The sequence below is a fragment of the Rutilus rutilus genome, assembly GCF_951802725.1.
Source record: "Rutilus rutilus genome assembly, chromosome: 24".
Lineage (NCBI taxonomy): Eukaryota > Metazoa > Chordata > Actinopteri > Cypriniformes > Leuciscidae > Rutilus > Rutilus rutilus.
This window is the reverse complement of record NC_140228.1, coordinates 2,886,342-2,958,430: the sequence shown is the minus strand read 5'-3', so window position 1 is coordinate 2,958,430 and position 72,089 is coordinate 2,886,342. Positions and strand designations below refer to the sequence as shown.

Genomic DNA, 72,089 nt, shown 5'->3' with positions numbered 1-72,089 from the left:
ATCCCAGCGTCTCGTGCCGAAGGAAACTGAATCTGAATGGATGTCCAGTCCATGGCTCACACACATACACAGTACACACACACACGTCTTTGTATAGTGTTCACCAGAGCATCCAGAGGAAACCTACAATAACACGGAGTGAACATGAAAACTTCACACGGGCCTCTCGGTTCAGTTAGGGCTCAAACCTTCTTGCTTTGAGGATAAATAAGGAAGAGAGTTAAAATGAGAGTTTGTTAACTTGAAATACAATAATAGGACAAATAAAATGAAATCATTATTTGCACACAAAAAATTGAAACTGAGGGAACATGATTTTTTAAAACTTTTCATTAGGTCAACTAAAATTGCAAAATGTGACTTTATGAACAATGAAGCATAAAAATATTTTAAAACCTGTTATAAGTCCATTATAAATCCAGCTATCTGGTGGATCGAAAAGAAGGTAATGTGCATTAATAAGGTATCTAGATAATAATATACTGACTTAAACAACAGTTAAAAAGGCTCAAATTTGATGTTCATCATTTTATGAATATTTAATAATTGTTTGCAAATTGTAAGTATTATTCTTTATAATTTACACTGTAAAAAAAAAAAACTAATTTAACAGAAAATAACTTTTTTTAACAGAATTAAATTGTACTCAAAAAGCTTGTACTCGAATTTGTACTCAAATTCACTCAACCACCACCAGGTGGCGCAAAGGGACATTTATCACCATTGCTCACACTGTATATATATATATATATATATATATATATATATATATATATATATATATATATAAAAGATTGATTGGCCAAAAAAAAAAAAAAAAAACTGTAAAATTAAAGTAAAATATCCTAATTTAAATGAAGAACAAAACCTTTTACAGAAATTTTCATTAAACGTTTTTATTATTTTATTTTCTGAATTATTAGGATCAAACACAGCAAACAGACGCTCGTCTGTAAGGGCAGGTGAGGCAGAGACCCACCAAATTATTCCTCCAAAACATAGAAGGGCATCCATATAAATTGAATCAGTAATAAATTGTAAATGTGGTCAGCATTCTGTAACAAATATTTTAGGACTATTTTAGGTACATACTGCTACTGACCAACACAACTTACACACTGAGGGTAGAGACGAGACGCACTTGATTCTGATGTGAAATGCTGCAATGAAATGTTCCTGAAATACAATTTTCAGCTTCACAGGAGTATTCTGGAAATAATGATTCCACATAACCTCACCAATATATTTATTTTGATTTCATTTAATATTATTTAAACAACCTGTTTTTCCCGCTTACTGTATTTGGTTTATTTAGAAAATAATTACTTGAAAGTATTTAGTTTTGTGTTAATTTTTTTTAATACAACATGATTTACTATTATACATGTTCCTTCACAATCTAAAGTTAGACCAAACTCCCCTGCGTTAACACTATAACTGCCGGTGCAAAAATAAAACAGCAATTTCACCTCAATTATCAAGAGTCTGTGTACTACATTATAGAAAGTAGTTACAAAAGTAAAGATATGTAATTATGACAAATAGTCAGTTTGAAAAGATTTTATTGCTTTAGTGTATTCCTAATACACTCCAATGCCTACTGTAATACATTGTACTTTGCATAAATTATTAAAATTATCCTCCTGACCAATCCTGAAAAAATACACAAAAAGTTAAAATGTCAAACTGCATGAAAGTAACAACGTAAATGGAACTGTCTGTGTTTTAGTGCGTACACAAGAATAAAGCTAATGTTATGCCGGTTTACTTTGCTTCCTTGCAGCGTAATAAAAGATCATGTCAGGTAAAAGGGAAGCAAAACATTCTGCAGTTTATACACTATTTAATGTTGTGTCTGCTGGCTTTATTTCCTCAACAGCTTCAAGTTTAATGCACTTTCATGTTCGTGTTTATTTTCATGCACTGCTTACTGCGTGTCAAAGTCAGCTGTCTTCGGATCTTCATCGTCTCCTCATATATCCGTTCCTCTACATACATCATCCCCAAACTCAGCTCTAGTTGTTTCCAGTCAGCTAAGTTCTGTGTCATTCAACATCCATCCATCTTGCTCACGCTCTGTAAATAAACTTACTTTAATTTACTTCTACCATCTGTTCCCTTCTGTGTTGTGACACTTGTGCCTATATTAAGAATTTATCAGCAATTCCGTCTAAATGATTTGTCCAGTCATTGATGGAAAAATCGGTTTGCTCATATTAGGACTTGTAACAGTAAAGGAAGAACCCCAGTTTTGTGTGGTGGAGATCTGCTTGGTGACGCAACTGGTAAAACAAGTGCCCTCGTGTTGCAGCAGTGACCCGGGTTTGAATTCAGTTTGGAGTGGTTTCTACATTCATTGAACATATATCGGATAAGCGAATTACTGGGGTGTGTCAGTAAAAGTCAAATTCAAGTGCCATTATTTATAAAGATTACTTTATATAGCCTATTTGAAGCACACAGTAATGATGCCATTTGCACACTTCAAGTTTAATTGTGTAAGGCTGGAAGCTTACGCTGATATTTTTGAACAAATAATCGGAACAAAAGGCAGTTGAAGGATGACGTGTATAATTAAAATATTTATCTGACTCCAATATAATTAATCTGACGCCATTAAAGTTGTTGTTATTCTTTAACCTCTTTTTCTTTAAAGGTAAAGGTATTTTCTTAGAACTGCTCACTTCTTTTGTCTTTTCAATGTTTCAATGTTATCTGTAGAAGCTCAGAGGGCTGTGTTCAACTGCAGAACACCCAGTCTCACCCGGTGGATGTAGCCTGAGTCCAGCCGGTGGATGAATGCGTTCAGGTTTTCATCCTGTGATCCTGTGAGCAAAGTTCATAGTCAATCTGGACCCTTGTGACTTGTTCAGTTGACGTGTCATTCCTTCATGGAGAAACTCCTGCTTCTCTGGCACCTTTCCCATGATGATAATCTGACCCTTCTTGACCAATCCTGTCACCTTCAACGGTGCGGTTGTCTGGGCAGACCTCAGTGGATGAAGGGGTTCTCCTTGATTCACACTGCTTTGTGTGAGACACCTGAAAAGCATCTTAAATGTCCACCCACGATTGAGCACTTATGAACTTAAAGTTGTAGGGAAATGCATAGTAACACATAATGCAACAAAACAAAATCATGTCATGTTCAATATAAAATATCATGTTCATGTCAGCAAGTGCGAATGGTGCATCTGGTCTCAAGTGTTTCTCAAGGTCATGTATGGTAGGGTGGTCCCATTTTAAATATCCAATTCTTCACTACCACTGTGTTGATGTTAAATGGTAGTGGAATTTAAATATTATTGGTCTGAATTACTCAAAGGAAATGCAGCAAGAGGTCAGTGTAATCTAAATAATCGAATCGATGGTATGCATCAATAAATCTTGTAATAACAGCAATAATAATTTTCAATCACAATTATGAAGAAATGTATATATATAAGAAATGTATATACCATAAGACTAAATGAAACGAAAAGGCATTTGAAATCTAACAAGGAAAAAAGATAAACAGCGAATGTGCATCTCATCAGCCCTGAGCCAAAAACCTTTTCATATTCAAATATATTGACGTGAGATCGAGCAGAGATTTGCATTTAGCATGTGCCTGCGGTTCATTGGGTATTAACAACAACAGAGTCCCTCATTGTCTTTCAGCCTGACTGTTCTTGGACATACAATGCACTGGCCAGCACTGCTGCGACTACAGGGCCAACTCTAAAATAAATCGTCTTTTGCAAAACAAATACTAAACATATTCCAAGTCACTTCTTAGATCTGCATAGGTGGCTTGCATGGGAAGATTCCTGAACAAACAAAGTTATATACTATATAAATAACTTTGTTTGTTCAGGAATCTTCCAATTCCAATGCACTTCTGTTAGTGTGAAGATGGACAATAGATCTTTAGTGAAGTGACACTTTTGGACTCTGTCATCTTTATCTTCTTATGATGTGTAGTGTTTACCCTGGATAGATTTGATCTATTCCAGGTGATGATGCTGTGAGGGTATAGTGATGGAGGTGTGTGTTCAGTGTTCATTTGTTCATCAGGAGATGGATGGAATATAATCTATAACAATTGTGTTGCAAATTTAGTTCCAGTTCTATACCGAGAGGCCATATTTATGCAGTGATGTACTACTGTGAGGTGTGAACGGCCTCTTGAAGTGTCTTTTCACCCATCTCCCGAGTCTCAGGTTATGTTCTAACAATTCTGCTGTCCTGGCTTTGATCCAGGTGGGGTCTGGCCCTTCCTGGCATCCGTCCTCCGAGGAATTGCAGTAGTAAACCTGAGACAGAAACAAATGCAGAGAGAACCACAGTTAATTCTGATATTTTCAACAACTTCAAATTCAGACATGTGGAATTCTTTTACTTGCTCCATTATCATGTCCATTGCAATTTTAATTCCAGTTTTAACATGAAACCGAGTTTCATTGACCAAGTCTGAATTATTGCTGTTGTTTCAGTGCAGTGTGTGACACCTGAAGCTGCTCTTGAAGTTCAGCCTTCACAGTCTGCTGTCTCATATGAGCATTAGAGATTAATCAGAGTTTTTATCACTCGTAGTGTCATGAGTTCCAATGGGTCAATGCTCATGGCTTTACTTCAAGTTGCTCTCATTACAGTCAGATCTGTGGGTTGCCTGCTTAGCATTTGCTGTTTTATGGTGTCGTTCACACATTTAGTTAGTGCAGATCTCTTGTGACCTGCAAAAGGCTGTGGTACTTCTGTCTGATGTTTAGCAGTTTTTAAGGCAAAAAGGCAAAAAACAAAAGCACATCCCTCCCTTTTGGCACTGGGTAGTAGGCCAATTAAATTGAATTGTAAGGATTAATGTCACACTTCTCCAATTAATGCCCTGCTTGGCGATTATAACATAATATATATTATAATTCGAGTTATAATACTATTATATTTAAGAATATAAATTAAATTTTATTGTTTCTGGTCTCTGAAGAGTCTCTGGAGCAACTTATTTGTCAAAGAGTTTGTTTTGCAAAAGACGATTTATTTTAGAGTTGGCCCTGTAGTCGCAGCTGTACTGGCCAGTGCATTGTATGTACAAGAACAGTCAGGCTGAAAGACAATGAGGGACTCTGTTGTTGTTAACACCCAATGAACCGCAGGCACATGCTAAATGCAAATCTCTGCTTGATCTCACGTCAACACATTTGAATATGAAAAGGTTTTTGGCTCAGGGCTGATGAAATGCACATTCGCCATTTCTCTTTTTTCCTTGTTAGATTTCAAATGCCTTTTCGTTTCATTTAGTCTTTTTAAAGACTATATGAAGGCAAAGTGGCCATTTTAACGTTTGATTATATTTTACCCGTATATGGAAACTATGTCGCTCAGAGGTCCTCACGTTTTCTGTTTAACGTTGGTCTCCCGATCACAATCCTGTCAGTTTCGGTCACTAAAATATTTGGTAATTGGCTATAAATCTGAGATTTGCCGTATATTCACACGTACACAATCAAAGATACTTTGGTATAGCCCCATGGAATTGCATCTACCTTTAATTGAATCGTTTTACTTCAGTAGAGGTTTTGGCCACCATTTAAGACGTTAGTCGACCAACTTTACTTCTCTTATAATAGCTTTGGATTGGCCAAGCCCATGGTGTCCCACGTACACTTATCTGAAGTAACACTAAATTAAAACAGAGGTAAAACAGACACACCCAGGTTTAGGTTGGTCAAGCAGCATTTTGCTCTTCTAAACAGAAATAAACCCGTCTTTGCAAACCAAGGACACTTGAATCCGTGCCGAATATTAGTCGTCACTAATCTGACGCAAAAATTGTGGTAACATACGAATCCGTTTTTACTTGGGAAAATAATGGCAGAGTTATTCAGAATAAATTCAAACGTAACAATTTATAAATTTTGTTCAAAGTTCAGAGTTGCTGAACCCTTTTGCTGAACCCCGATACTTTGCTGGAAAGGACGTTGCTCACCTGTGTTGCGAGATCACGGAGCCGAGGTCACCACCTGTAAACTCGCACTTGATCGGCCCAAAGTCCGGCATCCGACCAGCATGGAAGGTCTTTACGTGTTACTGTCTTTTCTCGTGGCAAAGTATTTTTGATTTAATGCAATACATTTTCTCATATGTATTTTCTCGTTATTTCATCTGACTCCATAAATGAAAAGGTTTTAATGATATCTGTGCATCATTAAAAGTGAGCGAATGTTTGATGATTCCTTTTAACTCTTTAATGAAAATAATGTCAAAATCAGTTAGAATAATCAAATGTAACAATTTATTATGTCAGGTAAATGCATCATGCCAATTACATAATCAATTCAAAGATAATCGATACAAAACATCAAATGCTCTGGAATAAAGAGAAGAGATGTGAACCCGACATTAAAATACATAATGCTAAGAGTTTTGGTCACTCTTAGCATCATGGGCCAACTTGAGTTACAAAAAGGCCCTGAACCCTTTGTTGCATTCCATTATATAGACAGAAACCTCTTTCACATGGAAACATCTGCTAACAGTGGGATTTTACATTCAGAGGTTACACCTTTTGGGGGTAGGAGACCATTTGTGTGGAATTACGTACTGAATTCAGGGCCATAGTGGTTTGAAGGTTTGAAGGTTTGCCATAGTGGTTTCGCGGACACCGCTTCGAAAGGGCCGATCGACTAGGGGGCGCCATTTTCCATCTCGTCACGGAAAAGTTTGGTGGCCCTGCGACCTCGTTCAGGGGTCGAAAGGTCAAAAAAGCCACTGCACGTCCGTGAAAGCACTAAGCCAACAAAGAGCCCGTGGGACGGCCCCCGTACGTAGACGCAGGGTCGTGGAACCTTGAGATTTGAGATTTTGACTCTCCAGGGGCCCAAGACGCATGGCCCCAAAGCGTGAAACTCCAGGACTTTCCTGTAAAAAAAACCTGATCTGCCCAAAGTCCGGCATCCCAAATGCTCTGGAATAAAGAGAAGAGATGCAAACCCAACATTAAGATACATGATGCTAAGAGTTTACTCTTACGTAAGAGTCACTCTTAGCATCATGGGCCAACTTGAGTTACAAAAAGGCCCAGAGCCCTTTGCTGCATTACATTATATTGACATAACCTCTTTCACATGGAAACATGTGCTGACAATGGAAATTTGCATTCAGAGGTTACACCTTTTGAGAATAGGAGACCATTTGCCAGGAGACCACCTTCCTTTGTGTGCCAGTTATCTCTAAACTCTTAAAAACCTTATTACCTTTTGTTTTACTTATTTGGAAATGAGACATGTGTACCAGTCGCACTGAGACATTTCAAATGATATCAAACATGTGTAATACTCGATGATAATCATTCACATTAAACCATATGTATTTTGGGGTAATTTTCATGTGGTCTCGGCATGAGAGAGGGGGAGTGGGGAAGAGGGAAAGAGATGTATTCTGAGGTGAGACTTTTGTCTCAAATGGTGAGTTCAAATGGTAATTTCCAGCAGGATCTTGTCTTCTCAGGGCCTGGTTGCTCCTCAACCAGACTGTCCGGCATTTTCTAATTTCTCAATTCTTACATGGGATACCCAGAGTAATCAAAGATCTAAATTACTTAATAATCAATATTTATGATTATTTTCTAATAAGAAACATTATCGATTATTGATTATCATTTGAAATTGGAGTCAGATTAAGCGCAAAGCTGAAGTAATATTTAAAGGGTTAGTTCACCCAAAAATTAAAATTCTATCAGTAATTACTCACCCTCATGTTGTTCCAACCGCGTAAGACCTTCGTTCATCTTCGGAACACAAATTAAGATATTTTTGATGAAATCTGAGCCAAGTCGGAATCCTCCATAGGCTGCTAGTGTGACCGAAACTTGCTGGCCCAGAAAAGTTATTAAAGAGATCGTTAATATAGTCCAAGTGACTCCAGTGGCTCAATCTTAAGTATATCAAGCGACGAGAATACTTTTTGTGCGCAAAAACAAACAAAAATAACAACTTTATTCCACTTTTCATTTCCTTCTCTCTGGGCCTCGTAGTGTTTTTGCGCTGCGCGTCTGTGTACACGTCATCACGCAGCACAAACATGACCGGCGTCGGCCAATAGTGAGCCTACGTGGTGACGTGTACACAAACGCGCTGCGCCAAAATACTACGCAAACCAACTAGAGGTCCAGAGAGAAGGAAATGAAAAGTGGAATAAAGTTGTTATTTTTGTTTGTTTTTGCGCACAAAAAGTATTCTCGTCGCTTGATATACTTAAGATTGAGCCACTGGAGTCACTTGGACTATATTAACGATCTCTTTAATAACTTTTCTGGGCCAGCAAGTTTCGGTCACACTAGCAGCCTATGGAGGATTCCGACTTGGCTCAGATTTCATCAAAAATATCTTAATTTGTGTTCCGAAGATGAACGAAGGTCTTACGCGGTTGGAACAACATGAGGGTGAGTAATTACTGACAGAATTTTCATTTTTGGGTGAACTAACCCTTTAAAGTAAATTCTAATAAATTAAGTGAACTTCACTGGAGCGCTGAAAAGACATACACACATTATCTCTTCGCCCATATGATTGGACTTCCATTGTTGGGCCAATGGGTGGTCTTTACAAGGCAAAGCTGGCTAGAATTTGGAGAACAGAATTCATCAAAACTTGAGAAAAATAGGACTAAATACAATTCTAGTTGTCAATTAAATATTGAGGGGTCTGTCTCAGAAAATCCTAAAAAAAATTCCCAACATTGTTACTAAATTTTATTCAAATTTGGATAGTTCTAAATTGAATGTAACTGATTTAGTTACTTTCTGTAAACACCTTATGCTAATTCTATTAGTCAGGATGAAAAAGTTTTTTGTGTTTCACCAATTACTGTTGCTGAGGTTAAGGAAGCAATTTCTCAACTATAAAGTAACAAGTCGCCTGGTAACGATGGGACAACGGCTGAATTTTATAAGTCTTATTCCGAGATTATATCCCCTTTCCTCCTTGAAGTGTATATTCAGACCTTAAATCATTCTGAGTTTACAGGAAGTATGAAGCAGGGTGTCATTTGCTTAATACCTAAAGCCTAAAAAGGATACACTTTTCTTAGACAACTGGAGACCCATCAGCCTCCTTAACTTAAGCCGTTTCAAGTCGATTTTGAACTCCATTATTGATGAAAATCAATCAGGTGTTATGAAAAGCCGCCATATTTTTAATAATATTAGACTTGTCTCCCAGACCTCATTGATTACTCTGATCTTATTGAGGATGACAGTTTAATTCTTTTTTTATTTTTTTTTACTTTTTCAAGGCCTTTGACACTATTGAGCATCCTTTCATTTTTTTCTGTTTAGAGTGTTTTGGTTTCGGGCCCTATTTTTGTAATGCCATGAAAACTTTGTAAGCAAGAGGAAATAGCTCAGTGAAATTAGGACATAGTACAACACAGAGATTTCTTCTTGCTTACAAAGTTTGCATGGCATTATAAAAATAGGGCCCGAAACCAAAACACTCTAAACAGAAAAAAATGAAAGGATGCTCAATAGTGTCAAAGGCCTTGAAAAAGTAAAAAAAAAATAAAAAAAGAATTAAACTGTCATCCTCAATAAGATCAGAGTAATCAATGAGGTCTGGGAGACAAGTCTAATATTATTAAAAATATGGCGGCTTTTCATAACACCTGATTGATTTTCATCAATAATGGAGTTCAAAATTGACTTGAAACGGCTTAAGTTAAGGAGGCTGATGGGTGAAAACTTTGTAAGCAAGATGAAATAGCTCAGTGAAATTAGGACATAGTACAACACAGAGATTTCTTCTAGAAAGAGGAATTCGGCAGGGCTGTCAAGTTTCTGTATATCTTTTTCTTATTGTAGCACAGGCCTTCTGTCATTTTATTAAGGATAGTAAGCTAGAAGGAATTTATATTGCTGGTAGAAGTATTTTAATTAGTCAACTAGCGGATGACACAGCCTTATTTTTTTATTTTTTTAACTCTAGCCAGGTTCATCAGGCAATTCAAAAAAATATTCAGTTGTTTTCAAATGCCTCAGGTCATACCTTAATATTGAAAAATGTGAAATATTAGCCTTATGAAATATACGATATGAAATATACGAATATGAAAGCTCCCCCATTGTACCTATGGATGGTATCGCTGTTAAAGAAGCTGTTAGTTATTTGGGAGTTGTCTCGAAAAGTGAGCAAGATAGTTTCTCTGCCTAGAGTTTGCCTTTCCCTATAATGTGTTTTATATATATTTCTAATACTGTGTTATGTTGGTGTTTTACACCATGGATCTGAGGGAAACGGGATTTAAAAAACTTCTTTGTGGAATTTTATTCCTAATTTTATTTTTGACCGACTTGGGGGCCTTTCTTTTTTAATAATGTAAAAAAGTTTTTACTTTTCTGCCTTTCATGTTCAAGCTTTATTGGTTTGGAAACTGATCTACAAGCACAACTTCTCTCCGCAGAGTTGTTTTATTTGGAATAATCGTTGTATTTTGTATACAAAGTATTGTTTTAAAAAGCTGGTTTGAAAAGGGTATTGTTTTAGTTTGCCATTTGTTTAAAATGAACAATATGCAGGAGTTGATCCTCAATACCCACTTTTGGCTGTGTTCCTAACTTTTGATTTGTTACCGATTGTACTCAAACCTTTTAATGGAAAAAAAACAGTGTGACGCTTGTAACCTGTAAGTACAGTCCTAATAGTATGCTTGTCCTCTCCCTGTCAATCTTCAAACAGTACATCCATTATTATTATAGAATTCCACAAATCTTATGTATGTGTGTGTTTTTCACAGTGGGCTCAAGGGCTTGTTTCTTCCTTGCAAACTGGGGATGGAGGTGTGGAAGGACACTGGAATTTGTGAAAATGTCAACTTTTTAAAGTCTTTCTTTAAAGTGAATTTCGTTTTGTATAAATTGTATCTTAATTTTAATAAATTTTCTTCATCAACAAATTGCCTGTTAATGTAATCATGGAGGCGCCCGCGCGGTTACATTGCACGAGCGCATCTCATCCTAACTTAACGAAACTCAGCCTATGCCTCACACAGACATGAGAAATACATCAAATACACAAAGCTTGAATAGTCTTTAAACGAAATAATTCAAAACGAAAAGAAAAAGGCTACTCTCTGATTATGTAATCTGTTATGTGCATTTCTCTCTATAGGCGCGTTCACTACAGAGATGACGAACGTCAACTTCATCTCTGCAGCCGAGTCGACACTGTCAGAAAACACTAGTTTATGCACACATATTATGTCGAAATAATGAGATATTATGTTGAAATAACATTATTATTAATAAAACATATTTTAGAATATTTGATTGAATGCTGAATGTTGCGCTTGTTCAATTTAATAAAATTAAAACTTTAATTGTGATCATTAAAATAATTGAATATTAAATATTTAGTGGCCAAATTTTGCTAATTTATATATATATATATATATATATATATATATATATATAGCGATAGTTCATTCTAAGTTTACTCAAGTGGAAGAATGTGACTAATAAACTCTAGCACTAGCACTGTGCATTATATTTTGAAAAAGAAGTAATTATCTTAAAGGGGTGGTAAAACACGATTTCACTTTTCTAACTTTAGTTAGTGTGTAATGTTGCTGTTTGAGCATAAACAACATCTGCAAATTAAGTTACAAGGTTCAAAGTTTAAAGCAAAGGGAGATATTTGCATTTAAAGAAATCAATTTCTAAGAACTACAGAAACGGCTGATAGGGACTACACGACATTCCTGTGGGCTTGCTGACATCACTAAGCCCAATATTTACATAAACCCCTCCTCTGGGAACACAATACATAACGGGAGCGAGGCCATTTTATGTTGCTTTGGAAAATAGTTGTTGTGGTAGTGGAGTAGTTGCCGCTATACCGTCGAAACGCTGTTATTTTCACCCAGATTGCAGGTCAACTTTGTTCAGTCTCCCTAAGGACGGTTAAAATTTATTTTTAACTCGGTCCCTCATAATTATAATCCAAATGTGCTGCACATTTTCCGGAGGAAAGCTTCCTCAATCTACGCGAGTTACAATGCAGGATTCACACAACGGCTTATCCTGAAACATGGAGCAGTTCCAACTTTAAAAACAGAAGCTGTTTACGAGCCACAAGCTGTAGCCTAAGTATGATTTTTTCGTTGATGTGTTTTCCTGTGATAGTTCGTATTGTTAATTGTACGTTGTAGCGATGAAGTAAACAAAGGAAAACGCTGTTTGGCTCCACAAACCAGTTTGTTAAAGCTATAGTAGGTAATGTTGGAGAGCTAGCCAGATTTGAAAGTGGCACCTCTTCTAAGCTCCGCCCCCTCCTGTCAGTGCTCCGTCCAAAGCTACGCCCCTCCACAAACATGAACGCGTATCCACATTTATAATACAGAAACACTTGCGACTATGGCTGTGCAATATGTTCAAAATGTCATGTCCTAAAAGTCAGCTAAGCTGTATGTACCTACAACCTGTAACGCAACTGGCTTACACCGACAGAGAAGCTAATGTTAGCATTGGGCTAATACAAGCTACAACAGTAACTACATTGCCTAACGTAACATATCATGGAAATAACAAATCCCCCCGAAGCAAAACAAATAATTACCTGTCCAGCAGAAAGACCGCAACCTCTGCATCGCTTTTTAGGCCCTTCAGCTTCCTTAGTTGTCTCCACCGTTCAAATGCTGAACCAATGTTGACCCGAGTTTGTCCTCTGGCTTTATCAAGTGCCAATTTCGTTGCAGCCTTTTCTGCCTCAGACTTTCTTTTTTTAGCCTTTTTGTCAGGGCGAGTAGTTACAAGCAAAGCTGGTATTGGTGGCTGCAACGCATTCTCATCCATGGACGTCACATACTGACCCTTGGGCTGCAACGCATTCTCATCCTTGGACGTCACATACTGACCCTTGTGACATTTCGTCTACATCGAACGCACATGGCACCCTTTAGCGTCAATATGACACGCACAGGATATGGGTAGGTTTAGTTCTGGGGTAGGTTTAGGGTTAGACCGCTAGGAGGCGCCTTCTGGCTCATATCTATCTGCGTCTCATATTGACGATAAAGGGTGCCATGTGCGTTTGATGCAGACGAAATGTCAACAGCGTCAGTATTATGACGCCTTGGGATGAGAACGGGCTGGTAGTTTTGGCTGCATTTTATCTGCCATTGTGCCCATAGGCGTAATTTGCGGGTGGGACATGTCCCCACGACTATTTTCTAAGGTCGATATTGTCCCCACCACTTTTGAAACATCTCGCGGCACGAATGTACCAATATAAATAAACAAAACATCTCCAGTTAACTGGCAGAGCATTCATTTCGTTCGTTTTTTAAATAAGAGGCGATCTAGCGCTGAAATGTGTTGTTTTTTAAATCAACTGATCAAAGTGCTCGTTGCCGCTGTGATCAGTGGCGCGGATACTATTTGCAGACATCCCAAGTCTCCTGGAAGTTCCGGGAGTCTCCCGTATATTGATAGCAGAACCCCCCCCCCCCCCCCCCGTGATTAGTGCACGCAGGGCTGTGCACGCAGTGGTGCTCGGGCACGAGACATGAAGTCATCTGATTGGTTCTATACATTCGCACCGAATGGCAGTGATTGGTCAGAGTTTTTACTGTCCTACAGCTGCTACAGAGGTCAGATTTTTTTCATTCCTTTTCCTGAACACATAATGTATTGACTACTATCAGAATGGAAGGACCATTTCACCCAGTTTAAAAAAAAATGTTTCTGAACAGGATTACCTACCCTAGCTTTAAATGCTAACGTTAATTCATACTTATCCGACAAACACATACAAACTTGTGTTTAATATCACCAGCGGAGCGAACTCGGAATGTTTGTGGTTGTTGTGTTTCACTGTAAATTATTCTTTGATTTATAGCTTTTATGTATTGTTTATCTACAGGCATGCTAAACATGGTTTGTGTTTGATTTGGCTGTTGTAAAGCCAATGTTTAGTGTTCGTATTGGGTTAATTGTTCTGGCGACAGATATTTAGCTACAATCGTTTTAAAGATACAAAAGTAACAGTGTCATAGCGATCATCTGCAGCCTTAAAAAACAAACATACCTTTCTGAGACGTACTTTAACAGCCGCTCTTGACCAGTTTCTGCTCGATTCTCTCCACTAACATTCTCTGGGTCTGATTCGGGCTTAAACTGATTATGGGAATACGCCGTTGTTTACTGAAGCACAAACTACCGGTAAGGGGCGTTTCCGAAACATGAACTTGGCGGTTAGCGAATCACAACACACTGGGCCAGCTAACCAATCTGAGCCCATTGCGTATTTTTGAGGGCCTGGTTTTAGAACCAGGAAATATCCGACTGTTTTTACAAAGAGGGACAGAGCAGTGTAGAATAATGGTTAAATATGTGAAAAATAATGCGAATTTTTAAAAACGAAGCATGAACACATGTTACAGTGAACCCCACAAACACAATCAAGCCTTCAAAAAAAGGTGTTTTACCACCCCTTTAATATCAAAACCTTATTTTATTTTATTTACCTTATAAAAAAAATTCTCTGGACTCAATGGTAAATACATGTCTGACCATTGGTACCAACCAAAAAACTAGAAAATCGTATTCATGACGATTTATGGTGATTTTTATCTCCGTTAGATCTTTGCCTACATTGACTCTGATGCATTAAAGAGGAGGGGCTCCCCTGTTCCAAGATGGCGGCTCTATTGACGCATTCGTTCCAATGAACTGCCGTATCCCAGGCGACATCTAGTGTATATATCTATGTAGTTTCTCTAACTTCCTGCGGAACCATAGACAGTATATAAACTGGACACAGCGACCCCATTGGATTCAACGGAGACAAGTGAAGTCAGTTAGAAGCTCTCACTTCCTGATGGCTGAGCGTACTGCGCAGACTCAAACTGAGCTTGACGACGTAGATGTGACGTGAGCATCCCGTCTATCTTCTAGTAGCTGTGCCGAGAGAAATCTGAATCATTCCCTTCCGAAACTTGCAGAGACAGAGAGTGTGAGTAGGAACTGTCCATGAGCTAGGAGCAGGAGAAACTTTTGCTAAGTATTCTGATTAATTATTTTGTCATTTTGCCTCCACGTCTCCCCGATTGCCCGCGAGCTTCTCCTCCTGTCCATACTGTAATTTCTCTACTGTGCGACAGAGAGTTGCGTGGTTATGACGCAATCGTTAGCCTACTTTTACAAAAACTGCTTCTACGGGGCCATAACGTAAGATACAAGGTAATGGAGCCTTTTATACAGAAATAAATAATGCACAAATGGAGTCTATAAACGTCTATAAAAAGTTATTCGCAGTCAAAGTGACGCCAAAATGAATGGGAGTCAATGGGATGCTAACAGCAGGTGATGGTCTGCTAGCCAATGGCGGCGCCCGGGGAAGCTTCAAAATAATATGAAACCCTGCCCCCCTGTGCGGAACCCGGCAGGGGCCTGTACCATGAAAGTAGCTGAACAAACTCGGGGTTACAGGATTAGTTTTGAGTTGACAAAACCAAACCGATGCAATCAGGCTTTATTGGTACCATGATGCAGCTCATTAACTTTCTCTGTCAACTCAGGCTTTGATCCTCAAGCTATGATTACTCCGCGCGTGCACATAAAAGAGTGACGTCGACACTGAACAACCAATCGCGGGTAGAGCGAGAGCGATATATTTTTCCGCGGAGGAGCAAGAGATAATCATTCAGAATTACGATGAATTTAAATATGTATTTCAAGCTCGAAACAATCAGTCTCTGCGGCCAAAGCAAGAGAAGACTGTTGGAGAAAGATTGCTGATTGTTAATGTGTAAGTTAAACAAATACGTTCTATATTTATGTAAAATTATGTATATATGTATGTGTAGCCTATACGTGTAATATAATAATTATATTATATAATAATTATATAATATTATATTATAATAATTATAATATATAAAAATGTGCATGTACTAATGTAACGGGTACCGTGGCGACGGCACCCGAAAGGGACAGATTATTCTCCTGTAACACACAGGAGAGAAACGAGGAGACAGTGTGTCACGTTCAAGCTCTCTGGAGTAATTTATTCACAATATGTTCATTAAACAAATCTCTGTTTCTCAGTCACATTATGCTTCACATATCACATTTTCAATGTATTCTTAACATTATAATGACTTTCAGTGTTCATGTCAATTCACAATCTGCAATAAAATAAACTTCTCAATTTCACATTCATGTTCACTGACTGTATTTTTATATTTCACACTATTCATCAAAAAAGAAATACAAAAACCATAGTAATATACCTCAATTACTTCTCTTAAATGATTAAACATTTCTATTCACAATATTTTACCCGTATCACATTAATACGATGCTGCAAATCACTCTCAGAATTATTAGTATACTTAAAATATAACTTTAAACCTTATTTTACACATTAATCATTATCAATTGACATTCAACCCACATATATAGTACATTAAACAATATTTTTTAACCTTTAGAGCTGATAGAATACCTTCATGTGCATTTGTTTAATGAAAAAATTGTATTTTTAACTGACGCGCTCACAAACGTTACATGTGCGTTTTCAGTAGGCCGCTAATCGGTCGAGCTTTTCTCTCTCGCTTAAATCAAACTCAAAAACAACATCTGACGAACATCACTTCTCTAAAACAATTCACTTACATTCTAAACACATTTCAGCATGGTTAAATTCAACTTTAAAATGTTTTTACACATTTACCCACCTGTAACACACAGGAGAGAAACGAGGAGACAGTGTGTCACGTTCAAGCTCTCTGGAGTAATGAAAAACTCACAACTCACACAGCTAAACACACATCGCTCGACTCTGCCCCTAACGGTCAGGAGTAGCATTGCACACTTCTCTCTTATATTTTTTTTACAAGGAATCACATTAAAATAAAACCCTTCCGAATGTTTCTTTTTCCAAAATAACACGATAACATATTCAAAATGAAAACAATAATTTTGAATACACCTAAAGTACAATTACAGTACTTGTGTGATCGTCACACACTTCCCAGCAGAAAGAAATGGGTCCCACCATTTTCTTCTCCACTTATCTAACTCAAAGCCTCTTTTAACAAGCAACCGGAACTGGCAATATATATGGTGTTGCTGGTACCGTATAAGGCATGTATGTAAATAGGGGGTAAAGGGTAGAATAAGGGTTAAGTGGACATGTTGGGGTTGAATAAGGCATAAATGGGTGCAAAGGTTGAGTGGTCTGAGGTACAGGGTAGACGGGTGATTGTAAGTGTGTGTTTGTCACATTAACTGTAGCCTGTGTTGTCTGTGTAGGCTGACCAAAGTTCTCATATGTGAAAATCTGTTTAGGTCGTCGCTCCCGACTTGACCGTCTAACCTGGGTCTGGTTATCTGGCACTGCACTGACTGGAAACTGTTCCTCTTGACTGAACTCTGGATCCTCATCATATCCATCTCGTTCCTCAGGTCCCGCAACAACAAACTGATCTTCATCTTCTCCGGGTTCCTCTATCTCTACATTTCCCTCAGGTAACAAATCCGTTTCAGGTAAGTGGTGCATCCTAAATTCCTCCTCATCTTCAACAGGTATTGGAGTTGGCTTGCTCAGAGAGGTTACTGGTCGTTGTGGTGGGGCTACCACGGGTATCTCCTTCATCTTTTCTACTGGTACCCTCAACCAATAACGAGGACCATCTGAGTCATCTCCAGAATCTGAGTCTGAACCTGATACTTCCTGTAGACTTGCACGTTCTGAGACATTGGTGCGTCGAGTCTGGTGTTTCCTTTTCTGTGTTCTCTTTTCAGGAGCATCTTGGCATGGAAGAGCTTCAACTGGAAGGTCATTTGCTAACAACAACAGATTACGGTGTAATGTCCTTGTCTTTCTCTTGTCTCCAAACTCAGGGTAGACTACGTATACTGGGTTATCCGCGAACTGTTCTTTCACCACGTAGATCGATTTCTCCCAATATGACCGTAGTTTTCCTGGTCCACCACGCTCACCAAGGTTCCTGACCAAGACTCTATCGCCAGGCTGTAATACCACTCCCCTTGCTTTCTTATCATAAAGCACTTTGCCCTTGGCACTGGCCAGTTTACTACTCTCGTTAGCAATTCGATAAGCCTCCGACATCTGCTTTGCCCACTTCTTCGCATATCCCTTTGGCGAGTCAGGCTCTGTTTCTCCAACCAACCCAAACAGTAAGTCAATGGGAAGGCGAGGATGACGACCATAAAGAAGGAAGAAAGGTGAGTAGCCTGCCGACTCATGCCGAGTACAGTTGTACGCATGAATGACTTGTGGAATTTGATCTTTCCATCGTTCTTTTTCTTTCTCCGGCAATGTTCTTAGCATCTGGAGTATCGTCCGATTAAACCGTTCCGCCGGGTTCCCCTGGGGATGGTATGGTGATGTTCTCGAATGACGAATACCTGACAACTGTTGCAACGTACGAAAGAGCTCGTTCTCAAATTCACGGCCTTGGTCGTGGTGTAACTTTGATGGATACCCGAAGCGGAGGACGAAATCATTAAAGATGCGCTCAGCTGCCGTTTTCCCACTCTTGTTCTTTGTTGGATACGCTTGGGCGAATCTTGTAAAATGATCGACGACCACAAGGATATATTCGTAACCCCCACGGCTGGTCTCTAGGTGTAGATAGTCGATACACACCAACTCCAGTGGCGAGCTTGATGTGATACTACCCATTGGGGCATGAACATGAGTAACTGGCTTCTTCGACTTTATGCATGGACATTTCCTCGTGATATGTTCTTCGATCTCTCTAGCCATGAAGGGCCAATAAAATCTCTCTCTGGCAAGATTGAGAACTCTTTCCGTGCCGACATGGGCCATTTCATTATGGAGTTTCTTCAAGACAATGTCTTTGAACTTAGCAGGGAGCACCAACTGCCTTCTTTCATTAGCACGCCTGTACAAGAGACCATTCTCCAAAACTAACTTTCCCCATTCATGAAATAGTCTTCTAGTGGCTCCACTAGCCGCTTTCCGTATCTCGTCAGTTAAAGGTGTACCCGCCTCTTTTAACTTGATCATTTCACCGATGGCTTCATCTGCATGTTGTGCCTCCACAAGCTCATCGTGGCTGATTGCAGTCAAGTGATCAAATGAGGGGGATGAGTCCGCTTGGGAAGAGATGTTGAGAGCGGCCACCCATGGTACATCTTTCAGTTTGGCTACTTTACTTCCATCCCATATCGCACGAACCACGTCTTCGGTACACTCTTTGGTACAGGACTCAGCATAGGCCTCAATGTTTAAAGGAAGACGCGACAGCGTATCGGCATCGATGTTAGCCTTTCCTGGTCTGTACTTTATGTCAAATCTGAAATCGGAGAGTTCTCCTACCCACCGATGGCCTACTGCATTTAGCTTGGCTGTAGTCATAACGTAGGTCAGGGGATTGTTGTCGGTGAATATTGTGAAATGGGGTGCGTAGAATAAGTAATCCCTAAACTTTTCACACACTGCCCACTTCAAGGCTAGGAACTCTAGCTTTCCACTATGCAGGTGGTAGTTTCGCTCAGCTGCAGTCAAAGTCCTAGACCCGTACCCAATGACTCTTAACTTGCCATTCTGATATTGATAAAGAATCGCGCCGAGCCCCTGGTCTGAAGCATCGGTATGTAATACAAAGGGTGAGTCGAAGTCGGGGTATGCTAGCACGGGAGGGCTAACAAGGAGAGATACAAGTCGGTCGAGGGCTTTCTGATGCTCGGTGGCCCACTCCACAGGTGTTCTGGATGGTAGTTGTGGACCTTTACTTTTTCCACGTGCTACAGCTGCTTGTCCTGGCTTGACTTGTAGTAGCTCATAGATGGGCTTTGCTATCCTTGAAAAGTCCTGAATGTAGGAACGGTAATAGCCCAGGAACCCGGTGAGCTTTCTTACATCTCCCACTGTCTGTGGTGTCCTGCTGGCTAACGACCGCACTGCATCCAGGTCTTTGGGATCAATTCTCACTCCCTGAGCTGACACAAGACGACCCACATATCTTACTTCTTGTCGGAATAACTCACATTTTTCAGGTCTCAGTTTCACTCCATGACGCTGAAGAGCTTGGAGTACTTTACGGACCCCTTCCACGTGCTCATCAAAGGTTTTTGCGTAGCAGAGCACGTCGTCAAGGTACGGAAGACAGCAATCATCTCTCAAGGAACTCAACATCTCTTCCATACTCCTCTGGAAAGCTGCTGGGGCATTGGAGAGGCCAAAAGGGATACAAACCCATTCATACAGCCCCCAGGGGGTAATGAAAGCAGTGAGGTGCTGGGAGTCCTTGGCGATAAAGCCCTGATGATAAGCCTTTCCTTGGTCGAGGATGCTGAACCAGGAATAACCACCGAGGCTATCAGTCAGGTCTTGTATCCTAGGTAGGAGATGTCGATCAGGGATGGTCTTCTGATTCAAGAGACGATAATCGATACAGAGGCGGAGTGTACCGTCTTTCTTTCGGACGCAGACCACTGGAGCAGCATAAGAGGACTTTGACTTCACAATCCAACCTTTCATGAGCAGATCTTGTACATACTCCTTCACCTCTTTGAACAGTGGTTTGGGCACCGAAGAGTAAGCTCTCTGCACTGGAATCTCGTCTTTGAGTGAGATAGACATCTGTAGACTAGGAATACATCCAATATCATGACTGTCTTGTGCAAAAGCAGCCGATTCTTCCCACAGCATTTTCTCGACTTTCTCTTGTTCCTCATCACTAAGGTGGCTGAGGTCCACACGGGGCTGCCATAACGCTGGAACACTCTGTTTAACTGGGGCTGTTGCTGCTTTAACGACTGTTACTCTGGGCCTGGGGCTCTCTAATGGATTGTTCTCAATCACTCTAGCCACCGTCTGGATGCTACCAAGGGCTGTCTTCCTTGGTATTGTAACAGGATGCTTCGTGTTATTTCTCACTGGTATTATGACATAAGGTCTCTTTGCGGTCTGTAATTCTAGTAAGCCCTCCTCAATCTCAAGCTCGGTGAGATGGCCACTGTTCTCGTTAGGTTCAAACAAGAGAAGGGGGTCTGACTGGTCTACAGCGGATGGGACCTGACACTTCACCCAGGCTACTTGTCCGGCTGGGACTGTAGTCTCATAATTACCAGTTCTTATCAATCGCTGATACATGGAGGGTTTGTCAGTCTGAATGAAGTTCATCAGCAGCTCAACTTTCTCAGCAGGAACCGATATTGCGTCAGATAGAAGCGTGGTAAGTGCTGGAACAAGTTCTTTTGTTCGATTCTGAATCACTTCCTCTAGGACAGGGATCAGCAACTCCGGTCCTGGAGGGCCACTGTCCTGCAGAGTTTAGCTCCAACCCTAATTAAACACACCTGAACAAGGCAATCAGTGTTTTCAGGATTACTAGATAGATACAGGCAGGTGAGTTTTTATCAGGGCTGAAGCTAAACTCTGCAGGACAGTGGCCCTCCAGGACCGGAGTTGCTGATCCCTGCTCTAGGACATTAAATCCAAGTAGTGGCTGTGCAAGCGGAATGCTACAGATGAGAAAAGGCACCATGATCGACTGGCTAAGCGCACCATTTCCACTGAAACTGACTGCAATAAGGACCCAGCCATCAAAAGGGAGGATTTCTCCATTCACCGCGTGCACTTCCAGCTCTTCTCTCTCATCAAAGATTTCACTAAGTGGCCTAATGGGTGTGTTTGGTAGATACTTCTCTTTCCAGCTTTTATCTATCATGCTCACCTGGGCTCCAGTGTCCAGTAAGGCATTGACTGTCAACCCATTGAGGTCACATCGTGCAAGGGCTTTGGCTCCTATGAACTTGGCCAGACGTCTACTGGTTTGAGTGGGTAAGGAGAGAGAAAGTTGGTTATTGACTTGTTCATTGTTTTCTTTTGGTCTCTGATTAACTGAACTTGTCTCTGTACGACTCTCAGAGCTCCGTACGCTACCCTCAGCACTGTGGGACTGAACGTGAAGCCCGGTCACTGCTTGTCCCGTGGCAGAAACCGGCTCCAGTTTTCCGGACGCTTGGGTTTTTTCAAACAGCCTACTGCTCTGTGACCGTCCTCACCACAGTAGAAACAATGAGTGCAACCTGGGCGGTTCTGTTCGAGGCAATTAGCACAGCTATTTGGTCTGGCTTTCCTTTAATCCACTTTAACTTGACAATGATGGCAACATTCTGGGTTTTGAATCTGCTGGGGTCTTTGCAGTAGTTCAACTTTATTCATTAACTCCTCTACTTTCTCAGTTAACTGCTGGAGTACATCAGTCTTTGACTGTTTGTCTGGAACATCTTTCTTTGTACTACTGCCTTGTACTGCTGCCGCTTTAAGCTCTGTGCTATTCACACTTATTTGTTTCTGCTTCACAACCGACCCCAAACGTCTCTGTCTCTCATTCTCAATGTTTGTTATCTTCATCATTTGCTTTAAGATTGTCTCGTCAGACACGCTGCTATCTGAGAGAAATGGTTTCAGTTCTCGACGTATGTCGTTATGCTTATGGCTGAGACCCTGATACACGGCGTGAAGGAAAACGTCTTGAACTGTGTTCGCATTATACTTCACTTCTGTGTCAGCGTATTTTGAAGCGAACAGGATCTTTTGTTTGAGGCCTATCACTCGATACAAGAATTGTTGTGGAGTCTCGCCGTCGTTTTGTTTTGTGCACATGAGCTCTTGGAAAAGTTCTGTGTTGCTTCGCCCACCTAAATGGGATTGCAGAAAGCCTTTCAGCTCGTCTATCGTCAAATCGTCTTTGTGTATTAGCATGTCTTTAAAGTTTCCCGGTTTAATGGCTCTGAGAACACCTCTCAATATTTCAGTCTCGCTGAATCGCTCTTTAACACCCTCATCGATTTGCCTGCATATGCTATTGTAGCTTAAATCTGAGCCCTGGTCGCCGATCTGTCCACCTTGGATCTTGAACTCGCGACGAAGCAGTGAGAGGTCTCGAAGGGGAATTATTCGGTCGTGTCTTCCAGGTGGCTGCTGTTCTGGTGTGGGAGTGTTGTCATATTGTTGAGTAGGTTGTAATGGCGGAGGTGTGGGTGTGAGTGAGGATGTGGGGCTGTTTATGTATTGCATGACTTTATTGCTAAGCTCAGCGTAACTAGAAAGCACTCTCTGTAACTCTGTGTCAGCGTTCTGTGTGCTTTTGACTTCAGTAGGTGTGAGTGGGGGGTTGTTCACGCTAACTGCAGCTGTGTGAGTAATATTCGAACCACTGGCTGTCACGTTAACGGTTGTCAAGTTATCAGTATCTGTCGCTAGTTGACCTACTGTCCTGTTCTCACTCAGTACTGGAATTGACATTATCTCGTTCACATTCTCCCCAACACCTAATTTAGGTTGAGCATAACGAATCTGAATGACATTATTCACAGTATCATTAAGCTCTAACAGCACTGCCATACCTGAATCCTCAGATTCCACCAACATGTCACTGTTCATAAAAGTTAGAATGTACTCAAAGCAACTCTCTTCTTCGCCAACCTGAAGTTTGGATGAGTCCTTCCCTGGCACCGGACCAACTCTCTGGGCTAGTTGGAAAAGTTCATCGGCCGTCAGCATGAGTAGACTTTTCTTGATGCTCCACACCAAGCCTTTTCTCTCACCATCCGCCATGACTGCTTTTCTCTCTTCCCCACCGTCGGTTGCTCGTCTTGGTCACGCTTTCACTCGCCTCTGCTGGTCTGGTTCCACGTGTGCAGAACAATCGTCACCCCACCGATACTCGTTCTGGTGAAAGCAGGATCCATGCATCACCCAATCTTTCCTCTCACTTCAAGCCTGAAGAGACGTCAGCTCCTGGAACATGTCAACTGCTGATTCTGGTCGTGCTTGTAGCCTGCGCATCTACTGTCATTCCCCGTACGGGCCACCAAAAATCTGTAACGGGTACCGTGGCGACGGCACCCGAAAGGGACAGATTATTCTCCTGTAACACACAGGAGAGAAACGAGGAGACAGTGTGTCACGTTCAAGCTCTCTGGAGTAATTTATTCACAATATGTTCATTAAACAAATCTCTGTTTCTCAGTCACATTATGCTTCACATATCACATTTTCAATGTATTCTTAACATTATAATGACTTTCAGTGTTCATGTCAATTCACAATCTGCAATAAAATAAACTTCTCAATTTCACATTCATGTTCACTGACTCTGTATTTTTATATTTCACACTATTCATCAAAAAAGAAATACAAAAACCATAGTAATATACCTCAATTACTTCTCTTAAATGATTAAACATTTCTATTCACAATATTTTACCCGTATCACATTAATACGATGCTGCAAATCACTCTCAGAATTATTAGTATACTTAAAATATAACTTTAAACCTTATTTTACACATGAATCATTATCAATTGACATTCAACCCACATATATAGTACATTAAACAATATTTATTAACCTTTAGAGCTGATAGAATACCTTCATGTGCATTTGTTTAATGAAAAAATTGTATTTTTAACTGACGCGCTCACAAACGTTACATGTGCGTTTTCAGTAGGCCGCTAATCGGTCGAGCTTTTCTCTCTCGCTTAAATCAAACTCAAAAACAACATCTGACGAACATCACTTCTCTAAAACAATTCACTTACATTCTAAACACATTTCAGCATGGTTAAATTCAACTTTAAAATGTTTTTACACATTTACCCACCTGTAACACACAGGAGAGAAACGAGGAGACAGTGTGTCACGTTCAAGCTCTCTGGAGTAATGAAAAACTCACAACTCACACAGCTAAACACACATCGCTCGACTCTGCCCCTAACGGTCAGGAGTAGCATTGCACACTTCTCTCTTATATTTTTTTTACAAGGAATCACATTAAAATAAAACCCTTCCGAATGTTTCTTTTTCCAAAATAACACGATAACATATTCAAAATGAAAACAATAATTTTGAATACACCTAAAGTACAATTACAGTACTTGTGTGATCGTCACACTAAGAAAGATTAATATTCATTGATTTTTAGATGCAACCCAACTCCAAATGTTCTTGGCAGCAGATAAAGACAAAATATAAAAATATAATTCAAAGTGGTGAGTATTTACCACAACCTTTTATTATTTTTGTGAACATTTTATCACAAAGACTTGTTTGCAGCAAACAGAAATAAAGAGTTAAATTCAGTTGGCTCTGAGTAGGCAATAAGGGACGGCCGATTATGGATGGGATTACAGGTGCTGTACAGTCTGACCCTGGTGCTGGCTCCTCTAAGCAAGTAACACTGGATACGTGTGCAATACATTAAGTTTTAAATATGTCTGACTGTATGTTCTGCAGTAGAGGGAAATGCAGTGTCCCTGTTGAAGCCAGCACACATACACAGTCTCCCACAGTTATGCTTTACATTGGCCTATTTTTATTTATTAGGGTGGAGGAAATAAAGACACTCTGTCTGTGTGTTCTGAGATAGTTGCTGATGTGAATGCACTGGGCTTTTTATTATGGCAAACATTTGAATGTGTGGCATAAAAAAGGGACTGGCCCTTACACATCTCTAGGATTTTTCACAACCTGCCCCAGAAACTGAGGCCTCTACCTCAATGGGCTTCAGAAGAAATGTGTAAGGATTTAAAACCCTTGGCATAAATTACAGTCAGTCCTGTGTTTGTAGGAAGTCAAGGAACTTTTTGTTAATTGATGAGCCTTCAGAAAACTTGTAAAGATCATGTTTGTGGTGGAATTATGTTTCAGGTGGAAACAGACTCAGTCAGGGCCCTGTACAAAAGGAGTCTCGAACTAGACTGCACACTAAAGGAGCTGGACTGTGAGCTGAGGAGGCTCCAAAAAAAATTTAAAATATTTGGAGATCAAACAGCTGGATAAAACTGATCTCAGTATGTGAACTTATTTAACCAATTAACACTTTAGTATGAATATTTATTAATGCAACTTTCTCTTTCTCCCTCCCATCCCACAAAACCAATAAAACAGTTTGAGACCTATCTGCAGTTTCAATGTGCTTTTATTAAGTGTAATATTGTATGGTGATTGCATCTACATCTGCACCAGCTGGGTGATCCGCTCTGGTGACTCTTAAGCGCCGAACATAGTTGAAACATGCCTTTAGGAGGCCAAAGGTCATCTCTATCTTCACTCTGGTTTTACTGAGGGCCACACTGAAGCGGTGCTGTGGCCCTATCTGAAGGTCATGATAGGGGGTTATTGTGTAGGTTTTTCTATCTCAGCTCTGGAGCCAGGCCATTTGGCATCCAAACTTGTGATCATATGTTCATGACCACAAGTCGTCTGCAGATGAAATGTTTAGTAGATCATTGTTATATCTGTTAATGTTACTATTAATTTAAAGATTCATATCACAGAAAATAATCATCTCACATATTCACATCATCTCTACCTGAACATTAAGGCTGTGATAGGACTTCCTATTAACATAATCTGCCTCATGTTCCCCTAGAGCAGTGGAGATTGGAGCAATAGACTGCATACATGTTGCAATGAGTCAAGGGAATCCTATCATAAGATTAACAGAATAATAATATAAAATATTTAAAATAATTCTTAACATTTGTGAAATTTGCTTTTTGAAAAAAAAAAGTGTTCATGTGATGTCACCCTATCAATATATCTAACCAGCAATTTTATAAAAGCCCTCTTTTATGGACATGGTCGATAAATGTCCGGGGAACACTATTAATGAAACTATTCATGTACTCCTGCAGAGCGACCTTGCGAATGGTTCGACAAACGCCTTGGGATGAGAACGGGCTGAGCTTCTGTGCGTCACCCACGTGCAAGCATGTACCACTTGCAAAAAAACGCAACGCAATATTTGCGGTTCAGTAAGTGCATGAATTCGACGTGTTAAATTCTTTATGTGCCGCTCAAGAAGTTCGCAAAGATAAAACATTGCTTCCGCGGAAAATCTGTATCTTTCATACAAATAACTATCAGGAAAGGCAAGGGGATTTTGTCATGCTAAAAACTCTTTCTTTACGAAGTGCTCGTCTAACAATTTGCGCTGAGATGTCCACCGGATTTGGAAGAAAAGGTGAAGTCATTGTAACAGACACTGGGAATAAGTTACGTCACCTATATGTTCACTGTTAGAAAAATCTGTAGAAATTACAGTATTATTGGCAGCTACTTGCCAGTAACTTACTGTAGATTTAAATTGATGTTATTTACTGGCAACAGTTTGTTCAAAGTTAAATGAACATTAAGCATTAACAAGTCTTTATCTTTACAGAATAAAACTAAAATAACAGCCTCATGCAAAGCATTCTGGGAACCAAAATCTGAAGGAAAAAAACAGAAAAAGGTTGATGAAGATTTCTGGTTCCCAGAATGCTTTGCATGAGGCTGTTATTTTAGTTTTATTCTGTAAAGATAAAGACTTGTTAATGCTTAATGTTCATTTAACTTTGAACAAACTGTTGCCAGTAAATAACATCAATTTAAATCTACAGTAAGTTACTGGCAAACAGCTGCAAAACTACAGCAAATTTTTTACAGTGTTTCTTTGCTCTCAGCTGATTGGTCAAACTTCAGTCTGAGATCTTGAATCCAGAACATAGCCTGCCCCGGAGCAGGTTAGCCGTGCAGCGTAAGATACCATGGCAACGAACACCGATTTAAGCCAAGCTACTTTCATAGTGTCACGGTTCACGGATTCATTGACTCGCCTTGTTATGTGTGTGCGTGTTGTATGAATGGGCGCGGCTCATCAGCATGGCTCGTTATCGCTGATGAGCTGATCAGCGCCAGCTGTTTTGAATGAGAATGTCCTATATATTGTTTGTCACCTCGTCTTGTCTTTGTCAGATGGTTGTGGAGGTTCACAGGCTCAGCTCACAGTCTTCTCTTCCTTGCTCCAGTTCCAATTCTGAGATTCGTCTACCTGTTCCGAGGATTGGGTTCTAGTTCCTGTATTCCTGTTCCGAGCTTCGTCTGCCTGTTCTGAGGATTGTCTGCGGTTCGTCCGTTGCTGTCTGCCCACTGAGTCCTGCGTTGCCGAGCCTGAGTTTCTACTGTTGCCTTATATCTCTACCTGCACTTCATCTTCTATTGTGTCAATAAACACCAGTATTCACTTGCTATTGAATCCTTGACTTTTCATTCGCGCCATGACAGAACCATCTGACCAGATCATGGATTCAGCGAGTGCAGCCACATTGGAACAGATGTACGCCGGTAATCACGCCCGCATGGACCGTCAGGATGAACAGATCGGTGCCTCGGGTCGGGCGATACAGGCTCTGGTAACGCAGGTGTCCGAGCTCACCTCTCAATTACAACGTCTGAGAGGTCCCGCTGCGCCAGCACCACCCCCGCCTGTTCCCCCGGAACATCTCAACATCAACCGACCAGAGCCGCGCATCCCCACCCCCGAGAGGTATTCTGGAGAATCGAATATGTGCCGAACCTTTCTAACCAAATGTTCGATTTACTTTTCTCTTCAGCCTGTGACGTTTGCCTCTGAGGAGAGTAAAGTGGCACTAGTGATGACACTGCTATCTGGACGCGCGGCTCTGTGGGGAACAGCGGTGTGGAAGAATCAACACCCGTGCTGCTCCTCGTTCCAAGCACTCGAGCAAGAGATGAGCCGCGTGTTCGATCGCGCGGTCGCCGGACGCGAGGTGGCTCGCCAACTTGCCGATCTCCGACAGAACAACAACTCGGTTTCCGACTATTCCATCCAGTTCCGGACGTTGGCCGCCGAGTGCAAATGGAACGAGGAGGCCGCAGTGGGACTTGTTCCTGCATGGGTTGGCTGATCGTGTTCAAAAGGAGATCTACACGTTGGATTTACCCAAGACTCTTGATGAACTGATTGAACTGGCGTTACGAGTCGATGCACGATTACAACAGAGAGCTAATCGGTCTTTACGGACTCCAGTGGAGGATTTCGCTGAGTTTCCCAGTTTCAGGGGAGTGAACACGGTCAGCCCCTCGAACGATCCTGAGCCCATGCAGGTAGGTCGAGCTCGGCTCTCCCGGGAGGAGAGAGAACATCGCCGTTCGAGAGGTCTGTGTCTCTACTGTGGGGAGGCCGGCCATTTCATCTCCAACTGTCCTTTAAAAGGCCAAGCCCGGCGGTAGGACGGAGGCTACTGTCGGGCGGGATATCCTTGACCAGACCCTCGAACGCCACCTTCCTCCCGGTGAGACTCCAGTGGGCAGACCACACCTTCAACGGCCAGGCGCTGGTGGATTCAGGAGCGGAGGGGAATCTTATGGACTTTTCCTTGGCACAGAAACTTCACATCCCCATCACACCGCTGGAGCACAGTATCACCATTCACGCACTAAATGGACAGGAACTTCCAGGCATCACTCACACCACTGGACCCATCACACTTATCACCTCGGGTAACCACACTGAGAGGACCTCACTATACCTCACTCAGTCACCTCACGCTCCCATTGTCCTGGGTCATCCGTGGTTGGTGAAACACGGACCCAGGATAGAGTGGGGTCAGAACTCCGTGTCCACTTGGAGTAATCAATGTTATGCCTCATGTCTTTCGTCTGCTGTTCCGTCTGTTTCTTGTTCTATGTTACAGGAGGAGCCAGTGAATCTGTCTAACGTGCCACCAGAGTATCTCGACCTGAAGGAGGTGTTCAGTAAGTCTCGGGCTGCTTCTCTTCCTCCGCATCGTCCCTATGACTGTGCTATAGATCTACTGCCAGGTACGTCTCCGCCTAAGGGCAAGTTATATTCGCTTTCTGTTCCAGAAAGGGAGGCTATGGAGAAATATATTTCTGATTCTCTAGCAACTGGATTCATCCGCCCTTCCTCTTCTCCAGCGGGGGCGGGATTCTTTTTTGTGGGGAAGAAGGATGGTTCACTGCGACCTTGTATTGATTACCGGGGGTTGAATAACATCACGGTAAAGAATACTTATCCTTTGCCGTTGATGTCTTCAGCCTTCGAGAGGTTGCAGGGAGCATCAATCTTCACAAAATTGGATTTACGTAATGCATATCATTTGGTTCGCATCAGGAAGGGGGATGAATGGAAGACCGCGTTCAACACCCCCAGGGGGCACTTTGAATATTTGGTTATGCCGTTCGGGCTTTCCAACTCCCCAGCGGTCTTCCAAGCACTCATCAACGACGTGTTGAGAGACATGGTAGACCAGTTCATATATGTTTACCTGGATGACATATTGATTGTTTCTTCGTCTCTCCAGGAACACGTTCAACACGTCAGACGAGTGCTTCAGAGATTGCTAGAGAATGGGCTTTTTGTCAAGGCGGAGAAATGCGCTTTTCATGCACAGTCTGTTCCTTTCCTAGGGTACATCATTTCGTCTGAGGGAATGCGAATGGATCCTGAGAAGGTTAAGGCTGTGGTAGAGTGGCCAAGTCCAGATTCCCGTAAGGCCCTACAGAGGTTTCTGGGGTTTGCCAATTTCTACCGGCGTTTTATTCGCAATTTCAGCCAACTAGCCGCGCCTCTGACTGCCTTGACCTCCCCCAGAACGGCGTTCAGGTGGTCAGACACAGCTGAGGCTGTGTTTGCTAAACTGAAAGGCCGCTTCGTTTCAGCCCCCATCCTTATAGCCCCTGATCCGTCACGTCAGTTTGTGGTGGAGGTCGATGCATCAGAGGTGGGGGTAGGAGCAGTGCTATCCCAGCGTTCTCCCACAGACGACAAGATGCATCCCTGCGCGTTTTTGTCCCGTCGCTTATCGCCTGCTGAACGTAACTACGACATTGGTAACAGAGAGTTGTTGGCAGTTAAGTTAGCATTGGAAGAATGGCGTCACTGGTTAGAGGGGTCGGGGGTACCTTTTATCGTCTGGACCGATCATAAGAACCTGGAATATATCAGAACCGCCAAAAGATTGAACTCCAGGCAGGCTCGGTGGGCACTTTTTTTCGGTCGTTTTGATTTTTCTCTCTCGTACCGCCCGGGTTCCAAAAACATCAAACCCGATTCTTTATCGCGTATTTTTGACCATTCCGATCGCCCGTCTACTTCAGAGTGCATTTTACCTGAGACCCTATTTGTCTCCACACTCACATGGGAGGTCGAGTCGAAGGTCAAATCGGCCTTAGAAGGGGTAACGCCTCCGCCCGGTTGCCCACCGAATCGTTTGTTTGTGCCGGAGGGATTACGGTCCGACGTCATTCAGTGGGGTCATTGTTCCAATGTAGCTTGCCATCCAGGAGTTAATCGCACTAGTTTTTTAGTCAAGCAACGGTTCTGGTGGCCACTGATGGCTCGTGACATTCACAGTTTTGTTTTGGCTTGCTCGGTTTGTGCCACTGGTAAGACTTCCAATCGACCCCCAGATGGGTTACTTCAACCGCTGCCTGTCCCTTCGAGACCCTGGTCCCACATAGCGCTAGATTTTATCACCGCCCTCCCACCCTCTCAGGGCAATACGGTCGTTTTGACTGTGGTGGACTGGTTCTCGAAGGCGGCTCATTTTATTCCCTTGCCCAAATTACCCTCAGCCAAGGAGACAGCGTTGACCGTTGTTGATCACGTCTTTCGCTTACATGGCCTCCCGATAGACGTGGTTTCTGACAGAGGACCCCAGTTTGTGTCCAAATTTTGGCGAGAGTTTTGTAAGTTACTGGGAGCGACTGTCAGTCTGTCCTCAGGGTTTCACCCCCAGAGCAATGGTCAAACCGAGAGAGCCAACCAAGATTTGGAAAGGGTGTTACGATGTTTGGTCTCCAAGAATCCTTCCTCCTGGAGTCAGCAACTTTCTATGGTGGAGTACGCACACAATACGTTACCAGTGTCGTCCACGGGCCTATCTCCGTTTGAATGTAGTGTAGGTTACCAGCCACCAATTTTTCCCAGTCTGGAATCCGAAGTCGCGGTCCCCTCCGCTCACGCCTTCGTCCAGAGGTGTCACCGCACATGGATTAGAGCCCGTGAGACTCTACTCCAGGTGGGGGCGCGCACCAAGGCTAAAGCCGATCGCCACCGGTCCAAGCCCCCCGTATACGTCGTTGGCCAAAAAGTGTGGCTTTCAACCAGGAACATTCCTCTCCGCTCCGTTTCTAATAAGCTTGCTCCCAAATTCATTGGCCCGTTCACTGTCACCAAGATCATTAGTCCGGTGGCAGTCCGCCTCAACCTTCCTCCAGCGTACAGGAGAATTCACCCCGTCTTTCATGTATCCAAGATTAAGCCTGTGTTTCGATCAGCGATTAACCCGCCAGTTCCGGTTCCTCCCCCGCCGCGTCTCGTAGATGGGGAACCTACTTATTCGGTCAATCGTATACTGGACTCAAGGCGGAGGGGACGCGGATTCCAGTACTTGGGGGACTGGGAAGGTTACGGTCCGGAGGAGAGAAGTTGGGTTCCTGCTAGGGACATCCTGGATCACTCCCTTATCGATGATTACAATCGACAGGTAAGGGTGTCTGGGAACGCCAGGCGGCGTTCCTAGGAGGGGGGGTACTGTCACGGTTCACGGATTCATTGACTCGCCTTGTTATGTGTGTGCGTGTTGTATGAATGGGCGCGGCTCATCAGCATGGCTCGTTATCGCTGATGAGCTGATCAGCGCCAGCTGTTTTGAATGAGAATGTCCTATATATTGTTTGTCACCTCGTCTTGTCTTTGTCAGATGGTTGTGGAGGTTCACAGGCTCAGCTCACAGTCTTCTCTTCCTTGCTCCAGTTCCAATTCTGAGATTCGTCTACCTGTTCCGAGGATTGGGTTCTAGTTCCTGTATTCCTGTTCCGAGCTTCGTCTGCCTGTTCTGAGGATTGTCTGCGGTTCGTCCGTTGCTGTCTGCCCACTGAGTCCTGCGTTGCCGAGCCTGAGTTTCTACTGTTGCCTTATATCTCTACCTGCACTTCATCTTCTATTGTGTTAATAAACACCAGTATTCACTTGCTATTGAATCCTTGACTTTTCATTCGCGCCATGACACATAGTACCTAAAACCCAGGGTTGGTGGAAACTAAACTGAAACATAGCTGGCTAGCCACCTAAACCGGCTTCATGATACAGGCCCCAGAAGAAGAGATATCTGGCTATGACAGCACGGGCGGCTATATTTATAGCCTCTGACCACGCCCATACTGCGCTTTGAAAAGGGAAAACTCCTTTTCTCGAGAATATGAATCCAAATTTTTCAAAGCGCAGTGCAGCTGCACAGCATACACAGATGAGCGGAGATATTAGATATTTTTTATATTATTCTGTATACCTCAATCAATAGTTATGGACCATGATTATGCTTTGCCTGCACGTTCTGCTGCTAGAGGCAGCTCTGTGAAGCACAAACGTACGGGTGAAAGAAATGACCCGGGAAGGTTTTGAGACAGTAGAAGAAACATGACACGGGTTAACATTGGAGTTGCATTTCCAAGATGGAGAGAGCTTCGTGACAAGCAAGAACTACAGAGAGATGCCGATCTCGCTTGCATTCTAATAAACAGGTAACGTTAAGCACCCATTCAGCTAACTATAACTATATCCGTATATTTTGTGAAACGATGATGTCATGTGTAAAATGCAGACGGACTAGCTCTCATTATTGAACTGCTGCGTCTTTGTGTAGATGAGATAAGCAAAGTAGGCCTACATGCGAGTTGTGCACTCACTACATTGATTATGGCCAAGCATGTGCCCTTAAAAAAGCATATGAATAACATGCGCAACGCGCCACTGACTTTAGACAAGGTTTTTCCTGGTCTGTGACGGAATTGTTTTCTAAACCTGCAAAATAGCACCAGGGAACGTTTGCGCTGGAACACGCCTCCTCTTTTCGCTGAACCGCCCCCGGGAGCACAAATGCATTTCTTAGTTAACCGACGTGCGTCTGTGGAGGGAAAAGTCCTTTGTGCGCGGGTGCAAAATAGGAATGATACATGCGTCGGTGTACAAAGTCACCGACTGGGTGCAAGATAGGGCCCGCTGTTTTGAAGGTGAGCATGGTTTGTTGAAGAGTGGTTTGTTGGCTCAGAAACACTTTTTTGTGCTTATCGAAAATGAAAGTAGGCTGAGCAGTTCAGGCACTTTTAAACATACAGGAGATGTTTTAAGATAGCTCAAAATTCATAAATATAGGATAGGATATTTATTTATTGAATAATAGTGTGTTTAAATAAGATTGCATTATATTTTAAATGATGTTACGGTATTCGCATTATAAAATGTTTGGAAAACCCAAAACTATATACTGTTGTTTTAGGTATGTTTTATTTTTTCAAATTTTTCCACAATTTTGTGGAAACTGATGGGGTCTTATATGATTTATTGGGATATTGATAATGATATTAATCAATTTAATTTGATGTTAGTAGATATCTTTAAGCTTGTGCTCAGAGGATTCGTGACTGATTTGATTAAAGGTGGTAAGTTTGTGATCCATTACAGCTCTGTAAAAACTAGTTCACCAGAAGGCAGTTCAAGTGCAGATTTATTAAACAATTAAAAGTGCATTGTACAATACAAAATGTAATATTAACCAAACCAAAATACTCAAAAACCAAAAGCCTACAAAAAATAAAAAAAGAGACATCCTCCATAATCAGAATCCTCTGAGAATCAAAAAGACCATTGGGGAAAAAAATACTATAAATGAAAGCACACCAAATACAGTAAGATGTGGTAAAAACAATGAGGCAGGAAACTAAAGACATAAACTAGTCCTGGGAATACTGGAGAACATCACACATTATTTGTGTAACAGCATCCCAAGAAAGACTTTCACTATTCAAGAGACAAATGTGGCCTTACATTACAGAGTACTAAATATTAATATATATTATTGATATGTAAATGAGTTTTATTGTCTCTGCACAAATATTCTCTAGACAACACAAAAATGTGTATAAGTGAATGTGTTTACCAAGAAAATTGTCAAACTCACAAATGCTGTATGTGAACAGCTTTGATCAATGAATTATCATTTTTAGAGTGCACTTTCAGGATTTTTCTTTAGCTGAGGGATTTATTGTTGCATGTTTTGTTTATGTATCTTTATGTACACTTTCAGAGTCAACTTTTCTAATTTTCTGATTTAACACAGCTTTTCATGTATACCAGTGCTTTGTGTTTTTCTTCTCCTGCTCTCTTCTTGATGTTTTCCAGTGATTCAGCCTTTTCACACTCATTGATTTCCTTCAGTTTCTCAATCAGAAAATCAACATGTTGGAGTATGAACAGAGAATCAGTGTTGAGTGCGATCCTCTCCAGAATATCCACACAGTGAAAAGCATCCATCACCAGCTTTATTTTCTCTTTCACTAATTCTTGCAGTTCTTCTTCCAGCTTCTGGACCAAAGACTTATCGTTCCTAACTTTACTTATATTATCATCAAATTTCATCTTTAACCTTTCATTTGTCCTTTTCTCCTTTCTTGTCTTTGTTACATATATTTTTGCTTCTTTGACGTGTTTAGTGTAGTGGCATTTATTTGTGCACACTGTACAGTGTTCATCTTTCATCACGATGGACCATGAGAGAGGGGTGAACCACCAGCATCCTGGATAATGACAGTTCTCCTCACAGACGCTGCAGCACATCGCCATGCTGGCTTTAGAGGGATCAATATCAACCTTCACTTTGTATTTCACATCAACTTCACACTCAAAGTTCTTTTTTTCTTCAACAGCTTTTTTGTGTTGCTTCAGTTCTTCTTGAGTTTGTTTCAGCTCATTTTGCTTTTGGTCTATCTTTTGAGTATGTGATTTTATGTTGGAGATTTTTGCCTCCAACTGCTTCTGTTGTTGCAACACATCTTGGGTCATCTTCACGGTTTTTGGTTTTACATTTTTAAGAAATTTGAAAAATCCTGTAATTTCTTTAAAACTGAGATTCCATGATTGCTTTTGGATCATCTGGTATTCTGGGTGAAATGTCTCTCCTTGACAGTTGTCATACTGGAAAAACACCGGCTGATTCTCGTCATTCACTGCACACTTGATTTTAGCCTCTTCAACAGCCTTCAGGACAGATTTAGGATGAGCTCCATGTGAGTGTGTGAGGAGCAAAACAATGTTTTCATCAATATTACTTCCAAACAATGACTGAACAGCATCAAATATGTATATCTGTCTGTCAGAGAGTCGATTCTGTGTTGCTTTCATCACCAGACACACTGCGTCTAGTTTATGGATGCAGTCGTCACATTTGCTTAAACCAAGTAAATTCATGGCAATCTCTTTATCTTTCTCAACTCCACGAGTGTCTCCATATCCTGGTGTGTCGATGATTGTAAGATCAGTTTTACTCTCTTCTAAATAAAACCCATAAACAGTGATGCTGGAGGTCTGACTGTGAACTGAAGACCGAAGGTCACTCTGATCATCTGTGATCTCAAACCAAACCTTGTCTTCTCTCTGAACATCTAAGTTGTAGTTGATCATAGTGTTGATTAGTTTTGTTTTTCCTGTTCCTGTTTCTCCCACCATCAGGATGGTTTTATGGGGTTTGGTTTTGTCTCTCTCTCCAAAGGTCATTTTTTTATATGGTTCAGATTGATCAGGAGAGTCTGTTGTTGGTTTCAGATGGTATCGAATGGGAGTCCCCTCCTCAATTACACTACATTGCTCGATGATTGCATTAAATTTGTGTAATCCTGGTTCTAAACTGTCCATTTTTTGTCTGTTACATAAAGAAAAAAAATATAACAAAAGTTAAAAATGTAGATAATAATAATAATAAAGTGTATAGGCTATAGTTCTTTTTTTTAATGAGGCAAAATTCTGCATCTCATCATCAATAACATTACTGTAATATCTTCCCCAATATCTTCACTAGAATAAATTTTAAAAGAAACTTTGAAAGAAGAGTAAAAGTCCTGTGTGTCAGGCCAGCATACTACAATTCACAGCATGCACCTCACCTTGAACCTAACAACTTCTCACCAATATAAAACTCATAACAAGCAGACAAAAGTATAGTCACAACAGTTTATTTCACACACACACACACACACACACAAAAAAAAGAAGAAATTACTATAAAAGTATTCCAAATGACTTGTGGCTTCAGAATAAATGAAATGCAGTGCACGATAGCTTTGTGTGAGGAACAGAGTTAAACTTAGCTGAAATCCTCTGAAAATCACTGTCTGGCATTCATATCTTTCAAAAGATAAATCCAAAATTTTGTTTGTCGAAATCAGTCTTGACATATGGGAAAGCCAATGACATCTGATATCAAATCTGTTATAATGTGCAGTTATTTTAACATTATGGAAAATGGGGACAATGATCAATAGTCTGTTCCACACACAAAGAAGACTTGGAAAGCCACAGTTATTTGCAATATTTGTATAGTGCTTTTTTGGATAAATTATTATGACTTTACTTTTATCTGCCTTAAAGTCTGCTCACTTAAAATATTCTTACTTTTTATTAGAATCTGTCATGACTTGTTCCATGTTTGAAGTTCCTAAGCAAATTATTGCTAAAGAAAGTAAATACACGTAACATTTTTTTACAACAAATCACCAGTTCACAAAGACATAAATGAAACAGTTTTTCTTTAAACAGAATTTATATCGTTCAAAAAAGATTATTGGGAACATTAAATATATCCTTCTCTTTTTTCCTATTCCTGTATTTATAAGCCCCAGGTATTAACAATTATTTACAATATATACAGTACAACTCACAATTTGAGATACTAAATATCATCATAACATTACTACATTGAGATACATTGTCTATTGAAGAGTAAAACACATTTACTTACAATATTACCCGTTAGTTCAAGTGCTTCCCTGTCTCTCACTTCAGGTACGTGCAGACAAGAAGAAACAGTTGTATTTATACACTGGAGTGGCCAACACCCATTTTTTGAAGGTCACATGATTTGCAAGAAAGTGTAAAATCCCTTATGGCATAGAATATATCCCCACTGTTTTCTGTTGAATAAGAGAAGATATGATGGCATTCAATTAAATGGGGTATATACTGTACATTATCAACTTCATGCCAACTCCATGCTCTGGTTTGCAAGCACTATGTTCAACTTCTTGACCTTCAGGAACATCCAGAATTCCAAGCAACTACACAACTACTCAATATTCAAAGTCAAGTTAAGTCACCTTTATGTAGCACTTTATACAATATAGATTGTTTCAAAGCAGCTTTACAGTGATAACAGAAAAATTATGCAAACAGAGTTCATTTCAGCTGTACAGCAGAACTAGAAGAAAATAGTGACATTGTTCAGCTGAAGTCAGTTTAGTTTTGATTCAGTTCCGTTGTAAAGATCATCATTTGTTAAATTAGTTAATTTCATCTGTAAAGCATAATGGATAAGAAAAGTAATGTCATCGTCCTGCTTAGTTCAGTTTTCATACAATATTGTAATTGCAGTCGGATCAAATATTGTTGTATTACAGTTTAATTCTAGTACTAATTGTACACAATGGAAATGTTGGGCTACCAGAATGACAAGGCTGAATGCCAGGACAAACATGACAAGACAAGCTCCAACAACTTGAGGTTCTACAGTTTGCGTGACACAAAACTGGAAATATAGTGAATGTATTATATACTGTGAAAACAATACAGTGAACAGCCCACATGCAAAATAGTTTCAGTTCTGTTCCTTGTTATACCAGTCCTGCTTGTCTAGCAAACAATGAAAACAGGTCAGTGCAACCATGACAGGTAGAAAATGTAAAAATGGATAGCTGACAATCTGTGAGAGGGAATTTCATACTGATAGATTTTCAACTGTCTTGTAAAAGAGTTCATTTTGAAGTAGGCCTACTGTATTTTTTAAAGATATTGTGATCCTGAAAAGAACCGTGAAACATTTAACATTGTTGCTGCTAGACAAAAAGAACAAAATCTGCTGTCAACAGGGATAGTTGGTTCTTTACATTTACCTAAAAGTGGAGAAAAATTTTACCTTGGATTTTAAAGTCCCCTTTGTAGTAAGTGCCTTTTTTTTGCTATGGGAAGGAGGAGGAGGAGGGAACCCAAGAATGTTCACAAACTTTAAAGGAACACGCCGACTTTTTGGGACTTTATCTTATTCACTGTATCCCCCAGAGTTAGATAAGTCCATACATACCTTTTTCATCTCTGTGCGTGCTGTATGTCAGGATACAGGCACGGAGACAGAGGTAAGTGAATCCAAACACAGCTTTATTCAAGTAGACAAGAGTGCAAGGTGAGTATTCAGTGAGTTCAAGTGCAGATTTGGTGAAGACCACTCGGTGCGGGGCAGACAACAGGTGAGCATGTTCTCTTCAGGTTAGTTTATGTCAAGCAGTCACAGTTCATTAATACTTGTCTTTTCTCCTTCAGATGCAGTCGCTAGCAAACAAGCTTGGAGTAAACACAGGTAGCTCGGGAGGCCGCAGGATCACAGGTAACATGGAATCGAACAGGATGTCTGGAGACAGCAGAACAACGATACAGAGGTTAGTGTTTCACAGGTAAGTATACGTTACTTCTCAGAAATCTGGATGCATCAGAGACTCAGGAGACAATGGATCATGGTCTGTTCCCGTTGGAGGCTTGACAAAGAACTGAGGTGTTGGTGAGTGTTTTGTAGGGCTGGTGATGAAATTGCTGATGGTGAACAGGTGCAGGTGATTAGTAATCTGGAGAGAGTGATGTTGTGTGGTGGATGGGACCGAGCTTGATTGGTCCCTGACAACGTAACTCTGTCTGACGCACCCACCGCTAGCCTAGCTTAGCACAAAGACTGGAGGTAAACGGCTCCAGCTAGCATACTGCTTAGAGCCCTATACACGGGGCAAAAAATCCAGCCCTTATAACCGAGACCTGGCCCGTGGTGTTCAAGCCCTAATTTGGCCCCAGCCCGAAAACTTCTACAATTTTTGAGCCCGAACCCGACCCGAGACCAACAACAATATCACTTTAAGCTCCCTCTGACGCGTCTCTCTGATGTGCGCTGTCTCTGCTAGACACACACACATACACACATGCTACTAGGTAAAATTTTATTATAGGCCTCAAACATAACTACTACCACCGACAATCATGCCCACAAATATTAATACAGACTGTCCATTACAGAGAAGCATAAGCATGCAGTAGAAAATATTATATAGCCAAATGTGATAGTTTAGTTTATTGGTTTATTATAACGTGGACAATCCCTTTTAATAAAAAGAGCAGCTTTAGCCTCTACGGCTAACTTCCAGCTGTAGTCCCCACTCAGTTGTTAGAAGGCATACATCAAATAAAATACATTACAATTACATTTACAGTAGGGCTAAGCAAGAGGGAATAAAACATGCAAGCGTGTGGCACACAATTAAGACAAGCACAAAAAAACAAGCACAAATTGCAAAAGCATAAGAGCAGTTCATGCATTAAAACAGTACAAATTGACATACAAAATAACACATACAGGACCTAACATTGAGGTAGGCAGCAAAAAGCTAATGGCAGCAACATGACCATGTCACATCAACTACACAGCACAACTGTCAGATTAATGTGTGCAGTTATAATTGTCAGACAGACAGATTTTAAGGTGTGTAGTGAAGGTGGAATACATATGTATGTCTTTGATTATAGTGGGCAGTGAGTTCCAGTTTTGTATTGCTGTAACAGAAAATGATAATTGACCAAATGTGCTTTTCCAGAATGGGATTAGAAGGTCACCTCTTGTGGTGCTTCTGGTGATCTGACTGCTATTATTACGTTGGATTATGAATTAATTATGAGGATAAGGAGCGATGTTATGCAAAATTTTGTAGACCAGACAGATATTTTTATATTTGATTACATCTTCCCAGCTTAGCAGTTTATGCTTACACTGTAAAAAATGTCTAACCCTCCCAAATCAAAAATTTCAAGTGACCGATAACATCTAAAATTTTCAATTGGCCCAAGTGAAAATCTGTAAATTTAATTCTATAATTTACAGAATTTCACTTGGGCCAATTGAAAAATTTAGATGTTATCGGTCACTTTAAATTTTTTATTTGGGAGGGTTAGAAATTTTTTACAGTGTATTAAGAATAATGCAATGATGTGAACTGTTAGGCTTCTGGTCCAGTACTTTAAGAGTTTTTATATATATATATATAAAGAATTACTAATGGCTTTAGTGATAAACTATTAGTTTGTCCCCAGCTTGTCAGACAATATGTTAAGTGTGACATAATCATGGCATCCATAAATAATTTAGCAGCATTAAAAGTAAGTGTAATATATGTATGTAATATAATTCTAATATATCTAAAATTAGCTAAGCTAAACTTTACCCTATTGCATACTTTCTTAAAGGGATACTTCACCTCTGGAAAGATGAATGTGTATTTAAATTGGGTCATTTATGTAGTAGAAATGTTAAATTATTTTTGAATTTGGAGCTTTCTAGACTGAGAAAAGCCAGAAAATGTATTTTTGGCTCATGTGGATGAAAGACAACAACTCCCAGAATGCACTTGCTTCGCTGCTCTACGAGGCCACCCCCCAAGCCACGCCTACCGGTTACAGAGCAGTTGTAAACAATAAAGCTAAGCTAAGTTACTAGTCTCCGTGATGAGTCTGCCGGGTTTTTGAGATCGCACAAAATGTTCGGGATTCGGCTTTTGCGTTCTACAGTCGCCATTCATCATGTTTACTGTGGCGAGCAGGACGAGACTAGGGCCGCGGGAGAACGACGCGAGGCCGGTGGCGTGATTACTGATGAGCGCCTGTGAGACGCAATGGTCGCGTATCTCTCACGGAGGAGCGGGTATTTTCTTAGCAATGGTAAAACGCACATCAACAGATCACGCCACCCGCCACGCGTCGTTCTCCCGTGGCCCGCCTCGTCCAGCTCGCCACAGTAAACATGATGAATGGCGACTGTAGAACACAAAAGCGGTGGCGTGATTAAAGGGATACTTCAGGATTTAGCATTAAGCTTTGTATCAGTAGAAAACCTGTAGTATTTTCGAATTACCATGCTTTCCCCCTCATATCCCCCTGATATGAGAGATTTATGTATTTTTTTGTCTGGAAAAAATCCTCTGATGACGCAAAAATCGTCATTTTGCGTCATCGGAGGATTTTTTGGCCAGAGGCTAAAGACTACAGCCAGTAGGAGGGGCTGTTCCGCATGTTCTCAACCCGCCCATAGAGGGATCTCACTCACAGAATGTACAAGCAGTGTCAGCCATCTTTATTTGGAAGCTAAGCTAGCAGGCTCTTGTTCTGTGGAGAAACCTGAGTAGTAGGGGTTACCATACATCCTCTTTTTCCCGGACATGTCCGGCCGTCGAGAGATCGTCCAAAATGTCCGGGATTCGGCTTTTGCTTTCTGCAGTCGCCATTCATTGTTCATATGCTTGTTTCAATCTAACTGAATTCATTCCGATTGGTAAATCTGAATATAGTGTTTACATGAACGCTAAACAAGTGATCGGTTGATGTGCGTTTTACCATTGCTAAGAAAATACCCGCTCCTCCGTGAGAGATAGCCCACGAGACCAGTGCATCTCATAGGTGCTCATCATTAACCCTCTGGGGGGTTTTTGGGGTCCTTGAGATGTTCTGACATGCCCTGACATTTGTGCTTTTTTCAGTTGCTTATAAACATATTAATGGCAAAGGTGTAAATTCACTCTATTTAGCACAAACAGGGCTACCATAATATGTGAACAACTTGCATGTACATGTTTGTATTTTTGATAGAATAATGTTTATGCATGGTTTTTTCAAAAACAAAAAACTAAAGTTTCTGAAATAAGGCCATAAAACACATTCTAAATATATGTAAATAAGACTTTTGACTAATGGATGACGTTGCCTAGAATTTTTTCTTCAAAATTATGTGAAAATCATCCTGCCTAATCATTCACATAACATAATACATTGATTTAAATCTTGTAAAACACTTTTTGTTTGGAAAGGCAATATGCGGGTGGGCGTGATTCACACCTGTGGAGTCAATGGGGCCCGCATAATGAGGCTGCATATGTAATGAGCCTTTCATTCAGGTGTGTGACTGAGCCACAAGAATGCAAGGACAATATATAACTGGTTTGTTGTTTTTTTCCACAAATTTTGCTTGCAAATTGTACAATATCCAAGGTAAACATTTCTAGTAATTGTGCAGTTAATTGTTCTCATACTGTATTTTCAGATTTGGAATATATTCTCTTCCCAAATGTGTCACTAGTAAAGCATAATTAAATTATTTAAAGAGAAGGCTTATAATGACCTTTTAAGATTTTGTTTACATCTATCCTTATATATATATATATATATTTTATTATTATAATTTTTTTTTAAGGTTATACAATTACAACAACATTTAAAATTGTAACAATATTTACAGTGTAATCTTTCTTTGTATTCGCGATTCATATTAAAACAGTATTTTTGCCAGCTGTCGTAGCTCCACAACAGCGCATCTGTGCGTTCGTTCATTCATTCATATACACAGAAACGCGATTCATATTTAAACAGTATTTTTGCCAGCTGTAGTAGCTTCCACAACAGCACGCATCTGTGCGTTCATTCGTTCATTCATATACACAGAAACGCGATTCATATTTAAACAGTATTTTTGCCAGCTGTAGTAGCTCCACAACAGCGCATCTTTGCGTTCATTCATTCCGATTAGAACAAAGCAAACAGAACTGACCTAATTCCTCAGCGGGATCCGTTTGCTCCTCGAAATGATACTTCCAGAACTTCTGAGGTAAATTTTTGCAGGATTATTATCATAGTATTATTCCTCACAGCATCGTAAAGTACATAAGTCTGAAAGTGAACTCGCGGTGTGTGTTATCCAGCTGATTTGGGCGTTTCACAGGTTTGTTTGGATCGCCTCACATTTGCGTTTGAATAGCGCGCGCTCTCCGTGGGCGGAGCACATTAAAACTTAATTAGCTGAGATGAGAACGACTGACATCTCTCTCTTTGCATACATATTACATAAACTGTGAATATTTGTTTTTTATAAAAATTACTTCATTGAAAAGAAGAGAATTCAAGCTTCATGCCTGTGTGACTGTATGCCTGTTTGACTGAGTATTCGCTGAGTTACAGTTCATTTTCGGACGCGTTTCAGAATTGACTTCACTGACGGAGAGTAGGCAGAACTCGCATCATGTTTATTTTTCTTTATTTGGCGAAAAGCACAACACTTTGTTTTTATTATGAGCATACACAAAAAAAGTACACACTAAACAGGATCGATTGATGTATAACACAAGCATATAAGATAAAAATTAATTTTATTTTTTTTTTGCACTCATACGAAAAAAACGAGCCTATCGCGCCGGCGCGATAGCCGACCTCAGGGGGTTAACCCTCTGGGGTCTAAGGTGTTTTTGGGGCCCTTGGGATGTTTTGACATGCCCTGACATTTGTGCTTTTTTCAGTTATTTATAAACATGATCATGGCAAAGGTGTAAATTCACTCTATATAGCACAAACAGGGCTACCATAATATGTGAGCAACATGTATGTAGATGTTTGTATTTTTAAGAGAATAATGTTTATGCGTGGTTATTGAAAAAAAATTAAATGAAAGTGGCTGAAATAAGACCACAAAACTCATACTAAATATGTGTCCACAAGACTTTTGACTAATGGATGTTGTCGCTTCGAGTTCTGGCTTCAAAATTATGTGAAAATAGTCTTTCTTTATCGTTCACATAAAACAATACATTGATTTGAATTGTGTAAGACAGGTTTTGCTTGGAAAGCCAATATGCGAGTGGGGCGTGAACGAGGAGTGGTTTACACCTGAGAATACAATGTCCCACCCATTATGTGTAATGTCTTGCATAATGAGCCATTCATTCAGGTGTGACACTGACTGAGCCCCACAAGAATGAATGCAAGGACAAAAGATATATTTAGAAGAAGACTTATATTGACCATTTAAGATTTTGCTTACATATATCTTGTAAATATGTTTTGCTATTTTATTAAAAAGGTTACAATTACAACAATAATTACAATTTCAGCAATATTTCAAGTGTACTCTTTCTTTGTAAAAAAATGATTATAGGCCTACATTGTATCTTATGTATTCATTAGTTTGAATATAGCCAACAGTGGAACAGCTAACATCTTAGTTGATGACTTTATTTTTGACAAAAATATTATTTTATATATAAAATATAAAATGCTTATACAAATAGCCTACATTTTATTTCAACATATTTCAGTCGATTTTTACTCATCTCAGTATAGCAATACAGTTTGCTAAAACATCATCATTCATTCACACACAGAAACGCGATTCAAATTTAAACTGTCTTTTTGCGAGCTGCGGTAAACAGCGCGCATCTCTGCCATTCATTCATTCACACACAGAAACGCGATTCTCTTGAGAAGGAAAAAAACTTTCTAGAGTATTCCTCAGCTCAGCGGCATCCGTTGCTCCTCGGAATACCCGCACTTCTGAGGTAAATTTTCCATTATTATTATTACAATAGTATTATTCCTCACAGCGCTGCGAGACGGTGTAAACAAGTACAATGATCTGATTAAACTTGTGTTTTCTCAAGCTGATATGGGGGCGTTCACAGTTTGCATCGATTGCCTCAGTCATTTGCATTTGAATAGCGCGCGCTCTCCGTGGGCGGGGTCACATTAAAAATAATTAGATGAATAATTAGATGAGATGAGAACGACTGACATCTCGCTTTTCTTACAGATTACATGAACTGAGAATATTTGTTTTTTTATATAAATTACTTAATTTAAAGAATAAATGGACTTCACTGACAGAGAGAAAGCAGAACTCACATCATGTTTATTTTTCTTTATTTGGCAAAAAGCACAACACTTTGTTTTTATTGTGAGTATACACAAAAATAATACACACTTAACAGAATCGATTGATGTATGAAACTTGTTTGTAATATCAAAGTCAACAGAGCAAAATTAATCTCTTTTGAACTGATAAAAAAAAAAAGCGAGCCTATCGCGCCGGCGCGATTGTTGACCCCAGGGGGTTAATATGTGCTTTAAAAAAGCTAGTGAGGATTTAATCCTATTCTGACCTGACAGCAAAAGACTACCTAGTTACTTCGATACTAGGGGTTCTTCAGGAAGTGAGATAAATACCAGATCTCACCACATGGGGGCTCGTACGGGGATTGCGCAATTTAACATTGCCCAATTAAAAGAATTTAAGCATACAAACGGGGTTTTCATGAATTTAGAAACTTCTGTCCAGAATGTATAACTGAACAGGGTTATTACATGGCAGAGATGAAGACCATTACTTTCTGTAACAGGGGGGCCAACTTTATAGGTCCGGGTCACACTCATTATTTAACCTATTAGGTGATGAGATGGTCATCGATATAGATGAGGCAATTGAATTGTTAAAAGAGAACGCGTGACTAAGACTATGTGCTGTGTTGTTATTTAGACCTTTTTGTGGAGTGATATTATAGTCCCAGGCTTCTGCACTAAACAGGCACGGACTAACACGGACTAACGTCGTCTGACACGGATCTGGTGGGAACCGAGAGTGTTGGACAAGAGTCTGATGGGTAGTGGTACCGAATTGGCTCTGTATCGAGAGGATCTAATGAGAATGGATCAAGCCCCGAGGAAAACAAGTTATTTTTTACATCTATTGCTTAAACTGCTTACAAGGTAAGTACTTGTGTAGTAAGTACTGTGTAGTTTTCCACTCATACAGGACTGCCCTGTTGAAATTGGATAAGCTGAAGTATTATAACCTTTAACCTTTTGATGATTTGCTACAAATATTAATCATCGTGTAACCAGTATTTTTATCTTTTGTTCAAATAGATTTTTATTTTATAAAGACAAACACTGTTATGTTTTACTTCAGCTTACAAAGACTAGAGTTATATAAGTAATAGACAGAGCATTATATTATATCTTGCAAGACCAAGGACAACGAAGGATCCAGGAAAGATTCTGCTGGAGGGTAAGCATGAATTTGATCAATGTGCCTAGTTGTCAATCATTGTTATTGTTTCACGAAGGTGTAGGGACACACCTAGATTTACTGGTATTCTGTTAACATTGTGGTAGTTACGGATCGTGAAGTCGTTAAGCTCCTGGTAACCCGCGAGAGCACCACAAGTTTATCCTCCATCATCGCACTCTCCGAGCATTCAAGCAGAGGCGTAGGTTTGATTTTGAGATTGGTGGGGACATCCCCGGAAGCTGAGGATTCAGAAAATTAATAGGATAATGTATTAAAGGGCACTGTTATGGGAAAATTCAGTATTTCTTATAATCATTTGTTTCCAAACTGTTTAATCATATGTTTCTGTGAGGTTTTCCAGCAGCTGAGGGGGGACAGGAAAGAGCAGGCCAATAAAACAGATGGGCAGGAAGATAGTGAAATACCTGAGCAGGAGAAAGAGTTTGGTTAGAAGAATACAGGGTTATTTAACTAATAAAAGAAGCACCAGGCCCTCTCCTTAGGGAAACAGGAGACAATTAGGTCATAAATGAAGGCCTTTGGGTGTCTCAGGGACAGAGAACACTGTGACCTGCATCAGGGGGGTAGAAACCAGTCCGAACCAGCAGAAGATAGGGGGGTATCTTTCTGGAAATTTACAAGAAACCTGGAAGGAGGAGTTTTTTTTGCCAAGAAACTGTATAAAATGTCTATGCTTTATTGAGTCTACAGGTATTCTATTTCAAAGCTGGGTGGCTGCGGCTTTTGTGAAAAGAATCCTCATTGAAATAAACCTTTTCTCTTTATTACAGTTTTGCCTCTTGAATGTTTCTTACACCTGTTGATGCTGTGTTTTCATTGAGATTTAAAAATTGCTATTACAGCTGGTGTCAGAGAGTGGGATCCTGTGCGGACTCTTCTTCTCCTGGTCCTGAGAGCGGGTTTGACGGAAATTGCGCAATCCCGGCAGCACCAGGCGGCCGTCTCATACCTCGACGGTTTGAGATAGAAACTCAACAGGTTACGAGAGAGAGAGCCAACACCCGCATTCAGGGCCAGTGGAAGAACTCCCACCAGGGTCAAAAGAATCCGTGGCGATTGCGGGGAAAAACAGAAAAGCATCTCTGGGTAAGAAACGGCAAAGTTGTTTTATTGATGTTAAGTGCAATTTGATAATTGTGAGTGAACATGAACCATATTGGCTGAGTTTGCTTTGGGTACGAGCGAGAGGTAATAATTCCATAGTGAAATTTTCTGAATTCAATATAATTGTATTTGTGAAAATGATTCAGTACTGAAAAAGCATTTATGAGTTTTTACATATCTTCTGCTTGTTTCTGCAGTTCGTGTAGGCCTCTAAGACTTTGAATAACTAAAAATGATTATTGATGAACTTGAATAACTTGAATTTTGTCGCCAATGTGAAAAAATTGTCTTTCCATACCGGGAGTCGAACCCGGGCAGCCTGGATGAAAACCAGGAATCCTAACCGCTAGACCATATGGGAGGCATTGATTGTCCCCTGGCACATTTGAAAAGCTGCACTGCACGGTAAATTATTATGCAGGATCATACTTATTACAAGCCACAGGAGAAGGAATCCTCGACGCCAAAAAGCTAAAATTTAATTTATCGGTATGTAAATAAATATCGGGATAGCTTTTCCCACGTCGAAAGAGCTAATGAAGGAGAAAGTGGGCCGCTGTAGGTGCCTGCTTTCTTCTCGACGGGTAAGACGAAGGTACGGTCTAAATTACAAGCTTTTTCTTTGCTTGGTTGTGTAAAATATTTTTTTAGGCCGCATAACGGTAGAACATGTATCATTAAACTCAATGATGTGCTATTGGAAGCCATGTTGTCATAGCTTCTTGGCACATTACGGCTACCGCAGTTGCAACATGCATTTGAAAAAGCGAGTAGATGGGAGAACTGCTAGATGGAAGAAATTCTTTTGGGAGGACTAACTTGTAGTAGGGTCTTTAACAAAAAAAAAAAAAAAGCCTGCACAATCGAGGAGGTCAAAGGGCATGCTTCCTGCTATAGCTCTGCCCAAAGTCTATTCATGCGGCCACCAGACAGATTTTAAACACCAGATTTACACTTCTACATATATTTTGAGTAGATGACAGATATTCTCAGAAAAGGGTTTCACCCTGTGTGTTTCCACACTGATTAAGGATAGTTCGGGAGATACAAGTAAAAATGATATTATACGATCTTATACTTATACTTTGAATTAAGACGAGTAAAATTAAATATTCGCTCAAGACAAACTCTACTTATCTGAAATTGTGTGCTGATTTTCCAAATGATACAACTTAGTCTAAATAAGAGCAATGTGGAGTCCTCCGATTTCTTAAAACAACACAACAACAAAAGATGCTGTTTAGTAAAAATAATTCATAAGTCTTCTTAGAAGATAAATAGAAGATATGATTTTAATAAAACTTTAAAGATTTGATTTAAACTTTTAAGGTTATGCTTTTAAATGAATTTAGTATAAACTCTGGATGTACTCTGAAAAGGCATTAGCATACTATTTACTGTGACATTGTCCCCCGAGACTCATCTGGTCTGATACCCTGTTTCCTGAAGTTTCAGTTCACACTGCGGTTTATCTCTAAAGGATCTGAGTCAGGATGGCAGCTAAAAAAAGAAAGGTAGACATTAGGAGCTACTTTAAAACAAATACAAGTAAGTAATTTAAGTAATTTAACATTTTCTCAATTTCTAAAGTGTAAAGTGTAGAACAGTGGTTCCCAAACCTGTCCTGCCGGCACCCCAACACTGCACATTTTCTTTGTCTCCCTAATCAAACACACCTGATTCAACTAATCAGCTCATTAACGCTGAGCTGATTAGTTGAATCAGGTGTGTTTGATTAGGGAGACAAAGAAAACGTGCAGTGTTGGGGTGCCAGCAGGACAGGTTTGGGAACCACTGGTGTAGAACCATCAACAATAATAAAAAATATGAATTAGCCATAAATGTTTTCTCTCACTGTTAATTCCATCAATGTGTTGTTTTGCCAGCTGAGGTGACGGAAACCGTCCTGCTAGGTCAGGAAGAGAGGCAGGTGGAGAGGCAGGGTCACAGGTGAGGTCAAGCTATGTGATGTTGACATGTTAGTATAGTGAGATTCATTATTGAGACAATTGTTAGGCAGATGATCTGCTATATAGTTCTTCAATGTGAGTTTAAAAAGAGCGCTAAAAACCTTAAAGGGCACCTATTATGCCCCTTTTTACAACATGTAATATTGGTCTTGGGTGTCCCCAGAATGTATTTGTGAAGTTTTAGCACAAAATACCCCACAGTTAATTTATTATAACCATTTGAAAAAGTCATTTTTGGGGCCTGTTTTAAAAAGAGCTGTTTTGGTGTGTACCACTTTAAATGTAAATGAGCTGCATATCCCCGCCCTGCTGGACCCAGAAGAAACACGAATGAGAATGGACCAGGGCGTCTCGGAATGGTTATTTGATACATTTTCTGTAGTTACAAAGTTTTAATCGCGTCCCCTTTGCAATTATGGATGTGCAACACACACACACACAAATTGTGATAACGTTCGCGCAATTTTTTGAAACTACACACACACATAGGCAAATGTGAGGAGATGGCTACAGAACCAGAAAACATATGCTGCAGGGAGATAGTCCGATTGACGTTCATATACTGTCTATGAAGATAGAGTAGGTATTAATTTATTTACATTTGTAATTGCTGCAAAAAATAATATGTGACATAAAACTGTTTGACGTTGTTTGTTGAGACATCCTATGACGATGACGACGACAACAACTAGCTTTAGACGCATTTGTTGTTGAACTGGTTGACATCGATTGAAATTACTATTTGCTCAAAAATCATAAAATACACTTACTTCTTCTGGAGGTGACGTTGGATCGCGAACAGTAGGCAACGATCCACACTTGAGGATTAACTTTAACCCTCGTTCACTAAACAGTCAGTCAGAAAATGATTCTCGCAAACATAAACGTATTTAGGAAGTTTAAGTGGCGCCATTTCTTCATAAATAAAATCTATCCGCTGTGTTTTCAGTGGCTGATGTCAGTGAAGACTACTATGTCCATTCTTACATCCCACAACAGAACACCTACTTTTCATAGGAGACATTACCGGCTGTCGTTGAAACAATGGCGGTGCTGTGCAGATCACCGGGGGTGGGGTAACCACATGTCAATCAAACCACGTCAGTGGGGCTTGCTCACTTCTACGTCACAAAGCGCCGAATCTTAGAACAGCTCATTCTGAGAGGTGCTTATAATTTATTGAGATTGTAAAAAAACCACTGGGTGGATTTTTATCATTCTAGGGTGGTTTTGCTCACACACTGCCAACACACATTTATGTTCAAACACCATGTAAAAGTGAATTTTGCATAATAGGTGCCTGTAATAGCAATTTTTAAATCTCAATGAAAACACAGCATCAACAGGTGTAAGAAACATTCAAGAGGCAAAACTGTAATAAAGAGAAAAGGTTTATTTCAATGAGGATTCTTTTCACAAAAGCCGCAGCCACCCAGCTTTGAAATAGAATACCTGTAGACTCAATAAAGCATAGACATTTTATTCAGTTTCTTGGCAAAAAAAACTCCTCCTTCCAGGTTTCTTGTAAATTTCCAGAAAGATACCCCCCTATCTTCTGCTGGTTCGGACTGGTTTCTACCCCCCTGATGCAGGTCACAGTGTTCTCTGTCCCTGAGACACCCAAAGGCCTTCATTTATGACCTAATTGTCTCCTGTTTCCCTAAGGAGAGGGCCTGGTGCTTCTTTTATTAGTTAAATAACCCTGTATTCTTCTAACCAAACTCTTTCTCCTGCTCAGGTATTTCACTATCTTCCTGCCCATCTGTTTTATTGGCCTGCTCTTTCCTGTCCCCCCTCAGCTGCTGGAAAACCTCACAGAAACATATGATTAAACAGTTTGGAAACAAATGATTATAAGAAATACTGAATTTTCCCATAACAGTGCCCTTTAATACATTATCCTATTAATTTTCTGAATCCTCAGCTTCCGGGGATGTCCCCACCAATCTCAAAATCAAACCTACGCCTCTGCTTGAATGCTCGGAGAGTGCGATGATGGAGGATAAACTTGTGGTGCTCTCGCGGGTTACCAGGAGCTTAACGACTTCACGAACCGTAACTACCACAATGTTAACAGAATACCAGTAAATCTAGGTGTGTCCCTACACCTTCGTGAAACAATAACAATGATTGACAACTAGGCACATTGATCAAATTCATGCTTACCCTCCAGCAGAATCTTTCCTGGATCCTTCGTTGTCCTTGGTCTTGCAAAAAATAATATAATGCTCTATTACTTATATAACTCTAGTCTTTGTAAGCTGAAGTAAAACATAACAGTGTTTGTCTTTATAAAATAAAAATGTATTTGAACAAAAGATAAAAATACTGGTTACACAATGATTAATATTTGTAGCATATCATTAAAAGGTTACAGGTTATACTTCAGCTTATCCAATCTCAACAGGGCAGTCCTGTATGAGTGGAAAATTACACAGGCTACTTACCTCGTAAGCAGTTTAAGCAATAGATGTGAAAAAATAACTTGTAATGTTCTCATCCGAGCTTTTCAAGCTAAGATAATACAGCAGAGCAATATAAGCAAAAAGAATCTCAGTTAATAAACTGAACTGGAAGAGAGCTAATTTCTCCCCAGGGATGCACACGACATCAAAATAAAAAATGCAACAACTAACAGTCAAAAAGCAGTCTTATTTATACGGAACTGGGTTACATTGTTCCTATGCAATTTCTTGATTTTTTTCGAGAGGAACTAAATCATGTGACATCAACCTTCTATTGCCTCAGTCAAGGAGGCTTCTGTTGTTGACTAGGGCTGTCACTTTTGAGAAAAATCTAATTCTAACTGGTATCAAATATCAAGCAATGTATTCGAATATCTACGATATATATCTTAAATATTCTATAGGCTACATGATACAATTTGCAAAAGTCTTGTGAAGAAATAATCAGTATGGGTTTCATGAGCTTATTTCAGTGACAATTGTTTTTTGTATTTTCACAAACCACGCATAAACGTCATTATCTCAAAACTACAAACTTTTACACACATGCTGCTGATATATTATTGTAGCAGAGTTTGTGCTAAATACAGTGTAATCAGACTTTAGCCATGAAAATGTCACAAGTAACAGAAATAAGCACAAATGTCAGAGCATGTCAGAACACCTCCAGGGCCCAGAAAACACCTCAGTCCCCAGAGGGTTAACTACTAGCGTTCACTACTGTGAAGATCGCAAGTCAGCATCGTCAGCTTCATCTTTGCAGCCGACACTGACACAGAAAACACTTGTGTTTTAGTAAAAAATTTAAATGTCTCCTTGCTATATTTGACATATTCATTGTCATTACTTTTGCCGGTTCTTTGTGACAGCTTTTAGGTGCTTTATTGGCAGCACCACCCTCACATGTTACATGAACCGCATCAGCACCGACAACTTGGAGATTTTTTTTTTCTTTTTGGGGGCATTTTGTTTGTGTTCAGGCTTTCTCAGTTGTCTTTAGATTAATGTTTCAGTTAACAGTTTTTCAGTTGTTTTCAGTTAATTTTTTCAGGGGTAGACTACAGGAGCAGTACTCTCGCGGCTGTAGACGGTAATGTTTTCTCTTGGTTCATGTCAGTCAGTATGAATTAATTTTGATATATAATCTGGAAAATACAGTACTTTACCATCTACAGTGTAGATTCCAAAATATTTCCAGACACTACTTTTTAAATGAGTTGGGGTAGAATTGTCCGATCAGATCACATAATACTTACCTTTTATACTACAATTGAATCAGATCGAATGCATTAATATTATGAACAGCAGCTATGCTAATTATTTCCCATCTGCTTTTCTGTTGTTATCTCGGGACGCTAAATAGAGTTCGTCAGCTCCAGTTTGTATCCAGCCTCTCATGGAAACCTCAGATGCCCCAACACCTGTGTAAGATATATATATATTATTCAGACAGGTCAATTTAGCTCAACGGAATTATTAATTAATTTATAGGGAATTCGAAAGAATCACTTTACAACCGAGCAAATGACTCGTTCGCGGTTCATTTGAACTGGCTGTAACTATCAGCTCTGCAATATATATATATATATATATATATATATATATATATATATATATATATATATATATATATATATATCCAAACTATAGTGAAACACTATAGTTAGCAAGGTAACTTAAATCATCAGTTTAAGAAATTAAATTCGTAAGCACATAACACAAGTAACACTTCTCTTTAAAATTACAAACAAGACTTTATTTATTATTCTAACACATAAACCTAATATCTAACCCAAACACACGCACACACACACATTCATACGAGTTGCAGCAAGAAAGAGAGTGAGGAAAGAATGAGTTTTAAGAGTGAGATGATGAAATCCCAAGTTTCTATATGCACTTATAAGACATGACCTGGAACGAACCATCAATCATTAATTAACCCTTCTATCGTTTCTTAGACAGGTTATTAAATTTATATCAATACACCAGTTCAGCTTAAAGGGTTAGTTCACCCAAAAATGAAAATTATGTCATTAATGACTCACCCTCATGTCGTTCCAAGCCCGTAAGACCTCCGTTCATCTTCGGAACACAGTTTAAGATATTTTAGATTTTGTTAGAGAGCTTTCTGTTCCTCCATTGAAAGTCAATGGACGGCATACTGTTCACGTCCAGAAAGGCAATACAGACATCATCAAAGTAGTCTATGTGACATCAGTGGCTCAATCTTAAGTTTATAAAGCGACGAGAATACTTTTTGTGCGCAAAAAACAACAAAAATAACGACTTTATTCCACTATTCATTTCCTTCTCTCTGGGCCTCAAGCTATTTCACGTAGTGTAATAGCGTAGCGCGTCTGTGTTGTACATCACACGTAGGCTCACTATTGGCCGACGCTGGTCATGTGTGATGCGTGTGATGTCCACACAGACCCGCTACGCTATTACACTAAGTGAAATTGAGAAAAGTCGTGAAATACGTGAAAAAGTCTTTGTTGAAGCTGGCTTTGCAGAAGAAACGTGGACTGAAATCTTGCCGCAAAACTTAACTTAGAACCGAGACTCACAACGGAAAATAAGAGAACTAAGAAAAGAAAGAAAATTGAGACGAGAGTAGTTAGATGGCTTGAATGAAGCTGTTGAACCCGTTCTTCTGATCTTGATTTGGGTTCTTTGTCTCTGCCGGTCTACATGGTTACATTTTCTTGAGAGAGAGAAGAGAGAGCTTTGTTTTCGGGTCTTAGGATTTTAAACTCGAAAGTTCGCCAACCTCCTGAAGAGATTTGACCAATTAGACACTGGCTTTATTTAGGAGGTGGCGTTCTCTTCACTTCTTACCATAAATCATTGCTTATCTGGGATCTCCTTATAGCAGAGAGACCAGAGGCCCCAGTTTAGACATCATTGCTATTATAAGAATACAAAACATTTTAGACAGATTTCAGTCAAGCCATCTTTTGAATCACGAGCATACGATCATACTGATATGAAACACAACACACTTTCATTCAAACATCTAACAGTTATAACTATTAAATGACTTACATGGGATCTAAGCTTATTAAACATACATAGAATTATGTAGTTGCATGGTGTTTGATTATAAGTCCATCGAAAACTGTTCTGGGCTGATTTTATATTGTTATAGGTAAAATCTCAGTTCTCTGGTTTGAAGAGAAGAGAACTCTGGTTTGGTCATTCAGAGGTCCTTAAAGGGTCATTTCACCCATTTGAACATTGTTTTTTATTTAAAGTGGGTCATATATGTAGTCGAAATGTAAAATAATTTTTGAATTTGGTGCCTTCGTGACCGAGAAAAGACAAAAAATAACTTCAGAACGCATTTGTATGAAAGACAACAACTCCCACAATGCACCACATTGCACAGCTCCGCAAGCCACTCCCACTAATCCAGAAAGTGCATATCTGCCTATAAGAGAAATCACTCTTCCGTCTACAAGGCTAGCTACTACCAGAGCTTGAAATTCATTTCACATTCACACAAAATGTCTAGTTAGTTGGCAAACTCATATAGTGCATTACTCCTCGTTTGTATTTCTTTCGAAAAGGTGAATTATTGCATGGTACCTGGATGTTCAGTCAGAACATATGCGGTGCGAAACTAGGATAGTTCTCAACACAAACGTCCGTGTCCTCGTCTGATTCAGAGATTTCGTCCAGGAGAAATTGTCATCGTTGAAATTCTTTGCCGCAGACGGACTCTATCTCTGTGTTCGTAGCGGTTCGTAGCTGCATTGTGAGATCACCGGCGCCACCAGTCCGCCCTAACTCGAGCCAGTCCGGGCTCCTCGTCCGCGGCAGGCAGGTCTTCTGCCTCGGCTGCTCTTCGCTATAATGCGGCTTGTAAAGGTAGCCACAAACACCTGATTCAAGCATCAGACTTCCGAAATCCTCTTCCTCTATATCATATTGAGCACTCTCCTCCGCTATTGTCATAACTGTACATCTGTATCCACAGCGCCTGTTAGCTTAGCTTCAAACAAGATGGAGGATATTGCCTTCAGTTTCAGAGAGTAAAGTCCCACCCACTGATCTGTAATAGGTCTGTAGCGTGAGCGCGCCCCACCCTGGGAAAGATGAGAAACTAGTTTCTGTAGTCTTAACAGAAATCCCCCCCTCTAACACTTCCTCCTACAATGACGCAAAATGACGATTTTTGCGTCATTGTAGGAGGAAGTGTAAGAGGTAAATAACAGATTTCTCCCGTCTCAGGGGAAAATGAGAGAGTGTTGCATGACCATTCAATAGTATGACTGGGTTTCTAACAATGCAAAGCTTAATGCAAATGGGTGAAGTGTCCCTTTAAGAAGGAGGGGGGTCTGGAATGTTGTGGGGTCCAGCAACTTCTGCTGTTATCTTGATCGGGCACTGAGTTGTGCCATCTCTGAGCCAATTATTCTTTTCCAAGCTATCTCACAATAGCCGCTTTCTGACCGGAGGAACCTTTTCACAGTTCCTAGAACTATTGGCTATAGTACCTGGATGTCGGCGTGTTCGCACCGCAGGAACTAGGAACGATTTTAGTTCTAGGAACTCCATTTGTAGAAACTAATTTAGGTCCTACTTCAGAGTAGGGTCTAAACCAGCACTATAGGAACTATCCGTGACGTTAGTGTACGCTGATTGACCGAACGCACGCGGAACACCAGCACCGCCATTTTTAAAACAGCTAGAATGTAAACACACAGATTATAGCCTATATATTTACTCCATAAACTAACTATACAAACATGGAAAACAGTGATAGATGGGTCTCTAAACCTTAAATGCTAAAGAGAAAATCCAACGCAACTTTGAGGGGACCAAGCCAAACATGATTATGTAGGCTAATAACCTTTTTTCATATACTGTCTACTTTCTAGAACAGTTCTATCTAATAAGATATTAAACAGTACTGTTAGACAGATCGCTAACTAATAAACACAGAGAATGCGAGCATTGTTTGCTCTGGCGTTCTCAGCGCCGCCAAAATAAAGGTCCGTCGCGCCGTCAAAATAAAAGTCACTGTGCTTGCGTCACTCCCTTACCCCTCCTACCAGTTCCTATGGCCACTTGGCCGGTGCGAACGCAAACAGCAAAACCGAGTTTGAGTGAGAGTAGTTCTTAGAACTGTTTAGAAGTGGACAGTTCCTAGAACTAAGTTCCTAGAACTACTTGGTCGGAAAGCGGCTATTGACAAGTTCTTCCTTTAGTTTGGCCATAAAAAGGTCTTCTTGTAGCCTGGCTGGAGCCGGGCTGGGTGATTTGGGGTCTGGAATGTTGGATTCTGTGTGGAGTTATGATTGAACAAAACACCTGGAAGCTTCATTTGTATTTGATTCGCACTCAGTCGTTACACCTGTGAAGAGACGACTCGACGCTGGCGATATGTTATGCCCTAAATGAATACATGATTAACTAACTGTATTTTTTCTATGTACATTTCTGAAATGCACTTTCTGTAAAGCTGCTTTGAAACAATATAGGCCTATGTATTGTGAAAAACGCTATACAAATCAATTTGATTTGAATTGAATTGAATTGAATTGAATAGACTGTAAAAAATGCGCTACACATGACACTTTAAACCGAACAGTTTATTTATAATTTGATTACGGATATTTCATGTCAGGTTCGAATGCATATTCGAATATCGAATAAAAAGTGACAGCCCTAGTGTCGACATTGTTTCCCATATATGGGCATTCTTCCGTCCTTTCCGTCTTCTGCGCTTCGGGCCTCTTTGTAAGTGTGCGTGTATCTGGAAGTGTATTTGTACATAATTCCCTACAAAACACATAAGCAATACATAAACAACTGTTTATGTTCACTTAAAGCATAACTGACTGTGTTTACGTGAATACTTGCCAAGACCGGCATTTTGAAATTAGTTTGTGTGTATTTGACTGTTTAAGCGCAATAAGCATAGAAAAATAACTCAATTTAATTAAATTAAATTCAATTCAAATTTATTTGTATAGCGCTTTTCACAAAACATATTGTTTCAAAGCAGCTTTACAGAAAGTGCATTTCAGAAATGTACATAGAATAAAAATTAGTTAGTTACAGTTAGTTAACCATGTATAAATTTAGGGCATAACATATCGCCAGCGTCGAGTCGTCTCTTCACAGGTGTTGGAGCATCTGAGGTTTCCATGAGAGGCTGGATACAAACTGGAGCTGATGAACTCTATTTACCTCGGGACTAGCGTCCTGAGATAACAACAGAAGAGCAGATGGAAAATAATTAGCATAGCTGATGTTCATAATATTAATGCATTTGATCCGATTTAATTGTAGTATAAAAGGTAAGTATTATGTGAATGCTTGGCTGAAGAGATGCGTCTTTAATCTAGTTTTAAACTGGGACAGCGAATCTGAGCCTCGAACAATATCAGGAAGGCCATTCTCAATTTAGTACTGAGAGGTGGTTTTGTTCGTACAGTTTGGGTGTGAGCACAAAATCTGCGGGAATGAGTAAAATTATGCACAATCCTGCACTAAAAATTCATGCCCTGTAACAGCAACAATAATCATCTGGAGCAAAAAAACGAGTGAGAGAGGAGAAGTGGGTTTGTGCGTAGCTCACTGTCAGAGAGATGAGAGAGTGAGAAAGCGTAGCTGATATTGTGTCTATTCTGCGGAAAATTAGTATTTGGAAATGAGTATTTCAGATATTTCAGTATTGATACACATCGAAAAATCGATATTTTTGACAACAGTACATTGCACTTATTATTTCAGATGCCTTTTTAATAGACTACAATTGAAAAATCTATACAGCCTATAAAATTCAAGCCGCAATTATTTGAAAACAGAAAAAAAAAAACTTGCAAGATCATTAATCAGGAGTATAAATACAGGTCAGTAAATATTTCTATCTGGGAATTGCATGTTAGAAACTTGAAACAAATTGTTTGTTTTTTTTCAACCATTATAACTTGACACTTTCTTGCCAATCATGTGACCTTCAAAAAATGGGTGTTGGCCAGTGTATAAATACAACTGTTTCTTCCTGTCTGCAAGTACCTGAAGTGAGTTAGACACAGAAGCACTTGAACAAACAGCTAATATTGTAAGTAAATGTGTATTGCTCTTCTGTAGACTCTGTGACTTAGTAATATTGATAATGATTGGTAGTATCTCAGATTGACATACTGTATTTGCTACTGTATATGATTGTAGATATTTGCTAATAGAGCTTATCAATACAGAAATAGGAACAAAGAAAAAGATAGACTGGAAGTTCCCACAGATTTTTTTGTTTTTTCCCACAGAGTTTACTGGCCTGTCTTTCTGTTTTTGAAAAATAATTTAGTGTGTATATGCTTTGTATAGCAACAAACTGCACCTTATCTTGAAGACTACAAACCTTGAATCCAGAGTCATGGCAGATTCTACTGAAAGGTATTATTACAAGCTACTCACATTTTAGTCTTTAGGTCTTATTGTTAATAGAGCTTTCAAATCACATTTTACTACAATTAACTTCTAATATTTTTGTTAAAAATATACTAAAAGGAAAGAATATGTCAGTACTATTCACAATTAAATATAGATGCGATCAATAATTCAAAAAGCCCTTTCATTTAGAAACATTTCCAAACATCACTTAGTTGAACATATCAGGTGAATTTTAATCATATCTTTTATCTTCTGTGTTTATCACATTTTGCAGTGACAGTGATTCCTGAACTAAAGCTTTTTTCCATGAAAAATCCTTTTTATGTGACCATTATATTTTGAAAATCTAAGTTTATTGCCTTTTCACTTTATGTTGATGTTATTAATGAAGTGATGTGTAATGTTACCTTATTATTAAGAAAAACTAATTAATTTATTCTTTTTACATTATTAAATGTCTGTCTTTGTGTTATGTTGTTTTCTGCACAGACAAATAATAGGACAAGAAATGCACAAATTTAATGCAATCATCGAGCAAAGTAGAGTAAATGAGGAGGGGACTCCCACTCGATACCATCTGACACCAACAGACTCTCCTGATCAATCTGAGCCATATAAAAAAATGACCTTTGGTGAGAAAGACAAAACCAAACCCCATAAAACCATTCTGATAGTGGGAGAAACAGGCATAGGAAAAACAAAACTAATCAACACTATGATCAACTACAACTTAGATGTTCAGAGAGAAGACAAGGTTTGGTTTGAGATCACAGATGATCAGGGTGACCTTCGGTCTTCAGTTCACAGTCAGACCTCCATCATCACTGTTTATGGGTTTTATTTAGAAGAGAGTAAAACTGATCTTACAATCATCGACACACCAGGATATGGAGACACTCGTGGAGGTGAGAAAGATAAAGAGATCGCTGAGAGTTTGCTTAGTTTATGTAAATCTGCTGAAGGGATTCATGAAATAGATGCAGTGTGTCTGGTGATGAAAGCAACTCAGACTCGACTCTCTGACAGACAGATGTACATATTTGATGCTGTTCAGTCTTTATTCGGAAGAGATATTGTTGAGAACATTGTCCTTCTCTTCACACACTCACGTGGCGCTATACCTAAAAATGCCCTGACGGCTGTTAAAGAGGATAAAATCAAGTGTGCAGTGAATGCCAAGAATCAGCCTCTGTATTTCCTGTTTGACAACTGTCAGTCAGAAGCTGCTGAGGAAGAAAATGAAATGCTGAAACAATCATGGAATCTCAGTTTTATAGGAATTACAGGATTTTTCAAATTTCTTAAAAACGTAAAACCAAAATCCCTGGAGATGACTCAAGATGTTTTACAGAAACGGAAGCAGCTGAAGGCAAACATCTCCAACTTAAAAACACATATTCAAAAGATAGACCCAAAGCAAAATGAGCTGAAACAAACTCAAGCTGCTCTGGAGCAACACAAAAAAGCTGTTGAAGAAAATAAGAACTTTGAGTATGAAGTTGAAGTGCCCTATAAAGAGAAGGTTGATATTGATCTCTCTAAAGCCAGTGAGGTTATGTGCTGCAGCGTCTGTGAGGAGAACTGTCAGTATCCAGACAGCTGGTCTTCCACCCTATGGGGCAGTGTGATGAAAAATAATCACTGTACAGTGTGCACAAATAAATGCCACTACAGCAAACACGTCAGAGAAGCAAAAAGATATGTAGCAAAGACAAAGAAGGAGAAGAGGACAAATGAAGAATTAAAGAAGAAATATGATGATAATATAATTAAAGTTGGGGACGGTGTGAAGAGGCTGAAAGAAGAACTGAGAGAAGAACAACAAAAATTAGAGAAAGAGAAAATAAAGCTGGTGATGGATGCTTTTCACTGTGTGGATATTCTGGAGAGGATCGCACTCAACACTGATTCACTGTTCACACTCCGACATGTTGATTTTATGATTGAAAAGCTGAAGGAAATCAATGAGCCTGAAAAAGCTGAAATACTGGAAAACATCAAGAAGAGAGCAGGAGAAGACAAAACCAGAGCACTGCAATACATGAAAAGCTGTGTTAAATCAGAAAATTAGAAAAGTGGACTCTGAAAGTGTCCTTCTGTGATATAGTGCTACAAATATAATCATCGTGTTTGAAGCAATAATGTGTTCATCGCTGAGAGTTTGTGTAGTTTAAGTGAATCTGCAGAAGGGATCAATGAAACATGCAGTGTGTCTGGTGATTACAGCATTTGATGCTGTTTAGTCATCATTCGGGAGAGATATTGCTAAATAGGCTAACTTTGTCCTGCTCTTCACACACTCACAACACACACACACACACACACACACACTTGCATATATATATGCCTTATTTAGTCTCTTGGGATGCTTTCACAATCTGAAAAATGATTTGAATATTTCTGAAGATTTTAGTTGCTTTTACTGCATCTTGTTGTGTTTGTTGTGTTCACTAGTCCCTTATTAGTTATTAGTCATTTAGTTCTAATATTTTTCCTGTAAAGTATATTTGACTTTTTTTGTCCTTGTTTAATAAATCTGCACTTAGGTCATGACAAGTTCCTATCTCTTTAGTAAATTATTGTTTTACTTCACAGAATATCATGCTCAACAAATAATATGGCCTGATGTGATTCTGATAGGCTGAATAGTGCAGTCAGTGTGTTTAAGCTATAAAAAGATTCAAACAATAATTTTATGCATTTCTATAAACATGTATTTTTCTATTTTGGTAAAAAAGTTTTAGAGGTGTTTGCATTTATTTTAACGTTCATGTAAACCAGTTTGGGTTGACATGAGGTATCATCCTGATAGTGTTACTTGACAATAAATCAGACAACTATTAAAAATGAATTTACTCAAGGTATATGGGTACAGTTATCTTTCTCACAGAAAATTTGCTGTTAAACAGCGCCACCAAGGGGTCAAATATTAAAATCACATATACTCCAATACACCTGCCTCAAGTACTGCTGAACGTATGTTAGTTATTCTCACACAGCAGAGAAACTAACATACAAAACTGATTCACAAAATTAAAGGGTCTCTTTTTAAATATGTTTTAATGATGCTTGGAGAGAGATGAATAAACTTCATATTGCTTAATTCCCAATTAAGAAAACACAATCAGAATATTTCCAAGACATGCTAAATACAGCCTGCAAAGTATATGGAATAATTGTATGTGAAGCAGGTCTTTCATTCCTGTCGTACAGTACTTTAAAATAATATTGAACTCACTTTTCTCGAATGGACGCACAGAGTAACCTACCACAAACACTCCGTCTCGTGCAAAATCTCAGTGGCCACTAGATGGCGCTGTTTTGCGCTGCCTTTGGAACTGCAACTGTAGTTTAAATGTGCTCCAGTTGAATTTTAATCCTCTTAAGACTTATATGGGAAGCCAAACAAAACAAAAGTGGGACGAGACAGCGGGGGTTTACAGAGCTCGCGCCGCGCTGACATGTCATCAGCGCGGTTCAATGGTCTGAGCCGCGCGGCCGATTCGTCAGCGCAGCGCGGACGTGTTTCCTAGCGACACCAAATGGGCAGCGCGGCGCGAACAATCCTCACCAGCGCTGCGCTGACCAATTTAAACAGATAAAAGTTAATTTGGCGCTACTCAATTATATTTTACCCATAAACCTCTGCTATTATTAATGTAAATGAGTACAGCAGATTTTGATTTACATGAACCTAAAGAAAAAGCCATGAAAAATTAATAATTGCAAAACTGCTGTGTCAAACTTAAAATTAACATTACCTTGGCAGTCCCCTGGTGGCCTATGTAAAATTGGTAGTGAAAATGGGGCGTTCACATCATAGACAGTATATAAACTGGACACAGCGACCCCATAGGTTTCAACGGAGAGAAAGTGAAGCACATTAGAAGCCCTCATTAAGTTGGCTTGAGAGAGCCAACATATTGAAATCCTATTTAAACTTATTATTATTATTATTAATGGTGCTTGCTGAAAGCAAGGCATCATTAGTGTTCTCTTGCATACTTATTAATGGTGCTTGCTGAAAGCAAGGCATCATTAGTGTTCTCTTGCATACTTATTATTAATGGTGCTTGCTGAAAGCAAGGCATCATTAGTGTTCTCTTGCATACTTATTATTAGTGGTGCTTTTTTGAAAGCATCACTATTGTTATTGCTCATACTTATTATTAATGGTGCTTGCTGAAAGCAAGGCATCATTAGTGTTCTCTTGCATACTTATTAATGGTGCTTGCTGAAAGCAAGGCATCATTAGTGTTCTCTTGCATACTTATTATTAATGGTGCTTGCTGAAAGCAAGGCATCATTAGTGTTCTCTTGCATACTTATTATTAGTGGTGCTTTTTTAAAAGCATCACTATTGTTATTGCTCATACTTATTATTAGTGGTGCTTTTTTGAAAGCATCACTATTGTTATTGCTCATACTTATTATTATTAGTGGTGCTTTTTTAAAAGCATCACTATTGTTATTGCTCATACTTATTATTCTTATTATTATTATTCTGGACAAAGTTTGGCGCGAAACTCGCCCCGCACCGTTTGTCACAGACCCCTGAGTGAAGTGTCAAATCGACCGGCTCATTGAGGAGAGGTGTGCTATGACTTTTCTAAGCGATCGGGTGTACGATGTTCGCACAGCGGACGAAAAAGCGGCCAAAAAAGTCCCCATTGACTTTACATTGGGCATTCTAAAAATATTTGAATCCCAACCGACGTTTTCACACACACACCACTCCAAAGGGCCTGACACCCCTGCGTCTCTCCCTCTCTCTCTCCCTCAGAGGATTATATTATCAAGCAGCCAATAAGTAATGGCCTAAAATCTTCATAGCCACACCCTAGCAACCAGTTTTAGCACCCTAGCAACCACTAAGAGCTCCCTAGCAACCACCCTAAACCAAAAAAAAAATTTTTTTACATTTTTTTGTATTTTTTAACGCAATATTACACTCGTGGCCTTGCGATATTGCTCCATGCTTGTGCCTATTCAGCCATAGGCACGAGGCCGCAGGCCGAGTGCCGTACTGAAGGCACTCGTTATTAAAGATTTTAATAACTCTATAAAAACTCCATAGTAACCATCTTTGACAACTACCAACCACCTAGTAACAAAATAGCAACTACCAAAAATACCTTAGCAACCATCCTGAACACCCTAGCAACGTCTAGAAACGCTCTAGTAGATCATAGAAACACCAAGGTGGTCTCGTTTCACTCAGGGCATCAAATGGCCAATCATGAATCACCTCAACACTTCCTAGCCCCTCCCTAGCAACCATTGTTGAGCACCTTAGCAACCAAAATCCTAGATGGATATCTTCTATTCTGAATGTCACAGAGGCATGGAAGTTGGTTTATATCATTCATAGTAACAAAACGCCTTTGCAGTTTCATCAATGGCAGCTGTCAAGCAACTCCATAGCAACCAAACAGATTACCCTAGCAACCAAAATTCAAAGAGGGATATCTTCCATTCTGAATGTCACAGAGGCATGGGAGTTGGTTTATATCATTCATAGTGACAAGAAGGCTTTGCAGTTTCGTCATTGGCAGCTGCCAAGCCACTCCATAGCAACCAAACTTGAGTACCCTAGCAACCGTTTTGCAAGACCTATATCTCCGCATCAGAACATCGTATAGAGATGGGAGTTGGTTTATATCATTCATACTGACAATAAGCCTTTACAGTTTCATCATTAGCAGCTGCCAAACAACTCCATAGCAACCAAACAGAGTACCCTAGCAACCAAAATGCAAAGAGGGATATCTGCCATTCTGAATGTCACAGAGAAATGGGAGTTGGTTTATATCATTCATACTGACAACCAGCCTTTGGAGTTTCATTATTGGCAGCTGCCAAGCCACTCCATAGCAACCAGACAGAGTACCCTAGCAACCAAAATCCAAAGAGGGTTATCTTCCATTTTGAATGTCACAAAGAAATGGGAGTTGGTTTATATCATTCATAGTGACAAGAAGCCTTTGCAGTTTCATCACTGGCAGCTGCCAAGCCACTCCCTAGCAACCAAACAGAGTACCCTAGCAACCATTTAGCAAAAATAATTTCTCTGTATCAGAACATCGTATAGAGCTGGGAGTTGGTTTATATCATTCAAACTGACAAGCAGCCTCTGGAGTTTTATGGTTGGCAGCTGCCAAGCTACTCCCTAGCAACCAAACAGAGTACCCTAGCAACAAAAATCCAAAGAGGGATATCTTCCATTCTGTATGTCACAGATGCATGGGAGTTGGTTTTTTATCATTCATAGTGACAAGAAGCCTTTTTAATTTCATCATTGGCAGCTGCCAAGCCACTCCCTAGCAACCAAACAGAGTACCCTAGCAACCGTTTAGCAAGACCTATATCTCTGCATCAGAACATCGTATAGAGATGGGAGTTGGTTTATTTTCATTCATACTGACAAGAAACTTATGCAGTTTCATCATTAACAGCTGCCAAGCCACTCCATAGCAACCAAACAGAGGACCCTAGCAACCAAACTCCAGAGAGGGATATCTTCCATTCTGAATGTCACAGAGGCATGGGAGTTGGTTTATATCATTCATATTGACAAGAAGCCTTTGGTGTTTCATGATTGGCAGCTGCCAAGCAACTCCATATCAACCAAACAGAGTACCCTAGCAACCAAATTCCAAAGAGGAATATCTTCCTTACTGAATGTCACACAGGCATGGGAGTTGGTTTATATCATTCATACTGACAAGAAGCCTTTGGAATTTCATCATTGGCAGCTGCCAAGCCACTCTCTAGCAACCAAACAGAGTACCCTAGCAACCAAAATCCAAGGAGGGATATCTTCCATTCTGAATGTCATAGAGGCATGGGAGTTGGTTTATATCATTCAGAGTGACAAGAAGCCTTTGCAGTTTCATCATTGGTATCTGCCAAGTCACTCCCTGGCAACCAAACAGAGGACCCTAGCAACCGTTTATCAAGACCCATGTCTCTGCATCAGAACATCATATAGAGATGGGGGTTGGCTCTTTAGTTTTGGTTGGGAAACAGTCTGTAAATTTCACCATGGTAACTTTGTATTCACACCCTAGCAACCGTTTACAGCCACCTAGCAACCATATTGCAACATAAAGAAGCCATATTTCAGCTCCACAACAGCGTACAGACATGGTTGTTGGCTCGTATGCGATCATGTACAACACCCTAGCAACCGAGTGCCGAATTTTGCCACTGCAAGCACCACTTCACATTTTCTTCAGGAAATGTACATTCTAGTTCTTATTCTTATTATTCCGGACAAAAGTTCGGCGCGTAATGCGCCCCGCACCGTTTGTCACAGACCCCTGAGTGAGGCGTCAAATCGAGCGGCTCATTGAGGAGAGGTGTGCTATGACTTTTCTAAGCGATCGGGTGTACGATGTTCGCACAGCGGACGAAAAAGCGGCCAAAAAAGTCCCATTGACTTTACATTGGGAGTTCTAAAAATATTTGAATCCCAACCGACGTTTTCACACACACAGACTCCAAAGGGCCTGACACCCCTGCATCTCTCCCTCTCTCTCTCCCTCAGAGGATTTATATTATCAAGCAGCCAATAAGTAATGGCCTAAAATCTTCATAGCCACACCCTAGCAACCAGTTTCAGCACCCTAGCAACCACTAAGAGCTCCCTAGCAACCACCCTAAACCAAAAAAAAACATTTTTTTTTATTTTTTTTATTTTTTAAAGCAATTTTACTCTCGTGGCCTTGCGATATTGCTCCATGCTTGTGCCTATTCGGCCATAGGCACGAGGCCGCAGGCCGAGTGCCGTACAGAAGGCACTCGTTATTAAAGATTTTAAGAACTCTATAAAAACTCCATAGTAACCATATTTGACAACTACCAACCACCTAGTAACACCATAGCAACTAACAAAAACACCTTAGCAACCACCCTGAACACCCTAGCAACGTCTAGAAATGCTCTAGTAACCACAAAAAACTCTAGCAAGCACCCAGAACACCCTAGCAACTGCCTAGCAACCACCTAGAACACCTAGCAACTGCCTAGCAACCACCCAGAACACCTAGCAACCAACCAGAACACCCTAGCAACTGCCTAGCAATGCCCTAGTATCCACCCAGAATACCATAGCAACTGCCTAGCAACACCATAGCAGCCACCCAGAACACCCTAGCAACCACCTAGCAACGCCCTAGCAACCACCAAGAATACCCTAGCAACTGCCTAGCAACCACCCAGAACACCTTAGCAACTGCCTAGCAACACCATAGCAACCACCCAGAACACCCTAGCAACCACCTGGCAACAGCATCTTGCTAAAAACATGCTGGCAACATGCTAATCAAGCTAGCATCATGCTAGCAACATGCTAATCAAGCTAGCATCATGTTAGCAACATGCTAATCATGCTAGCAACATGCTAATCAAGCTAGCATCATGCTAGCAACATGCTAATCCTGTTAGCATCTAGCTAAAAACATGCTAGCAAAATGCTAATCATGCTAACATCATGCTAGCAACATGCTAATCAAGTTAGCATCATGCTAGCAACATGCTAATCAAGCTAGCATCATGCTAGCAACATGCTAATCAAGCTAGCATCATGCTAGCAACATGCTAATCATGTTAGCATCATGCTAGCAACATGCTAATCATGCTAGCATTATGCTACCAACATGCTAATCAAGCTAGCATCATGCTAGCAAAATGCTAATCATGCTAACATCTTGTTAAAAGCATGATAGCAACATGCTAATCATGTTAGCATCATGCTACCAAAATGCTAATCAAGCTAGCATCATGCTAATCATGCTAGCATCATGTTACCAACATGCTAATCAAGCTAGCATCATGCTAGCAACATGCTAATCAAGCTAGCATCATGTTAACAACATGTTATTCAAGCTAGCATAATGCTAGCAACATGCTAATCCTGTTAGCATCTAGCTAAAAACATGCTAGCAAAATGCTAATCATGCTAACATCTTGTTAAAAGCATGCTAGCATCATGCTAATCATATTAACAACATGCTAATCATGCTAGCATCATTCTAACAACATGTTAATCATAGTAAATCATGCTGGAATGTGGTAAATCGTAGTAAATCATCTTAGAAATATGGTAAATCGTGGTAAATAATGCTAAAACGTGGTATATCATGGTATCACAACATGTTAATTGTGTTAGCATCTGCCCAGTGGCGAGTTTTGCCACTGCAAGCACCACTTCACATTTTCTTCAGGAAATGTACATTCTAGTTCTTATTATTATTATTCTGGACAAAGTTTGGCGCGAAACTCGCCCCGCACCGTTTGTCACAGACCCCTGAGTGAAGTGTCAAATCGACCGGCTCATTGAGGAGAGGTGTGCTATGACTTTTCTAAGCGATCGGGTGTACGATGTTCGCACAGCGGACGAAAAAGCGGCCAAAAAAGTCCCCATTGACTTTACATTGGGCATTCTAAAAATATTTGAATCCCAACCGACGTTTTCACACACACAGACTCCAAAGGGCCTGACACCCCTGCGTCTCTCCCTCTCTCTCTCCCTCAGAGGATTATATTATCAAGCAGCCAATAAGTAATGGCCTAAAATCTTCATAGCCACACCCTAGCAACCAGTTTTAGCACCCTAGCAACCACTAAGAGCTCTCTAGCAACCACCCTAAACCAAAAAAAATTTTTTTTTACATTTGTTTGTATTTTTTAACGCAATATTACACTCGTGGCCTTGCGATATTGCTCCATGCTTGTGCCTATTCGGCCATAGGCACGAGGCCGCAGGCCGAGTGCCATACTGAAGGCACTCGTTATTAAAGATTTTAATAACTCTATAAAAACTCCATAGTAACCATCTTTGACAACTACCAACCACCTAGTAACAAAATAGCAACTACCAAAAATACCTTAGCAACCATCCTGAACACCCTAGCAACGTCTAGAAACGCTCTAGTAGATCATAGAAACACCAAGGTGGTCTCGTTTCACTCAGGGCATCAAATGGCCAATCATGAATCACCTCAACACTTCCTAGCCCCTACCTAGCAACCATTGTCGAGCACCTTAGCAACCAAAATCCTAGAGGGATATCTTCTATTCTGAATGTCACAGAGGCATGGAAGTTGGTTTATATCATTCATAGTAACAAAAAGCCTTTGCAGTTTCATCAATGGCAGCTGTCAAGCAACTCCATAGCAACCAAACAGATTACCCTAGCAACCAAAATTCAAAGAGGGATATCTTCCATTCTGAATGTCACAGAGGCATGGGAGTTTGTTTATGTCATTCATACTGAAAAGCAGCCTTTGGAGTTCATCATTAGCAGCTGCCAAGCCACTCCATAGCAACCAAACAGAGTACCCTAGCAACTATTTAGCAAGACCTATATCTCTGTATCAGAGCATCGTATAGAGATGGGGGAAGGTTTATATAATTCAATATTGACAAGAAGCCTTTGGAGTTTCATGATTGGCAGCTGCCAAGCCATTCCCTAGCAACCAATCATAGTACCCTAGCAACCAAAATTCAAAGAGGGATATCTTCCAGTCTGAATGTCACAGAGGCATGGGGGTTGGTTTTATATCATTCATAGTAACAAAAAGCCGTTGCAGTTTCATCAATGGCAGCTGTCAAGCAACTCCATAGCAACCAAACAGATTACCCTAGCAACCAAAATTCAAAGAGGGATATCTTCCATTCTGAATGTCACAGAGGCATGGGAGTTGGTTTATGTCATTCATACTGACAAGAAGCCTTTGGTGTTTCATGATTGGCAGCTGCCAAGCAACTCCATAACAACCAAACAGAGTACCCTAGCAACCAAAATCCAAAGAGGGATCTCTTCCATTCTGAATGTCACAGAGGCATGGGAGTTGGTTTATATCATTCATACTGACAAGAAACCTTTGGAATTTCATCATTGGCAGCTGCCAAGTAACTCCATAGCAACCAAACAGAGTACCCTAGTAACCAAAATCCAAAGAGGGATATCTTCCATTCTGAAAGTCACACAGGCATGGGAGTTGGTTTATATCATTCATAATGACAAGCAGCCTTTGGAGTTTTATGATTGGCACCTGCCAAGTCACTCCCTTGCAACCAAACAGAGGACCCTAGCAACCAAATTCCAAAGAGGGATATCTTCCATTCTGAATGTCACAGAGGCATGGGAGTTGGTTTAAATCATTTATACTGACAATCAGCCTTTGGAGTTTCATCATTGGCACCTGCCAAGTCACTCCCTGGCAACCAAACAGAGGACCCTAGCAACCGTTTATCATGACCCATGTCTCTGCATCAGAACATCACATAGAGATGGGGGTTGGCTCTTTTGTTTTGGTTGGGAAACTGTCTGTAACTATCACCATGGTAACTGATTTCACACCCTAGCAACCGTTTAGAGCCACCTAGCAACCATATTGCAACATATAGAAGCCATATTTCAGCTCCACAACATTGTACAGACATGGTTGTTGGCTCGAATGCAATCATGTACAACACCCTAGCAACCAAGTGGAGAGTTTTGCCACTGCAAGCACCACTTCACATTTTCTTCAGGAAATGTACATTCTAGTTATTATTCTTATTAGTGGTGCTTGCTGAAAGCAAGGCATCACTATTGTTATTGCTCATACTTATTATTATTATTATTCTTATTATTCCGGACAAAAGTTTGGCGCGTAACTCGTCCCGCACCGTTTGTCACAGATCCATGAATGAGGTGTCAAATCGACCGGCTCATTGAGGAGAGGTGTGCTATGACTTTTATAAGCGATCAGGGGTGCGGTGTTCGCCCCAGGGGCGAAAAAGCGGCCAAAAAAGTCCCATTGACTTAACATTGAGACAAACTTTGACCACACGTAGCTCTGAGCGAGGATTTCGCAGAAACGTGTGATTTGCCACATTTGAAGAGGCTGACAGGCTCTGTAAGAACATACCTCACAATGGGGTAAAAGTTGCACCCCTGGGGGGCAGGAGCGTCCCAAATTTGCCCCATTGACTTACTATGGGGAAGGAACGTCCCGTGAAACACACATGCTTTTCCTACTATGGTAAATTGCATAGAGATTTTGTATTGAACGTAGCTCTGGATCACAGTGTCATAGAGACAAGGGGGAGGGCTCATTTTACTCAGACGACCAATCACTCTCTCAGGATCATTGTGAAGCTATCAAGCCACGCCCTAGCAACCATTTAGAGCCCCTTAGCAACAAGTTCCATAGACTTCCATTGAAAGAGTTCAAAGAGATATCTCCAGACTGAATTGTCATAGAAACATGGGGGTGGTCTCATTTGACTCGGGGCAGTAAACAGCCAATCATGAATCA

The 72,089-nt window shown here is 40.2% G+C and overlaps 2 protein-coding genes across 4 annotated transcripts; one reads left to right on the top strand and one right to left on the bottom strand.

The window, feature by feature from the left end:
- Nucleotides 1-34,343: 34,343 nt before the first annotated feature.
- LOC311284573 (uncharacterized protein) lies at nt 34,344-37,696 on the bottom strand. Of its 2 annotated transcripts, XM_084399670.1 has the most exons (3): nt 37,647-37,696; nt 37,301-37,358; nt 34,865-36,551 (listed from the first exon to the last, which is right to left on the bottom strand). In XM_084399670.1, exons 2-3 carry the CDS (start codon nt 37,330-37,332, stop codon nt 34,952-34,954), a joined length of 1,632 nt encoding a protein of 543 aa, XP_084255796.1. In that variant the 5' UTR covers nt 37,333-37,358; nt 37,647-37,696; the 3' UTR covers nt 34,865-34,951. The 2 variants fall into 2 exon arrangements, with proteins under 2 accessions (XP_084255797.1, XP_084255796.1); XM_084399671.1 differs by lacking the exon at nt 37,301-37,358 and having other exon boundaries at nt 34,344-36,551.
- A 21,703-nt stretch (nt 37,697-59,399) lies between these two features.
- On the top strand, nt 59,400-62,634 carry LOC311283662 (uncharacterized protein). 2 transcript variants are annotated; one of them, XM_084398215.1, is made up of 3 exons: nt 59,400-59,449; nt 59,713-59,781; nt 60,268-62,634. In XM_084398215.1, exons 2-3 carry the CDS (start codon nt 59,762-59,764, stop codon nt 61,847-61,849), a joined length of 1,602 nt encoding a protein of 533 aa, XP_084254341.1. In that variant the 5' UTR covers nt 59,400-59,449; nt 59,713-59,761; the 3' UTR covers nt 61,850-62,634. The 2 variants fall into 2 exon arrangements, with proteins under 2 accessions (XP_084254341.1, XP_084254342.1); XM_084398216.1 differs by having other exon boundaries at nt 59,402-59,449; nt 59,652-59,781.
- The last annotated feature ends 9,455 nt before the right edge of the window (nt 62,635-72,089 follow it).

What these genes read in the sequence shown, in the direction of transcription:
- LOC311284573 (XM_084399670.1), bottom strand. Translation starts at nt 37,332, where the DNA reads ATGGAACAAGTCATGACAGATTCTAATAAAAA. An exon ending in ATGACAGATTCTAATAAAAA is followed by an intron (nt 36,552 to 37,300) that starts GTAAGAATATTT and finishes TTTATGTAACAG; the next exon opens with ACAAAAAATGGACAGTTTAG.
- LOC311283662 (XM_084398215.1), top strand. Translation starts at nt 59,762, where the DNA reads ATGGCAGATTCTACTGAAAG. An exon ending in ATGGCAGATTCTACTGAAAG is followed by an intron (nt 59,782 to 60,267) that starts GTATTATTACAA and finishes TTTTCTGCACAG; the next exon opens with ACAAATAATAGGACAAGAAA.